A 72,089-nucleotide genomic window follows, 5' to 3' on the forward strand; every position below is an offset into this window, starting at 1 on the left:
GTATGTCCTAGTTCGTTTTATTAGAAGAAAACAGAATCGCAAAAGACATTCAACTTACCTTTTATCGGTTAATGAACCGAAGCGTAGTTGTCTTATACAAACATAAATCAATTTAAAGACATCAGATGATGATAAATTGCTTTTGTTTCGAAATTGTCTTCTAAACATGTAATGTTCACATTATTATTGTCTTCTGTTCAATCAATAAACTATCTCGAATTCTTCGTTATTTCAGTTATTTTTTTTTATTTCTTTGCTGGATGGGGGGAATATGCTTTGTTTCTTAGAAAGATGTTACCTATAAAGTATGATGAATGAGACACAGAAGAAAGAAAGAATTTTCCAGTCTTTTTGAATCAACAAATGTAAATGAACCGATGAAATGGATGACACATCACATTTCATTTTGTTCGAAATTTTTATTCACTCGTTCATTTTGCATGCCATCGAAGTGGAAAAAAAAGTAAACAATTACCAGTTTCAAATTATGTATAAGACCTCAAATACCGAGAGTTAATTATATACAGACCTCATTTAAACGAAACATGTCTTATTAAACGAAATGAATGAAAAGGCATTTTTTTCAAACACACTAAGAGCCCCGATGGCTCAGGGGATGGACCGTTTGCCTTCCAATGAGGTGAAACGGGTTCGAATCCCAGCGATGGCTGGTCGATACGAATCCATCCCCATCCGGCTCGTACTGACCACAGTTGTTTTCGTGTCCATGGATCTTCATATAACATCAAAGGTCTGAACTATTGCGACCGCCAGCTACTGACCACAGTGCTCACGTGATATGACCTCAGTGGTAAACGGATCCTGGATTAGAGTCCCTTTGCCGTCAGGTTAACCGCGAGAGGTTCTCGCAGTCTTCCTCTCCATGTAACGCAGATGGGAGTTAGTTCCATGAAAAGGTCCTCCACGAAGGCAAATTTTGCCCAATACTTGATTCAGGAGTTCCCTTGTCTTCTGGATTGGGTTCAAAATGACAAGGCTACGGAGTTGAACATACAGTCCCTGTCCAAATTATTAGACGCACTGTAAGATTCGTTATTTCTCACGAACTCGTTATTTAATTATTATAGATTGTATTATTCTAAGTCAGTATAAAATATCCACGAGGAATGAGAGATCAATTCGTTAATTCACACAAACTCGTTATTTTATTATTATAGATCGTATTATTCTAAATCAGTATAAAATATCCACGAGGAATGAGATATCAATTCGTTATTTCACACGAACTCGTTATTTTATTATTACAGATCGTATAATTCTAAGTCGGTATTAAATATCCACGAGGAATGAGATATTATCATAATAGCGGAACTTCTATTAGTTCCATATCCTCTATTTTTGCTTATTCGCATCATTGGAGCTATACAGGAAATCGTCTGAAGAAACAAAAACTTTTTATTCCAATTCATGTAGTACACTTACTTCTTCTAGAGAGAGAGAGACTGTAGTTTTTTTGAAGAAAATATGTCCAACGCATGAAATAAGTCTTCGAAATCATACTTCACTGGTTTTTTCTAGAAAAGAAAACTCCGCCGACCGGAAAGGCAAAGCATAATCCCTTGGATATGCCTTATTCAATAAAACACACTTCATAAAACATAACGAAATATTCTTTCTTCCTCTCTGTTATTGAAAGATAAGTTTTTCCTTCTTTCTTTCAGTGACATTTTCAAAATCCAATCTGGAAATAGTTTTTTTTTCTTCGTTGCCGCAGAAATCAAACTTATCTTCGTTCTAACTTCTTTGTTTATTCCGTAACAATTAAGGAATAAAGCAGAGAGTTGTACAATTATTGTTATGCATTGATAATAGGAGCTGGAAAAGTAGTGTTTTCTTCATTTACCATGTCTGGAACGGCGAGAGGAGTGCTCCCCCAGACTCTTCGAGAGTAGGATGGGGCAATTTTTGCTTTTAAAACAAATTTCATTGAAAAAAATTCATATAAATTATTACTGGCATAAATACACTATATTGCACTATCTGATTCATTTAGAGCATTCGCTGAGATAATTTGTCGGCTAAATTTAGTATTTTCTTTACTCGGATTTATATATATATATATATATATATATATATATATATATATATATATATATATATATATATATATATATATATATATATATATATATATATATATATATATATATATATATATATATATACACTATCTAGCCATTAATGACCGGACACCCCTTGAAAGGCACGTGGACTCGACCTGGCGGAATAAATACGCAACCTGTGTAGGGGGAAGACCATGCGCAAGCAGGCGTCGGCCATACGAGCGTTAACAGTGAAAATGAGTGGACGGTGAGAGCTGAATGAGGCGGAAAAGGGCATGATCATAGGCTCCCACCGATTTGGTCATTCCATACATGCCATCTCCGACAAGTTTCAGATACATCGGTCAACAGTTGGTGATGTCGTGTTGAAATGGGAACGAGAGGGAGTGATAAAACCGCAGTCCCGACCCGGCAAGCCCAAAATAATGTTCGACAGGGATCGACGATCTCTTCGACGTGCAGTGAAGGCAAACCGACAAATGTCGTTGGACACTGTCGCTACCAGCATCCGGGCTGCATCTGGCAGTGTTGCCAATACACGTACCATTCGGCGGGAACTGATTGCGCAAGGATTCCATGGACGAGCAGCAGCACATAAGCCAAACATCTCTCCATCAAACGCCCGCCACCGATTTCAGTGTTGCAGAGGTCGTCGCCAGTGGACAGTAGAGCAATGGAAAAGCGTTATGCGGAGTGATGAGTCACGCTACATGTTGTGGCACTCTGATGGACGGGTGTGGACCTGGCGAATGCCCGCAGAACGGTACCTACCGGAGTGCATTGTCCCCACTGTGAAGTTCGGCGGTGGAGGAATTATGGTGTGGTCCTGTTTCTCATGGTTTGGCCTTGAACCCTTGGTGTTAGTGCGTGGAACCCTGAACGCAGAAGGATATAGAGACATCCTGTACAATTCGGCGCTTCCCACCCTGTGGCAACAGTTCGGTAATGGCCCGTTTGTGTTTTAACACGATAACGCTGCCATTCATAAAGCATATGCCATCACGGACTGGTTTGATGAAATGGGGGTGCAAGAACTTGACTGGCCATCCCAAAGACCCAACATCAATCCAATTGAGCGTCTCTGGAATGAGTTGGAGCGCCGGTTGAGGGCCAGACCACAACGCCCCAAATCCACCACTCAACTCTTCACCATGTTACAGGAGGAATGGCGGGCAATACCTGCCGCCGTGTACCAACAACTAGTAGATAGCCTTCCTAGAAGGGTTAAAGCTGTGATTCGGGGGCGTGGCGTCCCTACGCCCTACTGACTTGATACTAGCACCTCATGTATCCGAAATGAGAGGTGTCCGGTCATTAATGGCCAGATAGTGTATATATATATATATATATATATATATATATATATATATATATATATATATATATATATATATATATATATATATATATATATATATATATATATATATATATATATATATATATATATAGTCCGACCTCCATTTAACAAAGTTTCTAAAATCCCGATAATAAGTTCGTTATATGGAAAATTCGTTAAATAGAAAATCTCCTATTGAATACTTAAACACCACAAAACAGGTTTTAAATTCATAAACACTAGACACAATTAAAATAGCAATGGATACACCTTTATCTTATAAACTAGTACTATCTACTATTTATTTTATAAATTTTAATCATAAAAGAAATCTGCATGGAAAGCAAGAATAGAGAAAAACATTATCCAGTGTTATATACATTTTCAACTAAGAAAAACTAAATTTATGTATAAAATTATGGCTGTACTTATTATAAAAGTAATTTTAAACATACATGACCATATCCGTGTTTAATTGCTACTGATTAAATCCGTTAGTTTCGTCTGACAAAAAGGGATTTTACAGTTTTCTCTAAAAGTGAAGTGGCTTCGAAAATCAATTCGAGGTAATTTCCCCCCATAAAATGCGTTAACAAGCTTGAAATGTTCTTAAATATTTTGGGAAATAGGGAAAGTGGATCTCAAAGTAAAGTTGGTTAAATGGAAAATTCACTTCGCTATTTGGAAGTTATTTTACGAAGACATTTCCAAATTGTTCTTGGTTCCTCGAAAAAAATCGCAAGATAGAGAAATTCGCAATAGGTAAGTTCGTTAAATAGACCCCACGTCGCGCATTTTGAGTCGGGGTTTAGGCTGCGCTTTATCTGACTCATTCAAATCTGTCTTACTTAAATAATTTAACTCTTGTCGTCAGGGAACTAAAATAAATTTAATTCAAATCATCAAAAATACTATCTACCACACACTGGTTCCCAATACTTGCTTTTAGTCACAGCTTATGGCAGAACGTTCTAACTTTTTAATTAAAATCCATTTGAAAATGTGAGCAAAAAAAAAACCCATTCATTTTCAATTGTGAACCTGTCTAAGTATAAACCAAAACTATTGCAAAGTTGGCAACTTTCGAACACATAAAATCAAAGAAAAACTACTCAAAGAAATAATCATTAATTTTACATTTTAATCGTGTTAAAATAGTTCGTCCTGTTCATTCAACAGTTCCATTAATTTTTTTGGTCTATGGTCTGCAATTAATAATTGTTTGATTTTACGATGTTTTGGAATTTCTTTTTTTGAAATGAGAAGATGTAAATACTGCGTCTGGAGCAAGGAGTTTGGAGATGAAAAATTTTATGCGAAAGAGTTGATATAAGTTTCGGTTGTTATTGATTTAGATGACAGAAACCATATATATCGAGCGTGATGATTAATTATGAAAGTTAAATATTTTTCAGTAGAATTATAATAATTAAAACCACTCACACTTTCTATTGTAATTATTTCCAAAGGTTCGTCATTTGGGAGGCATTGGTTGAAAGTAAACCTAATCATTTTATGCCAAAGAATTTAATTTATTTGAAGTGTGCTGCAATGTTTATTAATATTTTTTCTTATATCTGAAGTAATATTTTCTGCACAATAAGCAGGAGTAAGTAAATTAATTGTTTTTGGAATTCCTGGATGACCGAATTTTTCATGAGTAATTTGAAGTAATTTATCTCTTAAATAAAATGGGCAATAATTTTGGCAAAACCCTTTGTATGCGAACATAAGACATTGTGAATTTCAATAAAATTTCTAATTAAAATATCACTCTGTTGGGCTTCTCGAATTTCGTCGAATTGGAAAAAATATATATCTCATTAAAGATACAAAAAGATAAGAAAAAATGGTAACCATTTTTCACATTATTATTATTAATACAAATGTCAGGAATATCCCGAGACAATAAGTCTCAAGTCAAAACTCTTGATGGTTTTCCATTGATAGATCAACATAATCTTGATGGTAACCATCAATAGTTCCATTATATTTTTTGATGGTAACCAACATAAGTAACCATCACTTCAATGTAGGAATTCGGACTGATTTATGATGGTCCAACATAAGAATGGCGGCTTATTTTGACGGTTTGTTTGTTGAACCATCACGAATTTCCATCATAATATCTTAGAAATTAAATGTTAGAACGATCATGAACAACTATCATCTAAATGTAGGAATTCGGACTGATTTATGATGGTCCAACATAAGAATGGCGGCTTATTTTGACGGTTTGTTTGTTGAACCATCACGAATTTCCATCATAATATCTTAGAAATTAAATGTTAGAACGATCATGAACAACTATCATCTAAATGTAGGAATTCGGACTGATTTATGATGGTCCAACATAAGAATGGCGGCTTATTTTGACGGTTTGTTTGTTGAACCATCACGAATTTCCATCATAATATCTTAGAAATTAAATGTTAGAACGATCATGAACAACTATCATCTAAATGTAGGAATTCGGACTGATTTATGATGGTCCAACATAAGAATGGCGGCTTATTTTGACGGTTTGTTTGTTGAACCATCACGAATTTCCATCATAATATCTTAGAAATTAAATGTTAGAACGATCATGAACAACTATCATCTAAATGTAGGAATTCGGACTGATTTATGATGGTCCAACATAAGAATGGCGGCTTATTTTGACGGTTTGTTTGTTGAACCATCACGAATTTCCATCATAATATCTTAGAAATTAAATGTTAGAACGATCATGAACAACTATCATCTAAATGTAGGAATTCGGACTGATTTATGATGGTCCAACATAAGAATGGCGGCTTATTTTGACGGTTTGTTTGTTGAACCATCACGAATTTCCATCATAATATCTTAGAAATTAAATGTTAGAACGATCATGAACAACTATCATCTAAATGTAGGAATTCGGACTGATTTATGATGGTCCAACATAAGAATGGCGGCTTATTTTGACGGTTTGTTTGTTGAACCATCACGAATTTCCATCATAATATCTTAGAAATTAAATGTTAGAACGATCATGAACAACTATCATCTAAATGTAGGAATTCGGACTGATTTATGATGGTCCAACATAAGAATGGCGGCTTATTTTGACGGTTTGTTTGTTGAACCATCACGAATTTCCATCATAATATCTTAGAAATTAAATGTTAGAACGATCATGAACAACTATCATCTAAATGTAGGAATTCGGACTGATTTATGATGGTCCAACATAAGAATGGCGGCTTATTTTGACGGTTTGTTTGTTGAACCATCACGAATTTCCATCATAATATCTTAGAAATTAAATGTTAGAACGATCATGAACAACTATCATCTAAATGTAGGAATTCGGACTGATTTATGATGGTCCAACATAAGAATGGCGGCTTATTTTGACGGTTTGTTTGTTGAACCATCACGAATTTCCATCATAATATCTTAGAAATTAAATGTTAGAACGATCATGAACAACTATCATCTAAATGTAGGAATTCGGACTGATTTATGATGGTCCAACATAAGAATGGCGGCTTATTTTGACGGTTTGTTTGTTGAACCATCACGAATTTCCATCATAATATCTTAGAAATTAAATGTTAGAACGATCATGAACAACTATCATCTAAATGTAGGAATTCGGACTGATTTATGATGGTCCAACATAAGAATGGCGGCTTATTTTGACGGTTTGTTTGTTGAACCATCACGAATTTCCATCATAATATCTTAGAAATTAAATGTTAGAACGATCATGAACAACTATCATCTAAATGTAGGAATTCGGACTGATTTATGATGGTCCAACATAAGAATGGCGGCTTATTTTGACGGTTTGTTTGTTGAACCATCACGAATTTCCATCATAATATCTTAGAAATTAAATGTTAGAACGATCATGAACAACTATCATCTAAATGTAGGAATTCGGACTGATTTATGATGGTCCAACATAAGAATGGCGGCTTATTTTGACGGTTTGTTTGTTGAACCATCACGAATTTCCATCATAATATCTTAGAAATTAAATGTTAGAACGATCATGAACAACTATCATCTAAATGTAGGAATTCGGACTGATTTATGATAGTCCAACATAAAAAAAAAAACGAAATTGCTCAGAGGATATATTCCTGAGAACCAACAAGAATTCCCATTAAACCATCAAAGAAATATATAGTTGAAACCATCATGAACCATCACGGATTGTTGGTCCATGAGAGACAAACTTCTCTTGATGGTGAACCATCATAGTATTAAAGTAGAATCATGGAAGTGACCAATGAGCACGTGAAGGAAAATGTTGGATGAGGGTGACCATCAAATAATGTTGGACCATCATGATTCGCACTGAATCCAACATAAACCATCAAATTTTTTTTGAATGAACCATCAAGAATTTCTACTTGGTGTTAGAGGTGGATTTTGTGAGTTTAATGTCCTCATCATACATACAGTCCCTGTAGTCATATTATTAGACGCACTATAAGATTCTATGTAAAATCTTAATTATCAGGTGATACTCTATACAGCTTTATTGTTTTTATGCGACTGAAACCGGTTTACACTTATTTATGTTTGGGTATGAATTAGCTAGATTAGACGATATATAATATAAATTCGACGATTGGATAAATTTGACGATATGTTATATAAATATAGAATATGTATTATACCAGGTATTATATTACAATATTATAATAATTACACCAAATTATTAGACGCACTGTAGTGTTTTAATAATTGCATGTTTTGCACGAGTTTATAGGCAATACTTTTATATTTAAACATACATGTAATGGGTTTTTATAAAGGAGATTTTGTTATATACTTCCTATTTGTATTTATTTTTAACGTATTGCATTACAATATTAACCCATTGATACACGAACATATACAAGTGCAAACCGCGTAGAAACAATACAGCTGTGTAATATCACCTGATAATTAAGATTTTACGTAGAATTTTATAGTGCGTTGAATAACGTGGCCATGAACTGTACCTAACAGACCAGTTGAACAACTTTCATTTTAAATATTTTTTTTATCCAAACTAATGCTACATGATTTGGATGCATGGCGAATTTATCGCTTATTAAATAATGATAAAAGTTTATGAACAATAGCTATCACCGACATTCCAATTTGGTGATTGTATAATCCTTTAAAGAACGTAAAATAGAAAAGCTATCTGAAACATCTGGCAATTTCAAAATTCCTTCTCCGCTGTTTTGACTGGCATCGACAAAGAAAAACAAGCAAAAAAAAACAACATGACATTTGTAATGTAGGATTAAATATCTTTAAAATAGGTTTACAAATTAAAGCAATTTTTTAAATTTTCGAATGCTTCTTAAAATTCGGGAGATCATCACCGAGTTGAACCTTTCATTAGGATATTATTTAAAGGTGCTCGAATTTCAGTTATAATTTATAAATTTACTGCACAGATTTATTGAACTAAGAAAAAAAAAGCGTTAAAGTGCGCTGATATTAGTTGGAGGTTTTAAATTTTTCTTTTTAACTTTTATTAAGAGAACAATTCGTGAATGAGACTAATAGAATGGAGCAAATAATTTTTGTACGTAAAGCAACAAAGCCTCTGAAGAAATATAGAATTAAATGCATCGTTGAAGAGTATGGATTGTGTACAATACATGATTATCTAAAAGGCTCATAATTTTGAGAGGCAAAAATAGCTTCTTGAGGTTTGCTTGCATGTTTGTTATTGGCATTAGTTTTATATTAAAAAAGTGAAATGAATTGTAGGAATGTAATGTTTTAATTTGCACTCTGTCTTTTAATTAAAAAAAAAGAACATCAAAAAACACTAATCATGCCAAGGTCGTTATCAAACCTAAGAAATTGAGAGGATTTTTATTTAGAAGATTATGAATTAACCTGAAGCGAAATAATTAATTTACGTGAAGCTAAATAATTTATTTTCAAAATTTAATTATAGTTCATATCAGTGTTTAATACGTTTTAGAATATCGTCGAAGAGTAACCTTTGCACCCCGGACCCTCGAAAAAATATTTATAGAAAAAAAATAGATTGACGAAATTATGGATCGGCGTACTTTCGCGCTTGCGTAGCTATGAATCGGTGAAAATTCATACACGCTAAGTTATAGATCGGTGAAATTTTTTCTCACGAATTTAAGGATCGGCGAAGTTTTGTCCATGGAAGATTTGACAGCGAAGTTTTGATAAAGAACCTTTTCTTCAGTAAAGCTTGTAAGTATATTTTCAGTTTGAATGTAGCTCATTTGGACTTCCATGATTATCAGTGATGGTCCATGATGGTTCCAACTATACATTTCTATGATGGTTTAATGGGACTATCTGTTGGTTCTTACGAATATACCATCAAAACAGTATTTTTTTAAATGTTGTACCATCATAAATCAATCCGAATTCCTACATTGGGATGATGATGGTTCATGATCGTTCTAATCTTTGATTTCTAAGAAACTATGATGGAAATTTCTGATGGCTGAATATGAACAAACCATCAAAACCAGTTTCTATTCCTATGTTGGACCATCATAATTAAGTCCGAATTACTATATTGAGGTGATGGTTACTTATATGGGTTATCATCAAAAAGTATAATGGTTTATGATGGAATTATTGACGGTTACTATCAATATTATGTTGGACCATCAATGGAAAGCCATCAAAAATTTTGACTTTGTTATACAAACATAATTCAATGAAAAAATAATTATTTTTATTTATTTTAATAATGATCGAAAAATGTACTTTTTAACTATATAGTTTTTAATGAGAAAAATTCACCAATAGAACGGAATTGTTCAAATAGTTCTTGCAAAAATGAAGCATTCAAAAATACGACTGCTTTTTATTCTAATTAGTTTGAAAAAGAAATAAGCATAAAAGGCATAGAAAACCGTGGTTTTCCAGATTGCCATTTTTAGAGGGTTAAGAATCAAACTTTATTTTTATTAATTTTTCTTACGAGAGGGCGTTTCATCATTACTTCTTTTGAATTTTGTTTGTATTTCATTGCCTTCCCAATTCAGTTTTTGATTTTTAATTGATTGTTTTTATTTTGTTTATCCATTATGGGACTAGGGGCACAGTCAGTTTTTGGTTGCCACTGACGACAGAAAGGGTTCTGCAAGTTGGCAAACTTGTGTCGGAATTGTCTTTTCTTTTTCTCACGAAAATGTTGGTACTAAAAGCGTTTTTCCAACGAGGCAAAAATATTGCACTTTTCATCCTAAAAAGACTAAAAATTATTTTTTAAAGCTTTTTTAAATTATTGTCACTTCGGTAAAATGGTTTCTTTGGTCCATAATGACGTTTTAGCTGACGTCACACTAGCGATAGGACCAAATTGCATCATCCATTAAAATTTCATGACAAGGTGGATTTTAGCTGAGCATACCAGACTTTGCGAAAAGAAACCTTATAATGACCTAGATTTAAGATTATTTTCACCTTGAGACTAGCTTTAGTATAGAATTTTTTCACTCTTGAAAACCTATAGTCAACCTCGATTTAAGTTTTTTTTATAGAGAAGGTTGTTTCCAAGGTTTTGGATTAGGTGTGTAGAATAGGACAGATTGCCACAGATCTCGTTTAAAGGTTCGAAGGTCTACACGTTTACAGTATAACGAACCTCTTTAGGTTTACATTAAAAGGTTTTTGCTGAATGAAAATAAACCTTTGTTATCGTGGATCCTGATTTGTGTTTCAAACTTTCTAAATTATCATACTTGAGGTTAGTCCACGAATCATTAAGATTCCATCTTAAGTACGTAAAAAGATTCGATGAAAAGCTATTAAGGTGTTCTATATATATATTTTTTTTTGTTGCTCTGGGTGCAGTTTATTTTGTGATGGCGATATTTTTTGTTCTTTTTCCGTCCCTAATCCAACAATTTTCTGAGAGAGATTTAAAAATAAAGCGTGTCATCATTAATTTAACGATTCATTTGCATATCCCGCAGAATAATACATTCTTTCAAACTAAGCCTAACAAGAAGTATAAAATCCTTTCCCCTTTTGCTGCCGGCACATTCTTATAAGAATAGAAAATAAGAGTGATGATTATATTTTATTTTTCGAGCTTTAAAAGTGTTAAATGATCTGTTTTTTTTTAATATAAATAATTTATATATTTTTAAAATGAATTTTATGCGTTCCGTTTGCATATGCAATTAATATAATAAATACCGAATAATGTTTAAAAATAATATTAAGAATTACAATGCTAAATAAAATATTTATAGAGTTTCTACAATAATCAAATATTTTAGTAATGTTAAAAATTATGACTATTAAATTTTATACCAGCATAATAGCGAAACCCAATCTTTTTTAATACACTCTATAACAGTTGTTTCCAACTGGCGGTAGCCTTTTTTTTCTGGCCCGCGAACTAAAATATATTCATTTCTATGCTGACAATTTTCGTAAGAATTCTATATGGGTTTAAAATATTTTTCTTTCGTTGAAAAAAAATTTCTTCGTTTCTGTGAAATTTAACATACCAACAGTACAAAAAAATTTACTTCTCAGGTTTTGCATCCAAGAAAATATTCATTATTATTTGCAGTTCAATACTTCTGTTTTGTACAACTTGATAAAAATCTGACAGTAATATTTAAAGTTCCTTCAAACATAAAATAGTCCTATATAAAATTTTGACAAAGTTGCGGCTCGCCATTTGTCACCAGTGTTTTTAATTGTGGCCCTCGACCTCATGTAAGTTGGAAACCTCTGCTCTATAACATAGGGATATTTTATTTCTATATATATTTTTTGACAGACCTTATAATTTTTATAATCTGCATACGTGATGCCCCCTCCCCCCGCTCTTTCATAGCCTTATAACCGGCGTGCGAATTCGAGGACTAGGTGGAATAGTTAACACTAAACATACCAACACCTAATCTATACCTTTTTTCTACCATAGCCGGTCAAGTAACCGGACTATATGTTTCTTGATTGAATGTATGAATTATGGATGTTAGGAAGGAAATAAACTAAAGAAACTTAATTTTAGTTAAACAAAATTGTATATTACCAGTTTTTATGTATTACAAACACATAGAATAAGAATTTTTTTAACTCACTGCTCAATGCATTTTTTACATATACAAGGTGATTCCATTGTACATTTTCCGCAAACATATTTCTTCTAATTATTATTATTTCTATAATTTTTATAATTATATGTAAGAATTATAATTATTCTTATTATCCGTGACGAATATATAAGAACTGTAAGAATTAAAATTATTTTAATAATTATTAGAATATACACCGAAGAGCCATTACATTATGACCACCCTCCATCTATAGCAATGGGTTCTCCTAGGTTTTCACGGTTTCTCGCCCAGGAACAATGTTTTCATGGGACACATTAGGACTCATATTCCTCGTGGAACAATCCCTGACGTCTGTAAGCTACTTGAACATAGTTGCAGACCAGGTTCACCCATTCATGGCAACAGTTTTTCCTGCTGGGGATGGTGTTTACCAACAGGATAATGCACCATGTCATGAGGATCGAATTGTCGAGGAACATTCCAGTGACTTTCAAGTCATGTCTTGGCCCCCAAATTCACCTGACCTTAATCCAATAGAGCATTTGTGGCCCTGCTTGAAAACCAAACTCTTGCTGCCACGATACCCCCTCGCAATGTGAGGGGATTGCAGGACCAGTTGGTGAGTGCTTGGTACCAGATACCTCAGACTGCCTATCAGCATCTTGTGGAATCAATACCACGGCGAGTAAGCAGGGTAATCATAATGTAATGGCTCTTCGGTGTATAAGAATTATAATTTTTCTTATAATTAATATAATTTCTTCTAAGAACTTGTGCTGTCTTGATTGTTTCGACATTATTCTGGGTAAAAACTAATAGTTAGAAATGAAATAAATCTATCAAAATAAAATATAAGCTACTTACCAAAACATTTAGTTTTTGTCCCTTTTTCTGACACAAAAATGCCAATATAAATTTTAGGAACTTTCTTGAAATTTGAATTAATAGTTATTCTGATTGACTCAACTACAATTATTATTATATACTACGCAACAGTCTTTGCAGAAATGTGCAACTAATTGAATATAATACGTTTAATGCTCAGTACATTATCATCTCTGATCCGATAAGCTAATAAAGCAACAAATTGTTTTCCCGGTCAAATGACAGGTTGTGGTAGAAATTGGTATGCGACACGTATTATTCGAAACAAACAATATACGAGAAAAAATATAATAGAATATTAACTGTTTATAATTTCTAGAAAAAGTCATGAAGTCATATGTGAAAAAAACAATAAGATGATAAGCGCATTTTCGATGCAAAAGTTCTTAAATGGTCATTTGGCCGGTAATGGTATGTTTAATGTTAAACTCATTTTCGGCCAAAGGTGCACAAATGCACCATTTCAATAAATATTTTTTATTAACACTGTGACGTATATTTTTCACTAATTTTATTTTTCTGCTAATGTCAAGGGTTTTTAAGACACCCAAAAATTAATGGTAATTCAATTGGAGTTCAAACTTTATGTTAAGAAATTTTTAAACTATTGAAGTTTGTTGAGAAATGAAATTTTTGAAAATGGATAATTATTTCTTTTGGGATTTATCATTATGTTTTTACAATGAATTAAAGTTGCAAGACAGTAAATAAAAATAAATAAACCAAATTTTATAAAAAAAAGGAAGCGTTCAACTAAATTGTTTCTTCATTGATTTGATGAATGGTAGCTATGCGCCCTATTTTATCTCTTAAATAAAATATAAATTTTTTTATACACGAAATTTTTTGTGAATTCTTAATGAACGAAATTTTTATATTTTTATTTAATAACCGTCGTTGAATAGCCACAATTTTATAGGCTTACAACTACGAATGTTCAACTCCGTAGCCTTGTCATTTTGAACCCAATCCAGAAGACAAGGAAACTCATGGATCAAGTATTGGGAGGAACTTTGCCTTCGTGGAAGACTTTTTAATGGAACCAACCCGCATTTGCGTTACAAGAAGAGAAAGACCACCAAAACCTCACACGGTTAGTCTGACGGCAAAGGGAGTCAAACCCGTGATCCGTCTACGACTGAGGATATTCCACGTCAGCACTGTGGTCGGTGAAAGCCGGATGCAGATTCGTTTCGACCAGCCATTGCTGGGGATTCGAACCCGGTTCATATCATTGGAAGGCAGACGCACCCTCCTGGACTTCGCTCGCAAGTCGTCGGGCTACCAAAGTAGGGGAGCCGTTTCCTATACAGAGGATCAAATTGTGATGGCATGTCTTCGGATCCTCAGGGATGTTTCCCAGACAGTCGCTAATAGCTCATTGGTATCGACTGGGAACGACTGGTATCGAACCCGGTTAGTCTCATTGGAAGCCGAACGCTCTATCCCTTGAGCCATTGCGGCTCGTAATGAATGTAATGTATTGCAAAGATATTTAAATGAAAATAATACCACATTTTATAAAATTTATATGCTTTGCCTAAAGTGGGTTAACTAAGACAGATACCGCGCACACTTAGTCCCTTCGCAGGCTCATCACTTCCTAGTGATGCTTGACTCCGTGGATCTACTATATATATATATATATATATATATCTTGATTTTTGAAAATAATGTTTAAATTTCGAATACTTGAAATTTTTTTTAATTTAAAAATAAGGAACAGCCGGACGTCGGAGGCAAATGTTAGTATGAGTATTAAGATGAAAAATCATGTTTGCAAAGATAAGGGCAAGCTTATAAGGCGGGTTCATGTCATGAGATTTATATTTCTGAAGTAGTAATGTTTTCCTTATACTATTTTAAGTTTCAAATGCGTGAAGATGCATTTTAAATTATTATCTCTACACACGATAAAAGGAAGAAAAACTTTCAAATAGCGTAGATAAAAGTAGCTTCTTATTTCATCTCATTTTACGAGACATTGCAATATTATTCGCATTTGAAAATGTCATCTTTTAAAATTCAAACCTGGTTTCTAATTGGTATCGCTGTTTGCTTACTTTCAGGTAATGTACATTTGCTTAAAGAAAGCATAGAATCAATTTCTGGTTTAAATCATGTATTATAAATTGTTATGAATGTCTTATAATTTATATTTTCTATTTCATATTGTATGAAATATTTCTGGTATCTGGTACAAAGTTTTTCTATTTTTATTTCAGACTTGGTTGTGTCTGAACTCTACTTTTCCTAAAAATATAAGTTTAAGATGGTTAAAAGACAAAGAAGAGAATACTAAATATAAAATTAAATAAAAACATCTGTCTTAGATTTTTAATTTTTAAAGCATTAAAAGTCTTAGCGCATATTGCTTTCCCAAAATAAATTTATCTGTTGCGTGGTTTTGAATTTTCGTTGAAATTTCTTGAAAGTATGTAAAAATTCTTATATAATTAATTTAAACTAAACTTAGTTAATAAAATATAAAATAGTGAAGTGTATGAAAATTTGAATTAATATCTCTATATTTTGACATTGTAATTTCAGCTTTTATTTATTAAAATTTATTGAAAAAAAAGCTTAAAAACAATAAGAGCATTTCTTTAAAAAGTTACGGTGATTTTTCTAATTCACTTTTGGTTGAAAAGTGTGGACTGCATTTTCTCTTTAAATCGGATCAATTAAGCTTAATATATTTACAAATTGGGCTTATTAATTAATAAATTAAGCTTATTAGTTAATGAATTCTTAATATTCATTATGAATTAAGAGAAATAATTGCTTGAAAACAATAACTTTAATGATTAGAATTTAAACTATAAATCATTTACTATTATATTATATATATCAATTACTATACTATTATATATATTCAATATTATTTCAATTCAATTATCAATTATTTTACTCAATTATTTTTTGGAACACAAAACAAAATGTATCTTCCTAAGAATATTTGTAAAATAATAAAAATTTGTTGAATTTATATTGTGCCCGGTAACAATATTTGTAAAAAAAATTATGTGCACCAGATGTCCTCGAAATACTCAGTACGTACTGGTATATTATTCTTTTGCAGATGCATAAATACCAAATTATTACGTACATTGATATATTATCTCTATCGGACTAAATTTTTTCAGAAGGTACGGAAAATTGTACAGATTGCATTTATTCCCAAGGTTTTGAGAAATTATCAACACAAAGTATTAATGTTACATTCGAAATAGCGTATTATAAGTACTGAACTTAGTAACGAAAAATGTATAAAAATTAGTACGTTTTAACACTAGATTGCCTAAGGAAGTCATTTTGACTGCTTTTTCATTTCAATTAGAAAAACACTGATGTATATAATGACGCAATATCTTAGAATTTTGTTAATTTTTGTACAACATATACTTTTTTTATTGTTAATATTTACTAATAACTTGTTATGTAACTGTAAATAATATAAAAAAATATTAAGAATTAATTTTAAACAAATTTCTATATTTTTTCACAATTCAGTCATTTTGACTGTTTTTCGCAATATAGGTATATACTAAGTTTCAGCCTTTCTACTGTTAAGCAATGTTAAGTGTTAATATAAGGAGTTTTGTAATGAATGCCGTTAATATATTAATACACGTTTATAATTTGTGATATAAAAAGAAATATAAGAAGTAACAAATTATTATATAAATGGGAAATGACGCGTTAAAAAACGAAAACGCTGATACTATTAGAAATTCTCTTCAGTGTTTTTCTGACAAATACACTGTTTTTCACGATTCAAATTCCGTCGTTTCGTTCTAATTCGTTCTTTGTAATTCGTTTCTCATTCTAATTTGTTCGTTGTTTTGGATATTGATTCATTGAAATTTAGACATCCCATTTTCTTCTTCGGAATAAAAAAATAATTTATAACTCTTTAATTATGTAGCTTATGTTATATAATCATTCATATACTTTACTATTTATGTACTCTAATTTATATACTGAATTTATGAATTTATATGATATTTTCTATAATAATTGTAACGATGGATCAACGTGTATTATATGTTCGTGTCAGAAAAAAAATAACACTTTTATTACAGATATATCTTAGCAGATAAGTTGATATACAGCAAGTATATCTTAAAGGTGTATTTAGACTTCTTAATAAATTGAGATCACGTTTCTTTGTTTATTACAATGATGAAATACTTATTTCATATAAAATAACTCTAGCTAATAGCGTTTAAACTCTTTTTTTAGGACAATTCTAAAAATGTATCATATGATCACAGGAATGAGTTTTTCAGCAAGCGATTAATTTTAAGTGTTATTTCTATTTAATTGCGTAAATTGCAGAACGTTTTAAGATTTCCAATGAAGGAAAAAAAAAATTTTTCCCTTCTTTTTGAGGTCTGCCTTAAGAATGCAAAATGCAACTAATCAACTAAAGGACTGAACAAAAAATATCTTCAAAATATGTGAAATAATTTTCACTCGGTAATGTTCTCGGTTAATAAACATTAAGATTAAATTTTTGAATTGCTCAATCGCAATTATTTTTGAATTTGTAGTTCGTAATATTTTACACATCCTTTATTACTTTCCTTAATCGTTTTTTTTTTCTGAAAAAAGAAACATCACATTTAAGAAAAATTACGAAAGGCAAGATGCTGAAAACCAAAACATAATATATATGATTTAATGCTTCCTAACCTATGTTTCTTATGTATGACTACTCATTTGAAGAAACTACAACGAAACTTTGGAAATGTAAAAGAGGGGTTCGATCGCAATGGCCCGAAAAAGCAGTAAACGCCAGGTTATTGAACGTTTACATGAAAAGAGAAGCCGGAGACTGTCCAGCTTTGTAAAACAAAATCGAAGTCAAGCTTGATAGTGAATCAGTTGTCAGTTCAGTTTGTTTTATTAAGATAACTCTTTTCGAAGAGCGCAATGCAATGAGTATAGTATATAAACACTGGGGTAAGAAATTAATAGAATTTGCAGACTTGATCTAATATCTCTAGAACTACTGTTCCGATTTTAATAAGATTTGATGTACACATAAAACAAAAGGAAACAAATAACTATACAACAATTGTAATACACCAGCATGATCGTGTGCAACACTCGGTGGAGTCGGAAGGTATGAAACAGCGGTTGCAGTAAATGGGTTAATAGGGGTTATGGTCCCCTCTTACAGACATACAGGCCTTGCAGCGTACTTTCATACTTGAAATAAGGCAGCTTATCATTTCCCGTGACAATTGGTCCCACTTGTACAGCAACGCTGTTTTCATTCCCTGGGTTGTTTTCGGAAGGAGGTAGCGAGTTGCAATTGCCCTCTCCAGAGCTTCCCAGACTTGCTTGATAGGGTTGAGCTCTAGAGATCTGGCTGGCAAAATCCATCCGGAAAATTCTCTCACTCTCTAGAAATTTGTTTACCAGAAGAGCTCTATGTGGTCTTGTGTTATAGCGCATTAAAAAGAACTCTGGGAAAGCTGAACCCCTGGAGAACCGAACATAGGGTTCCCAGACCTCATCCCTCACACAAGCCACAGAGCTGGTCTTCTTACAAGCAACCCTCTCTCATGAAGTCGTTTGGAAACAGTCACCATTCAACATTTATACACGAGTTCTTGTGACTGCATACAAGTCACGAGAGAACTGAGAAACCTCGCTATAATTGATAAATGCTGATCTTCTCTGGTCCTCGTTTTTCTTGATCCATGATTTCTCTTGATGGATGCGGTTGTACTGGAATTGTTTCCGTAAGTTACACACGACGCTGGGCGTTATGCACCGAATGTTACGGTTCCCAGTACAACACCGAAGTCAAGCATCACTGACTGCGGTCAGGTGACAACTTGCATCAGTCTACAAAGGGACCGGGAGTGTGCTGTATGGGTCCTCGTTAAACTGTTCTATCGTTAAGTTTTCGACTGCACGCGTAGGTCGTCGGGCTACCGAGGCGAGGATGCCACCCCTTCTGCCGAGGATCAAAATTGTGATGGCATGCCTTCGGATCATTCTCAGGGATGTTTACCCGACTGTCACCAATAGCCTATTGTACAGTTCTAGTGTGACCTAAATAAACTACAACAGCTACAACGATATATGTAAAGATGATATCTTAGAAATATTGAGATGCGTAAATTATGAAAGAGCAGAATAAATACATGAAACTAATGTATTGACTACTTTATAGCTCATCTGCTGTCTGCCGGTAAGTTAATGTTTCGTCTCCATTATTTTTCTGATAATGATTGATTTCAATTCAGCAGTAATTAATATAAACATTAATATTAAGAAATATATATGCTGCATCGATATAAAAATTAAATAAAATATTATATATATCATATATTATTATCGGTCTTTGTAGTGAGTTATAGAAATGAGCGACATGAATCGGTGAAATGGTGCGATATCAAATTTAGCTTTGGACATGGTCATTTAGAACTTTTGCAAAACTCCAACAGGCCTACGGAGTCAATGTTTTCTCTAAGGTACCTTAATGAGTTTTTAAGAGGAAAAGTGTCGCATGGAGGATAAGGAATGTAGCAGAGGGATATATATTACGAAAACCGATGCAAATGCTGACAGAATTCGGGATCATGGGCTTCCAGTTGAACTTCTATCACGCAACCGTTCATCAAATTGTGTACAATGAATTGAATTTGAACTACGATAAAGGATAATGCATAAGAAACCTAATATCAAGAAGAGCAAAGATTCGTGTTACTTAGCGATGGTCTTAATTTTTTTAGTCAATAAACACATTCCCGTAGGTGACTTTTTAACCCCTTTACTTTTTGGCGAGTTTTGTGACAGTCAATTTGCGAATTTGGACATAAAAAGGCTTAGTTACTTTTAACAATTCAATAAACTTCTTTCCAGTGAATTGAAATTTTCGAATCCGTTGCTACTATCTGAAAAATTTGGTATTATTATTAAAGACAACAAGCCATTTTTGACAGTAATAAATATTTACTTTCTGTGTTTTTATTAAGCAAATGATTACATAAGATTAATTAATAACAGAAATATAAACTTCAACAATATCGTTCAAATAGTTCCAGAAAAATTATTAAAAAGGTGATTTTTTTTCATAAAATTTCTTACGTTGCGAAAAATAAACTAAGGTCATGAAAAATTTTTTTTTGTAATTTAGATTTAAGGGAATACAATATTTTGAAACTAAAAATAATAGATATTAAATTATTCTACCATGAGCAAGAAGATTTAAAAGAACATTTACCACTCCTGTGATAACTTTAACCTTTTTTTCTCCCAGATAGTGAATCTTTAAATAATTCGAAATTCACGATGTTGTTTAACTGCATCTCTGGTCAATATAAATCATGCTTTCATATTAATTTATCCTTTTAACAATAATTTATCTTATTAATAACAATTTATTTTCAGACGACTCTTCAAGCATATTTGATAAAAGTGAGTAATATATATATATATGATTTTTGTTTATGTCGTTAATAAATTATTTTAAAATACGGCTATTTTGTCACAAGTGAGTCAACATTGAAGTCAACATTGATGTTTTCTTATGTTAGACAACTTCTAAGGATAAAAAAAGAACACTTGACAGAACTTCTTCTTTTCAGAACTTTTTGACAGTCTCAGGGAAAATATTAGGTTTTTAATCAGCTTTTATTTCTGTGATAACCTTTGTTTGTTGATCTACAAATATTGCTAGTTTATGGCAGGGCTAAAGAGAATAGGAGTCAAATTAAAAAAAAAATACCACATCCATACAAAATTTCTAATTATTTTTTTAGCGCTGATTTGAAAGTTGAACTTAGAACAATATAATTTATTGTATTAAAAGAATAAATAAGATATTAGAATACATATTAAAAACGAAAAAAATAAATAAATAATATATTTATTAATTTAATAATATTTATTTTTGTTTCAATCTAAAAAATTTAAAAATATGTATATTTGTAAATTTTCAATGAATTTTTTAACTTTTGAGTCTAATTTCGTTATTAAGGTTCACTATTTCCTAGAATAAAATTTTAGTTGAATTTAGAGCGATAAATTAGGCATTCCAAAATTACTGAACTCAAGTTGGTGATTTTATAACAAGGAAACAATTTTTGTAAAGTTCTATCTATTAATTAGAATAACGTTTTTATTACCACATTCAGAAAATTTTCGAAATATATATTTCAAAATATTCAGAGTTTAGATTGCAATTTAAACTCCAAAAATAAAAGTATCTCAAAAATGGAATACAAATGGAATGCAATAGAAATTCGCTATGCAATTCTGTTCTATCACTGATTTACATAAATTACTGTATTTATTTAGATTTAATTTATGTTTAAATATTTATTTTCAGTTTAAATATTTATGTATAATATTTATGTTTTTTTATGTTTAAATATTTATTTATTTTGAATATTTATAATATATATTTTATTTTCAGTTCTCTCAGGGGATATCCCATTCGGAGGTGAGTAAATTTTAATGCTTGTAAGGGATGTGGTGAGACACGTGACCTTGTTTAACTCAAAAATATATTTCGAATTCTTAAAATGATTTTTATGCTATAATCCATATTATACAATGCTAGGTTGAACGTTTGAAGGAAAAATTTATTTTGACAAACATTTTAGAAATGAAACCTTTTATGTCAGGAATTTAAATATGATGTTTATAATTAGTTAATTATTAGCATTTCCTTATATTTATCTAGTAGAAAGCATCATGGGTAAAAGTAAATAAATTTGAATCTTATAAAAATTATATATTAAATGCTTCCGTGTGATCAACCTTAATTTATATCCTTGTAAATGAAGAGATCAAAGTATACATATTAGGAGTCAAAAATTAATAATTTCGTTACGAGAAATTAAAAACGGTTTCAAAATCTTATGAATCATTACGCCAATTAAAATGCGGCGTCAAAACCAGCTTGATCACATGATCAGTTGTTTCGTATATTTACGTATTTTCTTTATTTTACTCAGTTCCTTTCAGCTATCAAACAAGTTAGGATTTTTTAGACCCGCCTTCGACTGTAGTGATTCTTTCAGAAGTTGGTACTATTTTATTATATATATATTTTTCAAGCTCCTCTCAATGATAAGGGTTGTCAATCTTTTGATTTTTTACGCAGCACCAAGCGAAATATATTTATTCTTGTGGACCGCCAACTAAATTCCTAAGAAGTGAAAAGGTTCCCAACTAAATAAAGCATTATTAAAATTAATAAAACCTATTTTAGAGAATGAAATCTACGCAACAATTTTTAAAAACTACTGGAGTTAAAAAAGCTATTGACGGTGGCACATTTTCGAATGAACGAACGGTCTATTTTCATGAAAATGGTTAACAAGACGACAGAGAATGAGAACGAAGAGTAAATGGATAATACATGATAAAAAATATATACTAAATAATAACAAAAAAAGCAGCAGTATTCATTTATTATGATTTTTTAAACCTCAAATTAGTGGAAACAATCCGACTAAGCGAAAATTTTCGCTTTCTAAAAGTTCTTCCTCGGACCTCTGGTTTGAGAACCGAAGTATGAATATTTCTTTGATTTCTGTTTTTAAACAAGAATGAGGAAGAATGAAAAAGAAATGTATAATGATGATAAAATGGTAAAAAAGCTGACTAAATAATTACAATAAAAGTAGCAATATTTATTTATTGTTGTTTCAAAATTCTAAGTCAGTGGAAAGGGGCTACCTATGCAAAAATCCTTGCTCCATAACAATTCTTTCTCGATTAACGTTTGCTACTGTATTTGATATATTTCGTTGACTTTTATTTACAAGGATCCGGACAAAGTTCAGTAAGGATTATATGGCATATTTGAAAAAAAAATCGTTCGTTTTAATTCGAAAGTAAGTAAACGAATAAGCAAAGAGCACGCATAAATTTCAAATTTATCTAAAATGATAAGCTCCAAAATGTTCTAAAATGATCAGTTAAGCCTTGTTTAGAATAACAATATTAATTCCTGTGAATAAATATTTAGTTTATTATTTTTTCATAAAGGTCGAAAATGTTAGATTCTAGTAACTTTTTTTTGCAAACACACAAGACCTCATAAGTCATAAGCGTTTAATAACTAGGAAAAACTTCAACTTCATTCTCAGTAACGAAAGATTATTGGAGTAAAACTACCAGATTCTTAAGTTGCTTAAAATTATATGTCTTATCAAAAAACATTACTCTCCGAATATACAATATCAAAATTACTAGTATTTATAGCGTCATAAAACGCTTTTAATTAATATTTCATTGTCATCTATTAGCTTTAACCATTGTTATCTATTAGCTTTAATCATTTTTAGTTTAAATGTCATTTAAAAATAAAGTATTATTTTTAGTTTTAAGTTAAACAAAAATAAGTATTTTGTGTTTTTCTTATTTTTGTTTCGAGATTATCTAATTCAGACTAATTTCGGCGTTGTAAATGAAACGGATTTAAAAAAAAAAAATGTGCCAAACGTGATTGTGACTAAATGTGACGCCAAATGTGGTTTTCCATCATCATTTTCACATAATATTTCTTCACTCTGGAATGAAATACTGTCTGATTTCATAAATGTTAACTTTTAAATTTAAAATTTTAGTTACATTTTAAAAAAACATTGTAAATATAACTATTTTGACAAAATATAGAGAAATACAAAATATAAAGATATATTTATACGAAATATAGAGAAATCAATTTTGATTCATTTTTCAAAAATGCAATTCATGTCTTAATCTTAAGAATAAATTAATCTAATGATTTTTTTTCTTTATTTATTCAATGAAGTTTATCAATTTGGTGAGTATTTTTAAATATTTAAAATATTTCGGCACTTTTAATTGCTTCTGTACAGCACAACACAGAATTTTAAACAGTGACGTCATTCAACAAAAATATTTGTAATTATAATAGCTGAAATACAAAAGAATAAATAGCCCTTTAGTGCAGCTGTAATTTAACGTTATCAGTCAAATCAACGAATCAGAAAAATGTTTTGTTATTTCGTCTAAATTATTATGATGAAAACACAATTTTGTGATTTACTATGGGGTAACTCCATGAATATTAATTCAAAATGTTGAATTTTCAAATATATGACGCATTTAATATCACTTTAAAACTTAAAGTGCGTATTTTATTGTTCAGCAAGTTAATTTTAGTGAGCGTTTAATGAATGCCTCTTTTTTAAATTTTAATTTTTTTCAAGGAATCTGCGGAATTAACTCTTTTTCATTTAACACTCCCATTTTATATTTAATAAAATGCTTTCATAATTTAAATTATTTCAATTATTTGCATTCTACGCATGCTCCATTATCGTTCTTCGTCAAGTATGATTTAACCCCTTAACGATCGGTAAATTTTCAAGAAAACGGTCATTAAAGTGCATATTTTGCCAAATACACGTACTTGATTAGTGCTGACATCTAGTTTAAAATAAACTAACTATCTGCAATTACCTTAAAAATATCCTGGTACTGCCATTTGGTGTGTAAAATGTGAAATATAATGTTTTCCGGGCGAAAGAAATGAATTAGTTTCGTTTTATTAGTTTAGCACGTTACTACTGAACACTCCAGCCCGGAAATTTCATGGGAGCGAGAAATAGAGGGCGAAACCTCACCCCGTCATCTTCATGGGATGGAGAAATAAAGGGTTAAAAGCCGTCGCTGATATTTAATGCGATGTTCACAACAGACCAATAGAATGCAGAATAACAGAGTAACAATAAAATGCAGAATAACAATAGAATGCAGAATAACAATAGAATGCAGAATAACAATAGAATGCAGAATAACAATAGAACAGAGTCAAAAAAATGCATTCACAGTCGGAAAATGCAATTTGAGTCGAATGAAACAGATGACTTATTTATTTGACCTGTTACAATTTCAATTCATTTATTGTTAATGTTTCCTTTTTACTTATTAATTTTGTATTTTACTTCTGTAGCAAAAGATATTGCGAGTAAGTCAATTTTAATGCTTCGAATGAACTAAATAAAAGCACGTTTTGAGTTTAAAAATAAAAATCCGAATCTTAATACATATTTTAAACTATGAAATGCTTCTATAGGTTTACGAGGGATAATTATTTTTTATTAACATTTGCTAAATGAAACTTTTTTACACCGAGATAAACGTGTGAAAATTATTTTACTTGTAATCACACGTAGAAAAAGGAAATGGAGAGCTAGTCGGGGAGATGAGAAGGTTTTCCTTTGCTGAGAGGGATTTCGCAATGGTCAGAACAGCAGAAAGAGATGCTCTCCCCACCTGCATGGTAGTGCTCCATCTATTTGAAGAATGAAGTTGTCAACATTGTCCTGTGGCATCAAGGAAGAGTTAACTGATCCAAAAAAGTGGCTCCCGTGACAATTTGCTTTTGATAAAAATATTGGCCGAAACTTTTCTTTCTGGACATAACGCAGAACATTGATGCGGAGTATCTCGTCATCGGTGAAAACTAAGCGGGATTGATCACTATCGATGGATTTAATTCAGATATCTTAACACGCATTAAAAGGAAATAGATTATCGGCTCCATGCGTGTTAAGTGACTAAAGGGTCACAGATAGAATATCAGCAATTGTTTCTATCAACACTTAAAATAATCTAATACATATCTGTTGCAGGTAGCACATAATATCTTACATTGTTCTTGACTTTTAGTTCATTGAAGTCAGTGGTCGGAAGTGGCTCACTACAAGTAGTCTCTACTTTTTTGTAGTTTGTAGTGTAGTGGCCACGTTTTTAAAAAAGTAGTGCAATGAGTAAAGAGATAAAAAAAAAAGACAAATCATTAATTTTTAACGTTTTTTTTGGTAATTACTTTTTTTGTTAGTTTGGTAAAGAATTTGATGGGTACAAATCTTCCTGAATCAGTCAGTGAACGCAATTTAAAATGCCCCTAGGACAATAAGCTAAAAATATTTATGTACTTAGAGTCACGTATAACTAATATTTAAGCTAGCTATTACAAACAAAAGATATTTTATCATATATTGTGATATTTTCACATGCGAATGTAAAGGAAGTAAACATATTTTCGATGCACTTAATTTCTTAGAGGAAATAAAGGAGCAATAAACACTTAACAAAATTGAGAGTATTTGATAATTTCCGAGCCTTTCTTAAATTAAATGTTCTCTGTCGAGAGGGACATAAAAAGTTGGAGAAAAAATGAACAAATTCGAAATGTTTTTTTTTTTTTTAATGAAATGTTTTAGAACAGCAAACTGGCTCATTTAAGCATGCATAAATATTTCTAAATAATCCTACAAGTACAATATAGACCCATTTTTATTCAATATCATTTTGAACATAATATGTAAAGTGAATTCTCCAGCAGAGTAAATTATACAAGTGTAAATTAATGACTCCAGTAAAATTCGGTTCCGTTAAGTTGTAAAGTAGTCGAAAGTTATTTGTAGTTGCTACATTAAAAAAGTAGTTGTAATGGTAGTTAACTACATTTGTAACTAGGCATTTGTATTTAAAGTAAACTACAAAAATAATGTAGTTTTCCGAGCACTAATTGAAACTGCACACTTCTTAATGATTCGCCCTGTATTTGTTCGCTTTAACCTCAAAGCAACTTTTCTTAAGTTTAAGGATTAATGTTAACGGTTTAATTGCAGTAATAACTGTTGTTGTAATGAAATTCAGAGATCAGTGGATCGAAGAATGACATGTTTAATAGAACATTACACAGTTGGAAAGTACACTGGGACAGGAGAAATAGAAAAGAACATCAGATAAACAGAGTTACAGCCTTCTTGTTCTCAAACTTAACGGCCAATCGGAACATTATGCTTACATGCGGACGTAGAAGAAAGCTGCTTCACATAAGTGCGGTTACAGTTTTTCCTCAACAATAACAGCTAACAATCCCATGCGCGCAATCTCATAAACCCTGTAATAGAAGAGTACACAAAAGAATTGTCTTAGTTTTATTAGAATCACTGCTTTAAATTAAAACGTAAAAAAAAAAAGTATCGATGAAAACCCATAAATACAAATGTTGTAAATCGATGGATGGAGTTGTGAAAAAATTATGTTAAGGATCTTTTTATTAATTTTTTTTGAATTGGGCTAAACTTTTCTAGAATTATATTCATCTTTTTGTAATTTCAATTCTTGTTATTATTAATATTTGTCTGAGTTAAGCTATATTTAAGTTTCACATCGCACGAACAAAAATTTTCCCAACAAATTGCAGTAAACTTCAGGGGTAGAAACTAAGGTCAATGTTACGATAAATGTAAGACAAAATTCATGTGAAATCATTTTATTTTTAGAAGCTTTAAGTGGATTATTAATGTCTAGTAAGTGGTTTTCATTATTTTTACATGATCTGATGAACTAGATGAAAATACTATAATTCCAAATTCTAATAATTCCAAATCTAAGCAAGCTATTTATACTTCACTCCAAGCCATAGACGATAGATAGTATCAAATTTTTAAGGAAAACAATTTTGTTAAAAATTTTTTAAAGTGAAACTGTTTTTGCGATTACATTATTTGCGAGATTTATTTCACTTATCAGGGTTGCATTAAAATGAATTAAAGTGATTACAAAGATCAATCCTTCCTCTAATCGTTAAAGATTCCAAACTTATACATACATATCATTTGTTCAATACATGTAAGTGATTGAAGTGATTACGAAGATCAGTCCTTCCACCACCAAACATTATAGAGTCTAAACTTACACCTCTTTATTCACTTCAGAAAATGTTTTAATTCATAAAAACAAACAGATAAACATATTTTTTCTGTGAAATGAAAGAAAAAAAAATTCGGAGGATTTTTGACTTTTGCTGTCGCTATTTGGAAAATAAGGGGACAAAATTCAAGTGATCTAAACTTTTTGAATAGTAATACATATAAGTATTTATATTATTTGTATAATATTAACAACACTCAATATTTTAGAGAATATTGTCAGATAGTTCTCATAGAGCTCGCCTCCATATAAGGTGATCCGGGATCAAATCCCAGCAATATTTGTGATACGAATTATGCACGTTTTCGTGGTTTTCTTCTCCATGTAACGCAAATGCGAGTTAACTCCATCAAAAAGGCCTCCGCAATGGCAAATTTCTCCCAATACTTAATCCAAGAGCACCCTTGTCTTTTGGATTAGGTTACAAATTGCAAGGCAACAGAGTTGAACATAAATAGTCGGAAACTATTGAGTATGATGCTTATAAAATAAAATAAAAGAGTTCTTATTAACATAAACTTCAAATGGGAATTTTAAAATTCTATTTACTCAAATTTTTTCTTAATTTTGTGCTTCCAAAAAATGCCTTTACATTATGTAACAAATATAACGCAATTCAAATTTGAAAGATTACAATATTTTTAAGCTGAAAATTATAAATTTCAATATTTCCCCCTTCCAAATGGCGAAATTTCAAATAATTTAAGCTTTTGCTGTGAAGATTTCGTTGTATCACTGGTTAATGTGTACCATTGTTGTGATTTCAATACACATAAACAATTTTTTTTTAAAAATAATATTCCTTTTTAGATGGAGTATTATCAGACGGTGAGTAATTATTCGCTTTTGCATAAAATGATTGAATTAACTATGTGAAAGTATTTTTTAAACTCAAAACTCTAAACTGAACTTTATGCTGAAAACCATACTACTAAAGAATGAAAGTATAAATTTTTCAGAAATAAATATTTCGATTAACATTTCAGAAACGATACTTTTTAAATGAGGGTTAACTTTCTAGATTTAATTAACCAATCAAAGCTGCTATAAAATAAAGTACAGTGCATATAAATAACCATATTCAATCGTTCAAGGGTCTAACCTTAGGCACAGAGCACCAAAAACAAAACGAACCACCCTGATTAACTTATGATCTAATGATCGGATCTTCACGTTCTAGGGTTCAATCTTAATGACTGGAGGGGGTAACGATGAATATGCTAATTAATTAGCGCATACAATATTTTAAGTTACGAAATTAGACACAAAATTTCGTTTTCTCTGAATTAATATACCTTTTTTCGATGGATTCGGAATTTTAACCATCGAATTGTAAGGGGGGTGGCCGCATTACTGATAATAATGTATTATTGTTGTGGTTTTAACTTCTCTTAATAATAATATTTTAATTTTTTAGGAAGTGGATAAAAAAAAATGTTCGAGAACAGACAATAATATTGCCACATATATACACACAGAATCCAGATTACTGATAACACAGATTTATTGAACACTTCCGACATGCATGGAACAAGATAACTGCTTTTCTACTTGAAACGCCAGAACTTATGTACAATTAAATAAGGAACAGGAAGTGATGTAATAGAAGCGTCTAGAAGACATTCATATAATTAATAAAATCTTAAACACCCTATGTATATGCACTTTCTTTTATCTAAGAGGATTGAACTCCGAATCTCTGATTCGCCAGTATGATGACTTTCACGTCTTGGTTCCTCGGGCACAACATCCTCTTTAGAAAACACTGTTTCACTTTATGGGACATCTGGTGCAGGACCTGATGATAGGACATTGATATTCTATCTTACTCTGGTTTTAATTGGTGTTTGTGGAAAAAAGGGTTCTAATCGGAATGATGGATCATAGTATGGTTTCATGCGCATTCCGTTCACGGCGTCCGTAGTTTTACGCTTTGTGGAAAATGCAAAGTCTTCGACCTCATAGGTAAACTTAGGCAATGTCGTTTTATTCTATAAGGTCCGAAGTATTTTTTCAATAACTATACAGGCAACACAACCTTTCCAACAGGTCTAAACAAATTCTCCCGGTCTATAAGAGACTGGTCAATGATTTGCATTGCATCTTTTCTTGTGCATAGCGTGTGCGCAGAAGAGCAAATTGTTTCGTTTCTTCTCCCTTACAAACAAGGTGAGAGGCATTATTAGTTTTAAACCCAAGTTGATGAGGAAATATAGTGCTTAAAGTTGTTTCGGCTTCATAACGATGGAGAAGGTAAAATGGAACGTGAAACAAGAAACTATAGTTCCATGTTTGGCTGCAATATAGGCGAAGGGGACGAAATTTGAAATAGTATCCCAGTCTTTTTGATCAACGTCAACATACATCCATAACATATCAGCAAACGTATTGTTAATTGCCCCTTGATTACTCAGAGGATGGAGCATTCGCTTTACAATGAGGTGAACCGGGTTTGAATCCCAGCGGTGGCTAGTCGATACGAATTCCGCATCCGACTTGCACCCACCACAGTGCTGATGTAAAATATCCTCAGTGATAGAGTGGGTTAGAGTCCCCCTGCCGTTAGGCTAACCGTGGGAGGTTTTCTTTCCATGTAACGCGGGTTGGTTCCATCAAAAAATCCTCCACGAAGGCAATTTTCTCTCAATACTTGATCCAGGAATTTTCTTGTCTTTTTGATTGAGCTTAAAAATGCAAGACTACGCAGTTCAAAATCTAAAATTCGGTCGGCTTTTCAACTAGGGTTATAAAACAAAATGAATTATTTCTGTTAAACCATTTGTCTGAGGATGTTAGGCTGTGGTTGTAAGATGTTTAACAAAAGAGTTTCAAGTACAGAGTTTCTTACAGCTCTGCGGTCTCTGACTAGGAATCTCAGAGAACCATGCTTTAACAGATTATCTTCAAGAAAGTATTTCACTACCTCCAAAGCATTGAGGAGAGCTTTTGTACACTGTAAAAAACTCGGTAAATGTTTAACTAATACTTGGTTGCAAAGTTTCTAATTGCACCATGAATAGGTTAAATGAAAAATTATTTTATTTAGGTTGCACCATAAATCGGTAAATATGATCGAGAAATACATTCATGGCGCAATCGATTGACCATCATTTTTTCGTACTATGAGAGGCGCAAACTTTAACTGTGACCGATAACTTATTTTGTAACTGTTGACTAATGGCGGATTTTGTTGTCGAAGCTCGCTAACATCTCACGCAAGTTGTCTTTGAAATTGTCTATTTCTTTTTTAAGGTAAGTAAACTTTTCTTATTTATTTGCAATAATTACAGTTCATTTGTTTCATATCATCTTTAAAAATTTTGTCGTGTGTTCTGAAAGAGTTAGTTTCAAATTTCTTCTAGGAAACTACAGTCGTTGTATGAATAATTAAATATTTCAAAGTCTATATTAGCTCTTTTTCAGTAAATAAGGGGATACATCTATTTTATGTGCACAGAAAGTGCAATACCAGTGACAAATGGCAAATGCGGTTATTATAAGCAGCCTAGCTTCTCGCCAAATTTCCTGCCGGTGAAAATTTTCTAGATCCGTGTTTTAATTGCATTCTACCGAACAAACAAAATAACAATAGTAAGTACTTTCTGTTAGGACTAAAACTTTTTATCAACATCTGTGCTTCTGTTTTGATTTTCATGTTATATATTCCTCATTTTCGTTTATAATGTCGCACAATTACACGAATGTTTGTCTATACATTGTTAAATGCTTTTGTAGTAAAATTTTCAAATCAAATTATACTCCACTTCACCTCAAGCCGTTGTCATGGAAACTGGGTTTCTTTAAGTTGGTTGGGTGCACAAGATAGGAAAGGAAGTGGCCAATATTGGCGCTAAAGAAAACAAAGCTCTAATTTTTTTAATTGCCAAGAATCTTAATGAAATTTTGAACTAAATACCAACAAGAATAAGATTTTTGTTATAGCATTTAGAAATAATCTGATTTCTTATTATGATTTAAGAAAAAAAAGATTTTCTTCTTAATATTTAACTAAGGGGAACAAATTTTAAATGAAACAAAATATCGGATTTGAAAAGTTAATAAATATTTTTTTTTATTAAATCTAAATAAACAAAAATACTTAGATGCTCATAAATACTTTGCTTTAGATAATAATTTTTCTATGCAAATTTTTTTTTATTTTTTATTTTTGTAGATTTATGCATATTAATTTAGCCCACATTAGTATTTCGCGAGCGGGGGGGGGGGTAATGAGTCAACATAAACATGAATTCGAATGTTTTTATTGATCACAAAAAAGGTATTCATTCTTTATAATAATTACAGTTTTTTTTTCAAAAATACTTCTTTTGAAAAGTTTTTTTTCTCATTATAAAAGTAATTTTTTTAATTCTGAAATATATCTGCTTCTCTGAAACAAAAGAAATTTAGTAAAAAAGACAATCCTCACAAACAGTATACAGGTGGAGTCTTAATATCATCCACATGAATACTGCTTGCGTGTTTATCAGCAGCCATATCCCGCCTTTTTAGACTCAACACAAACTCTTTGATCTATCCAAGTGACTATGATGTTGTTCATTTAATATTTTAACAGTTGACAGTTTCTTCTGCAATTTGTTTCCGGGGTCACCCTGCATAAAATTCAATTCACAATTTCTTATGAGGAGAATTCTTCTAAGGTGCATGGGCACATTTTAGCAGCAAAAAAAAAAATTAAAATAAAATAATAATAATATCTTAAATATACCAGAACCTTCCTTTCTTTTCCAGATTTTTGTGGGTGAAAGGAGGCTTAAGATAAAAATGTCCCCCCCCCCTACCATAATAAATAGTTAGTTTCAAAATATTTTTCAGATGGGGAAATGTTTTAAAATTTTTTTTTATATAAGAACAACAATTTCTAAACTTTTTTTTTAATATTGCATTTTAAAAATAGCAATTAAAATATGACTTGCTTTGATTGATGTTTCTACGTTTTGAAAAAAGTCAGGATTCAAACTTTAAGTTATTTCAATTCTTATACATTTTATTAGCATGCATTACATTAATGAATTTATAATCTTCCCTCAATAGCGCAAAGGCACCAACAACTTTAATGCTTTTAATCAAGAAAGAGGCTTTGGAAAAAATATTGTTATAACCAGTGCCAAACCTATGGATAAAAATATTTATTCTGCCGAAATTGCCAGAATTCTAGAAGGTTATAAACAGTTTTTTCACACTTGAAAAGTGTTAGTTTCAGGAACAGCTTACAAACAAGGAATGTGTATAGTTTCAAGTTTTGAGAATGAGGAACAACAATTATTATTTGTGATTACAATGATTTACAAAACAATTATTATTTTGTGAAAAGACTGCAAAGTTTTATTTGTGTGTAATCTTTTTAAATCTTGTTGTGTTCTTTACATAAGAGATTATCAACTGAAAAATGTGAAGTAGTTAAAGTAATAGCACTAGAAAATCTATAATAATGAATATATAATAATGAATATAATAATGAATATATAATTGTTCATATTTACAAGTTATGTCATTATTTTAAAATTTTTAATTTACTTCAAATTTAATATTTCAATACGCCAAGATAATTAATATTGAAATGTTTCCTTAATTAGACATTGGGGGTTGACCAATCCAATATTTGCCTACTTTTAAATATAAAATTTTTATTTCTGAAAGTAATATTTTCATTTTTAAATAATAAAATAATTTCAAAATACGTAGTAATAAGAATTTACTTCAGCCTGAAATTAAATTTCTCCTTAAAACATTAATGGTACTAACTCTATAGCATCTGTTGGTTCTTTAACGAATGAAATATAAAGAAGAATTTAAATTTTACATATATCAACTTGAAGAAAGAAAATATTTTTAAAGCGCCAAAAAGCAGAGAAAATTTGATCTGTGTTTGAGTTACAGCACAACAATTTTAAACAATGATGTCATATTTGACTAAATGCGTCAATAACTAAAATATTTGTAATTATAATAGTGGAAACTCAAAAGAATAAATAGCATATTAGTGCAACTTTAATTCTACGTTATCACCCAAATCAACGAGTCAGGGTTAGAGTTTTGCTATCAACTCTAAATTGTTATGAAGAATTGCTTAATTTTGTAAATGTAGTGTACGCATGCGCTATTGGTGTTCTTCTGATCATCATCAACAATAACTTAGAAAGCCGTCGCTGGCTTCTAATCCGGTGTTCAAAATAGACCAATAGTTATAGCGCTCAGTGCGTCGGTGCAATAAGTATCGAAAAATGCAATCAGCGTCTTGGGCGGATGAAACAGATCACTGATTTACTTGAGCTGTCGTAATTTCAATTTACTTATTGTTAATATTGCATTTTTATTTATTTTTCAGCAAGCTCACTTGGACTTTTTCTCTTTAAAAGCATTTTACTAACTAAATGAAAGTAATTTTTGAATTCAAAAATATTTTCCTAGTCTTAATATGTATTTTAAACTGTAAAATGCTTATATAAGTTTATGAGGGATAAATATTTTAATTAACATTGGTGTAATTAAACTTTTTACGCCAAGGTAAAATTATTTTACTCCTTCGCCATACACACCTAACCTTTAATTTATTTCTGCCCAAACATGTATTAAGATGTCTGAATCAATAATGCATTGATAGTGGCTTTGATATGATGATTATGCTCCAACAGGAAGGACGAATACCTTGTTCTTCATGTAACCTCACAAAAAAGAAATCACCAGATGTTTGGGCCTAAGTCAAGACTTCAGACTTACAATTGGGAAAGTGGTACACGTCTCGTTCAATCTATTGGCGAGGGAGATAATCATCAAGGTGATCACGCACGTAAGCCAACCAGTGTGGTAGTGTTCCATCTATTTGAAGAATGAAATTGTCAACATTGTCCTGCAACTGAGGCATCAACGAAGAGTTAACAGATATAAAAAAAGTGGTTTTTCATGACAGTTTGCTCTTGACTTGACCGAAAACTCTCTTCCTGCACATTACGCGGAACACTGATGTGGAATGTTTTGCCATCAGCGTGTTAAATGTGATGACCGTTGTTTACTTTCTGAAGTTGATTTTGTTTTCACAGCATTACAAATTAAAAAATAATTTAAATAATTATCAGTTCATCCAGCTTTACTGCCTGGGAACATATTATGTATAGTCAGACCGGGCTGTATTTCTAAACTATTACAAATAAATCTTTTATTTAATAAAATGTTTTTAAAAGCATCTTATCCTCAAGATTTTTTTAAACATTTATAACGAACAGAAAATAAACTTTTATGGATACTTCACGAAATAAAGATCTGGCTGCTTTGATCGACGAGGCATCTCTTTTTTAGCGTATGGGAGTTCTGGGTTTGGGTCACCGCAATTTAACTCTTTATTAACATTAACTATGCATTATTATTATCAATATTAGAATGCTGAAATTTTACAATTCCTCTACTCAACTAAGTAATTTTAAACCACTAATTTTGCCTTTATGCATAGATTGCTTTTTTTTATATTTAAATATGTACCAATTACCTTAACTTAATGCGCACCATTGGTGACAATAATAGTACGGCGATTTTCCGTTAATATTACCATTTAATACAAACAAATTTTTGTTTATTTCAATTACCACGTATTTTAAATTGTTCAATTTTATAGAGATGTCTAAGCTGACTTCTCTTCCCTTATTTATCCACTGACAATCCATCAATGATCAATTCTCTAGATAGCAACCAATAGGAATGCATTTCCATTGGGATGGAAATAGGTATCATACAATAAGAATAGTGCAAACGGCTGGTTATTATTCAAAATAACAAAATTAAGACAATGGATTGGTTTATTCCACTCAAGGATGTAGTTCAGCCTCTGACTTGGACATCTCTCTCAGAAACATATTTTGAAAGATTTTTCGAACACAAAATTATAATATGGTTTTAGATAACTTTTGAAATACTGAGCCCAAACTGCTACACTGAATGTGATCACTGAAATTATCTGACATAGCAAATAAATTTTTTTTTAAATTAAATTTATTAGCAGAGATCGAGACTGATTTAAAATTCTGTAAACATTTATATTTTTCTAGTCAGAAAGTCATAGGGCAGGTGCACTTTCCATTTTGCAAAAGTTTCAATCAAAAACTTGCTACTCTGAATTTTTCAGGCTAACGCACAACATGACCAATACATTTCCCTTTACGTTTATGTTTTTCTTTTCTGCGTTACAAACGTTATGAAACCACTTGATACATACTTATATGATTCTTCTTAGACAGTTGTTAATGAATACTTCAAGCTTTTTTCATGTTATTTATATTTAATCCAGTCAATAGCAATAAAAAAAGATTGTTGGAGAAAGTATACAACCCTGTCTAACACCGGAATCAACTTTGAAAGATTCTGATTGTCAGCTGGCATAGTATATTGATATATTTATATTTATTTCTGATAATGCTTACGAAACATTTGGGAATTCCATAGAACTTGACTTCAATAGCAAACTGTAGAAAACCTTTTCAAAATCTATGAAATTTAAATAAATTCCAGCACTGTTCAAGTGAAAATATTGCTGCATACATTCAACAAAGTGACATCTTCACCAAGGCATCTTCACTCATGAAACCAGATTTAATCTGGGCAGCATATATGGCAACGTTACTTTTAAAAAGTAACGAGTAAAAGTACAAGTATTTTTAAAAAAAGTAACGAGTAAAAAGTAAAAAGTTCTTATTTTAAAAAGTAACGAGTAAAAAGTACAAGTAAAAGTACAAGTACTAAACCAAAAAAGTAACGATTTAAAAGTACATTTCTGGGAAATCGAAAATTCAAAGTAACCTAAAATTTTATTGAATAATATTCTTATGTTCTTTAATGTTTCTGCAAAATTATTGTTATTTATTTAATTATTTTTAATTTTGAAAGTTATGGACATTAATTTATTTTTAAATTCGGAAGAATATTATAATATAATTTTATAATATAATCGTATAATATAACTTAAAATCAAATATAATTTTAATATCAAACTTTTTATGGAATTGCACGAAAAAGAAATTTTATCTATTGATTTAAATTTTTAGTTTATTATTCTTATTTATTTAAATTACCATTGATTTAAAATTGTTTTACTCTATAGAAACGCGTTTTAAAAGCACAAACATAACAAAGCAAACACGGGGTTTCAGAGAGCTTTGTGATCTTTGAGCTAGTTTTATTTGTAACAATGGCTAATGCTGAAGTCGTGCGAGAAAATCATTTTCCGAACATTTCTGCCCAACGGAATAATTAAAATTTGTAAACGAATTTTAGTATCAGCGGCTAAACTAATACCTTCGAGCTTTCAAGAGTTAAAATAGTAATTATATAAGTTTTCAATAGCACAAACAGTTCTGAAGTTCTAAGAGATCTGACTGGGCGTTGTTTGACAAGGTCGGGCATAAACATAATTTTAGTAAAAAATGTACTAGGTAAAAATGTATTTAGTAAAAAATGTATTAAGACAAAAATGTATTATTAGTGAGTTCAAAAAGAAAATTGAAAAACGTAATAACAAAATCCAACATTTTTTATTTAAAATGTATTAAATATATGCATAAAACTCAAAAATGAATGAAAATAACTTGTAGCAATAAAGGAAACGAAGGAAATAAAAATAAAAATATGACCACCGGGTACCGGCCCCGGTAGCCATAAAACAAAACCTTTTCTATTGAGGGGGAGGCAATTGTCTAAAGTAACACCATAAGTACCCCGAAGGTTTTGTATAGAAGTCCAAGAAAAAATATGAAATACAAAGAACCAATTAATTTAGAAAAGAAACTCAAACAAATTCATCAGAAAATAAAATTATTGACAATCCAAAAAAATTCACCATAAATACTAAAAATTAATTATTTAAAATTAAATAATGAACTTATATTTGGAAAAGATCTATTAACATCAATTGTCATCCACTACAAGTTAAATAAAATGTATTTGAGCTTGATTGGATAAATAGAAAGAATTATCTGTCACAATAAACCAGAAGGGAAAGTAATAACTTTATTTAAAAGAATGCGTCGATTTTAAATGCTTAATTTCTTTTAAATGGTATTTTTTTTCTAAGCATAATACAACTGTATTCTTTATAAATTGAAATCGAATAAATTTTTTTTAATTTCTACTTTTGATACATTTGTTTTGTTTTTCGTTAGAGGAACTTGGAAAAAATATCTTTCTTTTTTTTAACGATAAATTTCAACAAAAAAAAATTTAATAAGTTTCATCTTTAGTCAATGTTACACTCATGTTATTTAAAAATCTTTTTCAATTCTAGTGCATAAATTTTCAATGCCAGTTTGATAAAAATCAATTTATTTTAAAACAAAATTTCTTGAGATGACATATTGGACATCTCCCATATTTTCTATTCTATATGGAATAAAGTAAAGAAAGGTGGAAATCCTATAGCGCAATATCGGTTGAGTATGGAGGCTAGTACAATACCTCCATCCCAAATCCATTGCTTTTTTACAAGGTTCATCTTCCCCATCAATGCTAATCAGAAAGATTAAAATTATTGAATCTAAAATTTGAAAAGTGCTTCAAAGAAAAGAAATGAACTGATTAAATATTTACAAACAAGCAAGTCCCTCTAACTTTAAAATATCGTTGGCGCGACTTATAGTACACAATTATAATTAATAAACCTCAATAATGTTGATTAATGAGAAACGAATACCAAAATTTACGGAAACGACAGTTCTTTATTCTTTCCCTAGTCTTATTAACTATACCCTAGTTTATATTAATTTAAAGAGAGTCTTTTTTTTTATTTAAATAAAAATTTATATTTGCTAATTCAAAATAAATATTTGTTAATTTATTTAAATAAAAAAAAGATAAAAGTGGTAGAAATCATATTATTGCGGAATAAAATCTCATTCGGATGTTACAAAGCTCCTTCAATAGTGAACATTTAAAATACCCAGAAGCCAAACCAGAAATCAAAATTATCTGTTTACATATAAAAAGGAGTCTTTTTGATGTCAGCAACAAAGGCAAACTGATGTTTTCTAAACCTAAGCATGATGCACAATAAATCATCCTGAATTATACCTCCGTTGTACTGTAAACAATTTAATGATGTTCCAGTAGAAGTTAATGCACTTGCGTTAAACACAAATCTCAAAGGGGTACTTTTGGATTCAGGTCTAAACACACAATGACGAGGAATATAACGCTGCACATCTGGTTCTTCAGACTCTTGTACTTCCTCCATATGACCCATATTTAAATACTCTAGCATAAATGCTTTGTGAAGTTCACAAAATTGAGGTTTTCTAGCAAGGCGATTCCATAACGAATTCACACTACTTTTACTTTTACAAACACAAGATTTTTTCTTAGATTCACCCAGACACGACGGATCTTCTCTAAAGGGCATTTTAACAACATATTTTCCACTCTCTGTTCTTGAATAATTTTCAAGAAAATGCTCTTCACAAATTTCAGCTTTTTTAGTTTTAGAAATTTTAGACTCTCTCTCTCTCTACATTTTCTATTTCCCAAAAAGTTTTTAATGTTTTTTCTAACTCAAAATTATCTGTAACGAGCCCACAATATATTTTATTTTCGTTTTTGGTCGGAAGACTCCCACTGACAATATACCCGAAAACGCTATTTTGCAATCTTAAATTTTGTACCCTGAAGGAAAATGTGACCCGATTTTAAGATTTCACAAAAGTGTTCTGCTCCTTACAACAAATCAATAGGACTCGGAATAAATATTATATAGTGATAGAATATTTACATTAAGAGGATTAGCTGGTGTAAGTTCTGTAATTTTAGGAATTGCTACAAAATGTAAGTTTAAATCAAAACTCGTATCTCTATTTAAAATAGTAGCATTAACTTTCGATTTTATGCTCAGAAACATATTTTTTATTCCCGATACAGTTATATTTGAACTTGACCTATTTAAATTAAGAGAATCTGCTAACCTTCACATCTAATAATCCTCGAACTTCAAAACACTTATTTGATTCATCTTTAATTAAACAAATAAAAGTGCTGAGTAAGATTGTTAATTCTTTTCCCATTGTAGTAGAAGAAAATATATTTTCCCCACCCTCACATACTAGCGTCTCGTAATACACAGGCATTTGGAAAATTGGTGCCGAAGAATTCAAGGACGATTGAATGTTCCTATTTTCATTATTCATTTGATTCCAAACTATTTATTTTTTGCTCTCAGGAAAGTGAAGAGAAATATGATGCCTTTTTCTGCAAATACTACAAAAGATTTTGTTTCTACACTCACTTACGTTATGATTATTTAAACAGTTAAAGCATAAATATTTTGATTTAACGAACTCAACTCTATCACTTTCGAACATATTTTTATAAATACTACATTTATACAAAGGATGAATTTCATCATATAAAATACATTTAGTATTTTTTACATGCGTTAGAAACGCTTTTGACATAGTTTTCGAGTTATTTTTATAACTCATTGTAGCATTATCAACTACGGGTTTTCCCCTAGAAGTATAAAATAAATCAATCTCCCTAGCTAATTCTACAGGTTTAAACCAAGAACTTGCTTCTTAAATTTATAAAGCACATAACCTCTCTATCAAGTGTTTGATTAATTTTATCAGATACTATTAATTGCTTTAAAGTTTCGAAGTCAGTTACATTTTTTAACTTTAAATAATATTCCCTATTAATCTAGACGCGAATTGCACGTACATTTCACTCGTCATTTTTTACGCTTTCCTAAAATTCTCTAAACAGATTTTTTTTGGGGGGGGATGGCTCGAATTCTCTCAAAACTATAGTTTTAACTTTAGAATAATCTCCTAATTCGTCATCTTTAATGTATGTAATTATATTTGTGGCTTTTTCCCATAACAGATTTAGAAGAATTTCAGCCATAAATTTCTCAGGGACATTTTTTGAAATAAAAGCTCTTTCTAATGACGAAAAGAAATATCCCCGTCCTTCTGGTCTATTAGGGATTTTATGAGTTAAAGTCCTCACACTTTTAATGAGAGAGTCTAAAGATTCTACACTTTCGTTTTTCACACTATCAACAGGTAGTTCACTTTTAGATTCGATTCGCAATTTAGCGAGCTCAAGTTCCGATTTCACTCTTTCAGCTTTTAATTTTTCAATTAATCGGATTTCATCACTTTTTATAAAATTCCTTCGATTATGTTATTTGCTAACTCTTCAACTAACTCAATGTTATTTTTATACGTATCACAACTCTGAAATGCTGTAATTAGATCAACAATAGTTTTCATATTAGAAATGTCTACATTAAGCTCGACAGCAAGCCGAACATAGTCCTCTTTTTTAGCACTTTTAAACATATTGAACTTCAATAACTAAATAATAAATCACGTACCTTTTATTAGGTATATTATCCACTAATTTCACTACTGATAGCTCTGATAGACAGGACCAACAATGGCTCTGACGATAGCTCAGTTTACATAAATTCTCGATAAAATAAAAGTTCTCAAAACTCAGAAAATGGACTGTAATTATTAGTCACAATACTTTATTCACATAACTCATTTCTCCTATCCGAGCTCTTCGGATTCATAACACACACTAAAATTTCATAGATGGTGCTTCTGGCCTCAATAAGGAGCTTAGATTTATGTTAATTTTAGAACCATAGAATTTTTTTTTTAACATTTTGTTTTTATTTTCGGAAACTTTATTTTATAAATAAATTGCCTTGTTCGACAAATTTGATAAACATTATAACTTATGTTAGAAAATAAATTTTAAAAAAATACATTCATATACAGGAAACCCCTATAAATCCAATAAACTACAAATTATATTTTGTTTTTAAATATAATTTTTCTTTATTTTAAAATATTTCATAATGGCAATTTTCGGATTTGTAATAACGATGTGCAAGACTAAATCCACTCATAATCAAAAATTATGAACAAAAGTTTGATTTTAAAATTTTATGATATAAATAACTAATACGTTTACGTAATAGTATATATGTTACGTTTAATATAATTCAAAAAAAAATATTTTGTTGCAAAATAAAAAAAATTATAATATTTTAGACTTTTTAATGCATACTACATTTCCATTAAATAAAGCATTGCTTTTATAATTAATTACATTAACGTTAAAAAATGTAAAACTTGTGCAAAATTTTTTGCAATAGTAATATTAAATTAGTTATTTAAATTATTTAAAAAAGCATCCAATGCGCACACAATGTTAACAAAATTTTTAATTAGCATATTTAAATGAATGAAAAATGATTCAAATTAATATTAAATGTTATTTTATAAATAGAGAATAATTAGATATTAAAATATTACTTACTTTTTTCAAAAAAGGTGAAGTCTTCTCAGGGGCCCCCATCAGGGGGGAAGGTGGGCGCACGATACGCCCACTTAAAGCTTGGGGGGAGGGATTTTTACACTAAGTAAAACGAATGGTTTGGGGGGGGATTTAGAATTTACCCAAGAATGCGCCCAGGAGCTTGGGGGGGTGGGGGCTACTGAGCCTTCTTAAAGCAAAGTTTCATAAATAAGGATTCTCAATCTATGTGTAGAAATACTTGTTGAACCACCGATAGATGGCAGCGTTTATTGTAAATTAAATTGTAACTGCAACTGTAAAAAGATATTGTTAAAAAGAGAGATATCTACGCCTTTTGAATGTAGCCTTTTGTCCTGTATATCACATGTTATAATATATTTTTGTTGTTACTTACTCCTTTGTGGTTATTGAGTAGTTTTCCTGTTTCTCAAGAAAACGAGAAAAATGATAAATTCACTAACAGTTTAGATAAATCTTCGGTGTATTTCATAACCCATTGGAATTAATTAAACTCGAAAAGAGAAACTATGCACATCAGTATAGGTTTCCGCGAATAAAAAGAGAAAGTTTTTTTTTCTTTTCTTCTTTATGGTTACTTTTTGGAGGAGTAGCAAAAACCAAAAAAAATCATCTTTGTGTCAATAAGACATCAAAGATACAGTTCATTTGTTATTTAGACAAAACTATTTTTTAAGAGGAAAAAAAGCATTCCATCACATGCGGTGATAACAGTATTCCATAGATATAAATTCCCTATATTAGTTATTTCCTATATTAGTCCCTGCAGTATTCATATGGGCATTTGTTCATTCCAACCCCCCTTGAGACGATAACCACTGGTATTCAAAACTTTTGCTATTCATGTCATCCTTTATCACAGGCAATTTTCAGAAGATGAATATTCTGGACACACAATTCTGGAGAACACCACATTCACAATGATAGTTGCAGTCAAAAAAAGATCGAAAGCGCCGTCTTTTCCCTTTCAGGAATGACAATTTTAAAAGGTCAAGGTATTTAAACACGAAGTTAGCTGCGAATGCATATATATTGCACATTAGTTTTATAAAATAAAGAAACATAAGCATTTTTTTTTAATAAATTTTTTTTTTAGAAAGCTTACCGAGTTTTAGAAAAAGTAACGATTTTATTCGACATTTCCGTTACAAATACTTGTACTTTTTCCCTAAAAAAGTAACGAAAGTACAAGTAAAAGTACTAAATTTAAAAAGTAACGAAGTACAAGTAAAAGTACGTACTTTTTACTTGTTCCGGCGGTACAAGTAACGAAAGTAAAAGTACTGCCATATATGCTGGGCAGTGATGACCATCGGATACGATTGGAGAGGCTCCTTGTTCAATGTCTCAATCTTGTCTATGCTGTATAACCCCTTAACGATCGATAAATTTTCAAGAAAACGGTCATAAAAGTGCCTAATTTGCCAAATATGCTCATTTGATTAGTGCTGACATCTAGTTTAAAATAAACTAACTATCTGCAATTACCTTAAAAATATCCTGGTACTGCCATCTGGAGTGTAAAATGAGAAATAAAATGTTTCCCGGACAAAAGAAATGAATTAGTTTCATTCTTATTGGAGCGTTACTGCTGAGCACTCCAGTCCGGAAATTTCACGGGAGCGAGAAATAGAGGGCGAAACCTCATCCCGTCATTTTCACGGGACCGAGAAGAAAAGGGATAGAAGGACACCGTTTCTACACCTGGTTTGATGGTATAAGGTGCCATTGTAAACGACACACAATCATCCTTAATATTGATCCACGACACCGTGACAACACAGCCGCACGTACGTCATAAATTTCAGCTCCATGTGTTGCTCTGGATATCCCAGTAGCAATTATTTAACAACACAATGCTCAGCCACGCGCAGGAAAAGGATGTCACCACCACATTTACACATTCCCTTATCTCCGTATCTTACGATCATTCCACAAAGGAGAAGCAATTCCGTCATTAAACTCAATACAGTTTCATAAAAAAAAAACTTAAAACTATGAAGATCCAATAATTTAGAACTCACTAAAATTCAATAAAATAATCATTAATAGTTGATTAAAAAAATAAATAACCAGTAACTCCGTGTCGATGTCACTAGATTCCAGTTCGGTATTAGTAATGCCCGAACTGACATCGGGCAGGAGAAAAATTGTCGTTTCTATCTTAGATTACTCAATTCACTATTTTCCTAATAGATGGCATGAGTGATCCTAGTTTTTCATCGATTACGACTTCAGTCGAAGAAAGGGAAACGTGGGTGATGCAAGGAGTGAGATATGAACTTGTGAGCAGTACCGTGTTTTGATCCCAAAAGGATAAGGATATATATGATATATGTGATATATGGATAATATATGATATATATGGATAATATATGATATATATTATCCATATATATAATATGGATATATATGGATATATATATGGATGTATATGGATGTATATGGATGTATATGGATGTATATCCATATAATATGGATATATATGGATAATATATGATATATGGATAAGGATATATGTGAGATATACCACATACTGTAAAAGATTTGTAAAATTTATGTATTGAAAATCATATTGTTCTATATTTATATAATATTATACTAGTTATATTATATTTAGCTTCAAAAGTTTGTTTAACATAATTGAATAAGATGTGAGTGTAATCCATCACTTTTTTATGTGTATGTGAAACTAATAAATACAGTAGTTATTGCATTTAAAAACAAATTTTGTCATAAAAAATCATTTTCTAACTTTTATAATAATATGAAGAACACAATTAAACAGTCAAAAACTTTTTCCATTTCTTTGTCCTCTTTTCTGAAATATATGCCACTGTCATTAATATTAAAAACCAATTCTTATTTGGCAAAATAATGTTACAGAGAAATGAAACAAAAGAAGCAAATTTTGGAAGCTGCCTAATTTATGATTAACTTCACCGCCGAAACATTGGGATGAAATCTTTTCTTTTTTCCGTTCGTTTCTATTGGCTATCTTGAGTGGACATAAGAACACGGTTCAAATAGTTTGTTTGTCATTCCCAGAAGTTTTGGAATGAAGCAGAAGAGGAGAAATTCATCAGACCAGGGATTTAGGAATGCCAGGAAAGGCTTTAAGTAAGGATTTTCGGGATCATAAACCACTAGAATTTCTCCAGAGTCTTCGGGAGATTATGGCTGCGCAACACTAGATAAGTGATTTGTTAGGAAAGTGTTTCTCATCTAGGCTGTTTATTGGCATGCATGGAAATGTTCGAAATAGTGAGCACCTTAAGATATTTTTATTTTATAACCGTCGTTCAACTCCGTAGCCTTGCTATTTGGAATCCAATCCAGAAGACAAGGGAACTTCTAGATCAAGTATTGGAAGACATTTGCCTTCGTGGAAGACTTTTTGATGGAACTAACCCGCATTTGCGTTACATGAAGAGGAAGACCATGAGAACTTCAAACAGTTAGCCTAACAGCAAAGGGACTCTAATCCATGATCCGTCTACCACTGATAATATTTCACGTCAGCAGTGTGGTCGATTCAAGCCGGATGTGAATTCGTATAGACCATTTACCGCAGGGATTCGAAACCGGATCACCCCATTGGAAGGCGAACGTCCTATCCCCTGAGCCAGTGTTTCTCAAACTTATGACTTTTGTGTACCCTTTCTAAATTTTCCGTAACGCTGTGTACCACAAATAAAAAAAATGAATGTATTTTTTACTATAAAAAGGCTGCACAAAAGTTAAAACTTTTGTGCAGCTGGCTGTTGACACCACTAATTAATAACTGTTAACTTACAAAAAATAGCCAATTGAAAAATACGTAATTGTAAATTTTCACGGCTAGCTTTGTTTCGAAATAATTTTTTTTCAAATTTTCGTTTGTTGCAAGATATTTTGCATAAGAATGTGTACCCCCGGTAAACTGCTCCCGTACACCTGGGGGTACACGTACCGCACTTTGGGAAACACTGCCCTGAGCCATTGCGGCTCAGCAGTCTATGATAGTGTAAAAGAGATTGTTATTTAGAAAGGCATTTTAACTTGAACTTAATGATGAAATGTCGCTATGACTCAGGGGCGTTCGCCTTCCATTGAGGTGGATACGAATTCCGCATCCGGCTTGCATCGACCCCAGTGCTGTTGTAAGATATCCTCAGTGGTAGACGGATCATTAGAGTCCCCTTGTCGTCAGGCTAAACTTGGGAGGTTTTCGTGGCTTTCTTCTCCACGTAACACAAATGCGTGTTAGTTACAAGACAAAGTCCACCATGATGGTTCACCACAAAAGTTCAGTACTAACATTTTAAAGACTTATTATACTGTAACCATGTTCGTTCAAAAATTTAATATTTATGTTATTAAACATATGTTTTGGGAAACACAAGTTATACTTATTCATTTGATTATAAATATTAAATATTTTATATGGCAACCAGTTTCCTTAATCGTACTCCATGCAAATCTTACGAATGAAATTTCCAGAACTTACGGCACAAATGTTATTGACAAGAAACAATTTAAGCAGCTGAACAGTTATATTTTTTATTAGAATATTTCAAGTGTAATTGTCTGTGTTTTGAAAGTGATAAAATTTCAAAACTGAAAAGAGGTATAATATTAGTAACTTTCCTAAGAAAAATAAATTTCCGTTCAAAATTAATCGCGAATAATTGGGCATTTTTTTTCGCAGAATTTTTTTAACTGAAATTATTATACTGTTTTCAAACTAAATTAAATGAAGAAAATTTTACATATTAAAACCTAATTCATTAAAAAAAATCCTTCTCATTTTTAAAATTGAAATAAAATGAGAAAATTCCACATTACTGAGACTAAGCTGAAATGACTTACATTTCTAAAACTAAATTAATTTGAATAGCATATTTGGCACAAAATTCATTTGAAATTGCATTTTTGAGACTAAATTAGATTTTATTATATTTATGAGACTAAATTAATTTGAATAACATTATTGACACAAAATCCAATTGAATTACGTTTTTGAGACTAATTTCAAATGAATTATATTTTTGAGACTAAGTTCAATACAATAACATTTTTGCGATTTATTTAAATTAAATTACGTTTTGTTTTTTACGTTTTACTTTTTACTTTTGTTTTTGACTAAAACAAATTCGAGGATCGAAAGTTTGTGCCGTGGCAATTTTTTTGACTCAGAAAAAAAAAATGTAATGCTGTATACGAAGATAAAAATTTATGTTTTTTTTCCCCTTCAAATCTCTGATTGTCAAAGATAACGGTTATAAGAAGACGGAAAAAAAGTGAAGGCTATTGGTGTCACTTAAGGACACGTGACGTTCGTTTCACGAAATTTGAACATCTTTTTGACAGACTTTTCTTTTTCCCCCATTTTGTTTTATCATTTGTGAGGAAATGACGCTATCCTTAACCTCCCCCCCCCCCAGCATCGACGTCATAAATGTCAAGATATCCTTTATCTCTTTGTATTTCTACGTTCATATAGCTTTAAATCTGGAAAATATTTTTCACACACTACTATTTCGGCCAAAATTTATTCAGTATTCAAACATTAACTTCGAATTATTTTACTTTATTTTCAAACCAACAGTCGACCCAATTTTTGGGTTTACGGCTACTACTGTTCAACTTCTTAGCTTTGTCATTTTGAACCCAATCCAGAAGACAAGGGAACTTTTAGATCAAGCGTTGGTAGAAATTTGCTTTCATAGAGGACTTTTTAACGGAACTCACCCGCATTTACGTTACATGGAGAGAAAGACCACGAGAACCTAAAACGGTCAGTCTGGTGGCAAGGGGACTCTAACCCATGATCCGTCTACCACTGAGGATTTTCCCCGTCAGAACTCTGGTCGGTCGGTGCAAACGGGATGCAGATTTCGTACAAATGCCAGTGATGGTTGGTCCATACGAATCCGCATTCGGTTCGCACCAACCACAGTGCTGACATAAAATATCCTCAATGGTAGACAAATCATGGGCTAGAGTCCCCTTGCCACCAGACTAACCGTGGGAGATGTTCGTGGTTTCCCTCACCATGTAATGCAAATGCGGGTTAGTTCTCTCAAAAAGACCTCCCCGAAGGCAAATTTCTTCATTTCTGGGAATATAGGAGTTCCCTTGTCTTCTGGATTGGATTTAAAGCAACAAGGTTACATAGTTGAACATTAGTAGTCGTAAACCTAAAAATTGGGTCGGCTGTTCAACGATGGGTACAATTATAAAATAATATAATATTTCCCTTTCCTTCCCGATACTTTATAAACAAAATTAAAATAAATAAAAAAGAAAGAAAAAATCACAGTTTATAAAGTTTATAACTATCATAATTTAATGTTTGAACAATTTTTTATTAGGGTAATGGGAAAAAATGTACGACTACTTGGATTTGAAAAAATAATCAACTGTACTTGAAAAAGAAAAGGAATTTGTGACAAAATAAGAAGTAATTTTATTTGTGCACAATCTATAACCTTTTTTTTTGTTCAAAACACAAAACGGCTTTTCTCACTCTTGAGACAGACATATTTTTTTAAAAAAAAAATTAGATTTAATATTATGATTTACATCTGATCGATATTTATATTTATTTTATTTAATTTATTTTTTTTATTTTTATTTATCATTATTCTATTACTTTTTTACATGAAGTCGGGCGTGAGCTAATAAAATTATTATCTCGAGAGAGAGATGCATTTTTTTTTGACAACAGTGGATAAACAATCATTAATTAAAGCAAAATAAGTTTGAAAAAAAAATGCATTAAAAAAGGACTTAAAATGTTATCGACTTCTAAAAAATATAGAATTAAAAAAAAGAGAAATGGAAAATAAAATTGCGTTAAATTTATAACTGAAAATAGCCCTTTCAACGTGTCAAATTTCATTTCTACAGTATACAGTAGATAGATCAGACCAGTTTTTATTACTACAAGTTTAAAAATTTAAATTTTTAGAACTAAAACGAAATTTTAAGTTTTTCTATTCCATCGAATGCATTGTACATTTTCCTACGCATCTTCAAAATCTCCCAGAAAACTTCAAACGTATATTAATTTCACGTACATTAATTTTCAACTTTATCGAACTGGTTTAAATCTTTACCGATTAACTTCAAATCTTAACTGCCATACTTAAACTATATTCTACATAAAAGTACATAGAATATTTTTTTTTTAAAAATATTGTTTCATAGTTTTATTTTCTGGTAATTAATTTTCAGGTGAATCTTTATCGTAATTTTGAATTTATGAAAGGAAAAAATTGTATTATCGTGAAAACCACTGTATCAAAAACATTCTAAACATCAAAGCAGCCCATATGCTTCAAAGAAGTAAACCTCATTGAATAAAGTTTTAAACTACACCCATTTTGTTTTATATCACTTTGAATAAATTAATTTTTGCAGCTATCTAATACTTTGTAATTACCTTTCTTTTTCTACAGAGAATTAATTCATTACTTTGTTCGCAGAAAAATTCGCTTGTTCCTTAGCCTAATTATTTTACTTATTGTAGTTAACGATAATTCACAATTTAAAGCGATTCCCAGAAAGAATGTAACCTTGTGACAACCTTGTATCGGAATTTTCTTTTTAGTGTCACGAAAATGTTTGTACTAAAAACCTTTTTTCAATAAAGCATAAATATTGCAGTTTCAAACTTTTCATCCTAAAAGGATTAAAAATTATTTTTTTATAGCTTTTTAAAAAAGTATAGTCACTTAGGTAAAATGGTCACTTAGGTCCATAATGACGTTTTAGGTGACGTCACCCTAGCGATAGGATCAAATTGCATTGGCAGTTAAAATTTCGTAACAAGGTAGATTTTAGCTGATCATACAAGACTTTGCGAAAAGAAACCTTGTAATTACCTAGATTTGAGATTATTTTCACCTTGAGACTAGCTTTAATCAATGATTTTTTCACGCTTGAAAACCCTAAGACAACCTCGGTTTAAGGCTACAGTGGACTCTGGAAATCACTCGAAAAATCGATTTTCTAATTTTGACCATTTTACATTAACTAAATTATATAAAATAGCATATCAATTATTAAAATAATAAGAATTTGCAAAACATTTGACAATATTAGTGTTACTTTGCTTTTAGAATACAAAAACTTGTTCTTGTGAGTGTTTTGTGTAGTGTTTCTCAAAACAAAAATTTTGCATCGAACTGGAAATTGAAATAGTTCCATGCGCTATAATTTTGATGACTATTCCAAGAAACTTTTTTGATACACTCTCTTCAGATCCATAAAAAAAAACTTGTAGAGAAAAATATTTCAAAATAAGTTGCCACAACATATTTTATAGTCATTTCAATTTTCGTTCAATAGAGAACGTTCAATAGAGTTCGTTCAATAAAGAGATAAACGTTCAATAGAGGGACGATTTTAATGTTTTTTTTTTTTGTTTTTTTTTCTAGCGTAACTTGCTTTTTCTACTCCGTATGGAAATTAGTAGAAAAATGTGCAAATTTTTTTCCCCTCCAATTTGAAGAGAAATATAAATAGAGATGAAATTAACAAATATTCTTTAAATTTAAGGAAAAATGTAGCTCAACGAGCTTATTTAAACTTCAAAATAAATCGAAAATTTTTTTGAAAAAATTAAAAATTTTTTCATGTTATAGCATGAATTGATGTATCAAATAATTTTTTTATGTTCTCCGTCTAATTATAAAGTATCTTTACAAATTACAGCAATGTAACATTATTTTTTAAGAAAAACTTATTAAAAGTCCAAGGTTTTTATATAGAAGGTTGTTTTCAAGGATAAGGGTAATGTGCGTAGAATCTTGTTTTAAGGTTAGAAGGTTGACACGCAAACCTCATAGCAAACCTTTTTAGGTTTAGGTTTTCGCTGAGTTAAAATAAACCTTATTTTGCTATCTGGGAATGATCAGGAGAGAGGTCCTAAGTTTAGATAGTAATATAAGTTTAGATTTACATCCATGCAATATCGTTAAGTATGACAGGTGAATTACAGTAATAATAGCAAAAATAAAGGATATATTTTTTGATAGTATCAGAGGAAAGATTGTGAAACAGCTGTGATTGCTTGCATTTGTTGATCTACAAAAATTGTCATTTGATTCTTTTTTATGTTAGATATGAATTTTGTCAAACCTCATCATGGCAGCCGCACTTCGGTAGCCCGACGACCTGCTTGCGAAGTACCGCGCACCCTTGGTTCCCACGCAGGCTGATCAAACTGGTCACCCATCCGCTTACTGAACGCAGCCATTGATGTTTGACTTCGGTGTTCTACTGGGAACCGTGTCTTAACGATCTGCTGGACAACTATATTTGAGATTTGGATTAAATTTGAGCAGGATTGAATTCAAAAGATAATATACTTCAGCCTTGATATAATCTATAAATTCAATATTTACGCAAATCTTGGCATTTCCGGCAAAATTAAATTCCTAGTGCACTTTAGCCTCCAAATAGAGTCTCGGTGCTGCCATCTAGTGTTTGCAGAAACTAGACGTCCAAATTAACATGACCAACGGTATCTCACCCATTGTGGTGGTCCTGAAAGAGTGGATGCCACCTCTGGAGAGCGCACTAGGTCTGCTCATCGGCAAAACCGATTGTGCAGCTCATTAGAAATAAAAAAATATTTACGCAAATCGATCAAGGAAAAAAAATGATATTAGTAGTTCAGTTATCGACCGTAGTTTTTGATGTACAGTCCCTGGCCAAATTATTAGGCGTACTATAGGTTTCTATGTAAAATTTTAATTACCAGGTGATACTATACAGCTTTATTGTTTTTACGCGGCTTGAAACCTTGATTTGCACTTGCTTACGTTAGTGAATGAATAGGTAAAATTAGACGATTTATAATATAAATTCGACGATAGGATAAATTAGACGATATATTATATAAATATAAAATATATATTATATCAGGTATTGTATTAGTATATTATAATAATTAGACCGAATAATTAGACGCACAGTAGTGTTTTAATAATTACATGTTTTGAACGAGTTTATAGGCAATACTTTTATACTTAAACATACATGTGTAGTGAGTTTTTTATTAAGGAGATTTTTCAAAGACTTCCTATTTGTATTTATTTTTAAAGTTATTGCATTACAATGTTAACCGATTAATACACGAAGGTAAACAAGTGCAAACCAGTTTCAGTAGCGTAAAAATTGCATAATATTAATAAATGTATAATATAAATATAAAATTGTATAATATAAAATAGCTGTATAATATTATATGATAATTGGGTATAATATAAAAAAAACACAACTACTTCCACTTAGTAGGAATAACATTTACCATGACGCAATGCTAAATTCTATGCCACTATCCACATAAATGCCACTATCCACATAAATCAATTATTAATCAAAAATCGAATATCGATTACTTTTCTTTATAATGCAATAAAATCTGGCGAGCAGCTATTTAAACGATCAAACACTTCGTTTGTTTATTTGTGGCTTGAAGTTAGGCTCGCAGAAAATGCCGTTCATGGGTTAAATTTAGTAGGAATAACACAACCTGTGACGTAGGCTATAGTATACCCAATTGAGATTTTACGCAGAATCTTTAGTGCGTCTAATAATTTGACCAGGGACTATAGTAGCTGATGATAAATGAAAAAGGTGCTGGATGTCTATCTATGACTGAAATACTTTCGAAACATGTCTACATGACATGACTTTTCCACAAAAATGCAGCCAAATCCAGGACAAATTATACTTCTCACAACCATACTGACAATCCTTTCGTAACTGTCAGTTTTCTCCTCATATAAAACGTTTTACCAAAATATATACAGAGAACGGCCATTTCAGTTTATCTTTGAAACAGTTAAATCCGGTAATTAATATATAGTTAAGCAAGTGGTTTAAATTATATCAATTTAAAATAGCGAAGAATTATTTTTATGAAAAAGATAGTTTTTTTTTTAAAATTAAGTAAGAAATTAAAAAATAAAAAATTACAAAAATAAGAAAAATTGTGATTGTATTATTGCAATCATTGGTTATCTTATTGTCAAATGTTTCTTTTTCTTCCTTAATAGACATTCATAAACAAAAATTGTCATTGACTGCAAAATCCGCATCAATTGATTTGTCCTCTTATCGTTGTTCTTTGGTTTTCAATTGGGTATAATATGAAAAAAACACAACTACTTCGATTTAGTAGGAACAACATATGACGCAATGCTAAACGAATGGAATTTAGTTGTTGTTTATTTTGTTATTGTTATTAGTAGTTGTTGTCATTTGTTTTAGTTGTTGTTGTTTATTTAGTTGTATTTAGTTTCAATAACTTTTCTTTATAATGCAATAAAATCTGGCGCGCAGCTATTTAAACGATCGAACACTTCGTTTGTTTATTTGTGGCTTGAAGTTAGGCTCGCAGAAAATGCCGTTCATGGGTTAAATTTAGTAGGAACAACACAACCTGTGACGTAGGCTATATTATACCCAATTCCAGCCAATATAAATTTCTTAGGACGTCACAAAATTCATATTTATATCATATAAAATCACCAGTAATAAGTAATTAAAAATAAGTAAATCACGAAATGAATATTAAAAAATATAAACTCACCAACGTAATGCATAACAAAATTTAAAAAAAAAAAAAAAAAAAAAAAAAGGAATTCTACAAAAATTATCAAGCAGCAGCGGTCGCCATAGCAACGCATGCAATGACGACGCATGCGTGGTGCGTACTACTACTCTTGAACTAAGTTGAAAAGTGTGATGACGTCCAAATAAGGTGCGCATGCCATCAAAACTAAAACAACAACCACTTTGCCAATGTGAAATAAATTAAGTAGACGAGGTAACACATTTAACCCTACTAACAAAGTCTGAAACATAACTTTCTATAAAAAGTAATCTTTAGTCAGATGAATCAATTTTCTAATAAAGGGGAGCGCTGAACGTTTATTTCTAAAATAACTTTCTCACTTATTGAAAGTCTGTAACCAAAATGCAACCAATAGAAAGATTCTGTTTCTTAAGTTTAAAGGAAAACTGTATGAATAGACCTTGTATTCTAAAACATTTTTTTTTAAAGACAAAGCTTTCAATTTCTGTTTATTAGTTTGTTACTCTTTTGATTTCCAATAAGTGCTTCACTACCAAACCTGATTGGACTATGATATATTGGTTCGTTCATTCGATTGCCTCCACAGAAATTGTCTATCCAGGAAAACAAGAGACGTTCCCCGATTCCTGAAAATATCCCCCAGGAAGATGTCACCTCAAAAGTTAAGGGATATTGACATATCGGAGTGGCATACCAGATTTCTAATTTGCCCAGAGACGCGCTGTCTCTGTGAGATCAGAAATCGCTGGACCAATGAAATTAAGTCATTTGATTGAAACAACATTTAGTCTCTTGTGATTTGACCATTTCCAATTAAAGAAGATAGTAATTGGACAGAAATCGATCCATGTTCATTAACAATGCCAGTGACAGCATATATACTTGCTTTCAAATACATGTGCAAAACTTTCCCATTGAAAGTGCATTTTAATTCCTAAACATGCATCGTAATTCCGCTCATAATATATATATATATATATATATATATATATATATATATATATATATATATATATATATATATATATATATATATATGATGCTAAATTGTACAATTTCAAGCATTTTAGAAAATTAAAATTTATTTAAATAAAAAAGATAAACATGATTTGCCAGTTTTGTACAGATTTTTGGCCACGGATTTGCCCAAAATTGGATTTGCACAAGGTAAAAATATATGGTAACAAAGAAGTTTTTAGTAAATTTATTAATAATAACATACAATTGACTGAATTATTTTATATAGAACTTAATTACATCAGTTGGATATCAATTTTTTTTTTTTTTAATCATATTTTGAAAGATTTTGTCAGTTTGTTTTTGGGATAAATAAACATTACGACATGTTCTTTTAAATCTATTCATTTTATTAAAAATGGTATTTAAATAAATATTTTTAAAATCATTTGAATTTCAAGTAATTAGTTTATATTAAAATTAAAATAATTTCTTTGATCGCATAAATCAGCAAAATAGATATTTTCTTTTTTAATATTATTCCTCAGTTTAAATATTATTTAACAAAATTGTATAATATTGAAAATTAAAGATAATTAAAACATCAATAAATTAAAAAAAAAGTTTAATATTATGAGTATAATTTTTTTTCTTCATAATATCGTAGAAATAAATTAGCTAAGAGAGATGAAAAATTACATCTTAGTGATATTCCATCAATTTGAATAAAAATAAGTCTTCTATTGTAAAGATAATTATTACAAATAAAAAATTAATTTGAATTTTCCTATAAGCAAAATCGCAATAAAGGATCCCTCTAAAATCGTAGTAATAACTCAAAAGAACATATTTTGGTTCAGAAAAAGGAAATGCTATTGAAAAGATTCAGGAAATCAAAAGTCGAAATAGAATTAATTTTATTATGTTCAATAAATTCAAAAATCGGTTGATTATTAAAGATAATCCAATAAAAACCTGCTTTAATAATATTGTTAGTAATTTAAGTAGTTAGAGAAAATGGTGCTGGTGCTAGTTAGGTAAGTATTAGACCCAAATGTGATTGTTCTAAATTTTATAGGAATATATGAAATTTTGAACTGATCATTAATTCAGGAAATCGTATATTACTAAATTCAATTTTTAACCTCTTATGTAAAGCTAAAACTTTTTAATTATACTATTATTTAAATTACTAAGCTTAAAATTTTTACTATTCTTTAACTCCTTATTTATAAGTTCAACATTTTTTTTATTTACAAAAGATTGCATAACTATAATTACCTTTGTCTATGGGGGTGATTACAAAATGTTTTTGTAGTTGCTTAACTGATCGATTAATTTTAGAAAAATTTGTTGATTTGCAATCGTTATTTAAATTTTTCTTATTTTTGAAAATAAAGATTTTGAAGTAATAATAAACACTTCATTTCCATTCTCTTAGCATGCCTAAAGGTAAAGAGAATCTATTTAATATCTTGAAACAAAAATTATTTAGATGATTGAGAAAGTATTTAAGAATTTCTCTCTTTGATATATGGTGCCTCTTATCATTAAATTCTTAAGTTCTATGTTTTCTATAATATTTAAATTACCAGGAATAATATTTTTCTGATGCTTATCAACAAATTCAAAATATTTCTCTTCTTCACAGAGACATTCATAATCGGATTAATTTTTCTCAACTGTTTGGTAATATCAATTATAATTAAAAATAGTTCTACCGAGAGATATTCAAAGCTTTTGAAAATTCTTTAAATTTTTAATATTTTTGAAAATTTGAATCTTATCGAAAATACGGTTTTGAAAGTTAATAACGAAATATAAATTATCAAAATTTTTCTTTTTATTTTGCGAAATTTTACTCATTTCAGCTTTTACAAGATAACAAAGAATTTTGAAGAGCAAATTAATAAAAGAAAAGTTAATAATAAGATCTTGCAGCTTACATGCATCACTATTCTTCAGGGAGAAAACAAAATATTTCATTAATTTAATGTTTATTAAAATCTTTTTCCATATTAGAAATAAAATTTACATTTAATTTGTCACTATTAAGAGAGTTTTTATTACTTCCTGATCCCCATTTACGTCGATTTGTAATCTTATCTTCAACGTAAAAAAGTAAATAAGTTGAGGAGTTATTAAAGTAATCTGTGTACGTTGGAAGGTATCATTTAACCCTTACGGCAAAATTGTTTTGTATAAAAGAATGTAGTAATTTTCTTTCTATAGTCTTAAATCTTCTACAATATCTAAAATATTAATTTTGCCACTGTTAAATTTAAGTACTCTAAAATGATTCAATTCTGGGTTATGGATAATTTCATTCCTACAGTCAAACCCCACTATAGTGAAACTTCAAGGGACTGAAATTTTGGTTCACTATAACCGGGACTTCACTATATCCGTTTCGCTAACAATTTTAACTAATAGTTCTGAACTCCCCCCCCCTTTTATTGCACATTATTTAAATCAATGATTAATAAAATGAAATACAAAAAAGGCTGAAACATACTACGTAGAAACAAAAAATGTTTTAACTTTTATTTTTTATTACTCTTCGTCTTGTGTACAAAATAAATTAGTAATCTTTAGCTGATGAGCAATCCTCAACATCAGATATGGAAACACTTCCCGACTCTCCGATAATTTTTCCTGAATTTATATTATTCCTCTTTTTAAATCTGTCTAATCGGCCATTCGAGCACATAAAAGTAGTCTCACCCAATGGCTTAGCAATTTCATCGGTTTTGACTTGAAGCATTTATCCAGATACTGGAAGATTGCGGCTTCTTTGAATGCTGAACGAATTCAATAATGCTATTCAATAATGAAAATAAACATGAAAAAATGCTTTTTCTTACGTTCCACGCTATAGATGGTTTTAAAAATCGTATACTTATTCAGTTTGAAGTAGAAATTTCAAAATTATTACCAAAAAGAATGAAGAAAATAAATTAGTCCAAGACTGGAAACTGGCGGGGTTTGACTGTATTTATATCGGAAGGATGTTGATTAATTCTAATTTTAAGACTGTTACTGGTTTGTAAAACATATTACGTATTACAAAAATCACAGGTTAACATATAAATAACATTTTTAATTTTACAAACAGATTTGGAGCTATCGTTATTTTGAATAATATGTACTTTGTCAACATTAGGGCAAGTTTTACATCTTTTATCACCACATGCTTTATAAGAAGGTAAAAAATTCCGGAATTGATTGCAATTCAATAAAATCTTTTGCTTTCATAGTTGCAGGATCTCGATTTGAGGATCCTCTCTTAATCAGGCTCTTCTTACCAGGTCCAACACGTGAAATAATTAAAATTTTAACATATTTTTCACCAGACACTAAATTATTACTACTGTTTAAATCTATAAAAATAGGTTCAAAGAGCAAACGTCCCAAACACAAGAAATTAGAAAAACAGATTAAAAACCGAAACATTAAAACGAAAGTTAGACAATATTGAGTGCTAAAGCTGAATTAAATAGGATCACTAAAACATAGCACGATGAAGACAAGAAAGATAAAACGAAAAAAGAAAGAAAAAAAAGCAGAAAATTAGGAAATTTAATCAGTTTTATTTACTTCGCTGCAAGTATTCCATGTTATTTTCCATGTTTTCTCTATATTTTTAACTTACTTTATGAGTTATATATACTTGCAGATTATGCGCAGTAAATAAATAAAACTTATTGATTTTTTAAATTTTCTGCTTTTTTCTCTTTTTATCCTTATCTTATACATATACAGTCAAACCCCTCTATAGTGAATGTGGTTTATAGCGAACTCCCGGATATAGTGAACGAAATGTTCGCTCCCGTACTTTGCTGTACACATATAATATTTCTTGCGGATATAGTGAACCAAATGAGAGGAAATTGGTTATCGTGAACTTTTTTCTGTCCTCGATTGATTTATTTTTATTTTTTGGTCATTTTGAAATTTCTACATGAAATACATATACCGATTTTTAAAACCATCTATTGAATGGAATATAGCCATAAGCATTTTTTCTTGTTTGCTTATTCTATCTCAGTTTCCCATCTCAAAATAAAAGCCATCCCCACATTTTTTGTACACCAGACGAAGAGCAATAAAAATTAAGAGATAACACATTTTTTGTTACTACATATTGTTTTTTAATCATTTTTGCCTTTCTTTTTATTGGTCATTTATTTAAATAATGTGTCATAAAAGGGAGCAGTTCGGAAAATTTAGTTAAAATTGTTTGCAGTGCGGCGGATATAGTGAACTCCCGGTTATAGTGAACAGAAATTTCGGTCCCTTGAAGGTTCACTATAGCGGGGTTTGACGGTATATATATATATATATATATATATATATATATATATATATATATATATATATATATATATATATATATATATACAGGGTGTTTATAAAGTCCCGGGCCCATTTTGATGTTTAATAACTTATAAAATAATAAAGATAGATTAAAATTAACAACATAAATGGTTAGATAGACTCAGAAAGTTTCATGACCCTTGTCAATGAACTTCCACGTGTGCTCCCTTCGTCGCACAGAGAATATCAAGTCGATAGTCAATTTAACGCCAGGTAGCGGCAAGCATGTTGGCATCCAGGCTATTGCGGTTGTAATTCTGGCTTTTAGGTCATCAATGTTCGACACGATCCTCCTGTAAACATTGTCCTTCATAAATCTCCAAAGAAAAAAGTCCAGCGGCGTTATATCAGGCGATCTGGGTGGCCAAGGAATTGGACCTCCTCGCTCAATCCATCTTCCTGGAAAATGGTCATTCAAAGAACTACGAACGATGACACACCAATGAGGTAGTGCACCATCTTGTTGCAAAAAGACATGTGGCTGAAGCTCTTCTAGTTGTGGAAATACGAAGTTTTCCAACATGTCTAAGTATACGACTGATGAGACCGTCTTTTCTGTTAAAAAGAAAGGCCACACATTAACCTTTGGGGAATCTCACTTGTGCAGGGACGTCCGGAACGTTTCTTATCTGCGATACTTCCAGTTTCCAGAAAATTATTTTTCCAGCTCAAGATGCTGCTTTTGGATGGAGGATCTTTTCGGTAAATTCTTCTGCAATTTCTCTGTGCTTGCACTATCGATTTTGTTTCTATGAACCACCATAAAATCTGTGAATCCTGTTGTGGTGTATGCATTCTCCTTAATATCCGCTCGAATAAAACATCACATAGAAAAGTACTACATAGAACAAACACATCAAAAGTAAACATAACATTGCAAAAGTTGCCAAAAACAAAAGAGAGAAAAATGCAATTAATAAGCAGACGATATTTAGAAAAGTACAGATATTTAGACTGGAAAATGAAATTATCTGAAATTTACCACACGCGCAGACGATATTTACAAAAGTAAAGATAGTCAACCCTGAAAAGGAAAATATATTAGTTATTCCATCAATAAATGCCATAAGTTTGTTTAGATCTTCATTATTTTATGAGTTATTAAACATCAAAATGGGTCCGAGAATTTATAAACACCCTGTATATAATTTTTAACCTACCGCCTAGTCCCAAAAGAAAAAGAAATGTGTTAGTATAAATGAACAGAAAATGGATTTAATATTATGATAGAAAATATTAGAACAAAAGAAAATATTCGAGGAGAAAAGAAAGCAATTCGATACGAGGCTTAAAACAGATTATTAGAGATGAGTATGCTCTCGAAAAGAGGAAAGATGACCTTCTCCCCTTCACTGAAGCAAATAAAAAAAAATTGATTAATGATGAATAAACAGAGAGAAAGATGGAAGTTATGGCAGCAATATAGTACTAAATGTCTTTGCCGCCACCTGGTGATAGAAATCTAAGCACAGACTTTAGAACGACTATAATGTGCCGGAAAGCTTGTCTTCTTTTCGAAAGTACTAGAAGTAGAGTGTTTAAAAATTTATATTAGCATGTGAAAACCATTGCCTGGAGATCAATAATAAACCAAATGCAGTAAAATATTAAATCAGTGAATAGCATATTAAAATTCTGAATACTTTGATTATTTAATATTACTCCAAAGTATGAACCTGAATTAACACCTCTTAACTGAAACAAACTACGATATATTTTATTCTCATCGATTTTTAGCACTGCTTTACACATCTTTGGCATTTTTAAGACTGAATTCTGCAGTGCTTTGAAGGACCTCGATTGACTCAAGGGATTCGCGAACCATGCTGATTCGTTTGAATTTGTGTGCTTATCTCGATCTACATCTTCATAATAGGGTTCAAATTGGGTGATTGCGAGGGCCATGGCGCGTTTTATACAATCTTTCGACATTCCTAGTATTTTATATAATCGATACGCTACTTAAATATGTGTTTAGGGTCATTATATTATTAAAATTTTTAAAGTCAAATCTTACCTAGATCAGCAAAGAAAAATTTTATTTTAGTGAATTTTTATTAAATAATTTTGTTTTCCATATAAAACTAAAATTAATTAAATTTAATGAATGAATTAATGTTTGAAAAAACTGTATTAATATCAAGTGTCATTCACTACAAATTAAAAAAAAAAAATTTATTTATACTTGAAAGGTTGAATAAAAAGGTATTTTATTAGGGATTCAAAATTTGAACAAGTTATAGGGAGAGTGTAAACTAATAGTAGGAATTTAAAAATAAATCAGTTTTCAACAATATTTGTTTAAGATGAGACAGCAAGATAATCTCGACACTATGGAACATTTTTTTCATTCATTGTTGGCTTCCTTTGCATTTCATCTCCAACCCTTCTTTCTCTAGAAAGAAACCTTAATCAAAACATTATCTTTTCCATGTATAACTTTCCATCTATTATTATTCGAAATATAAAGGAACCCTTTTTTAAAAAAATAAAACATTACGAGTTAGTTATTACTGGAAGAACTAGAGACTGCTTGCCGTCAGCTAACCGTGGGAGGTTTTCGTGGTCTTCCTCTACATTTAACGCAAATCTGGGTTAGTTCCACCAAAAAGTTTTAAACGTAGGCAAATTTCTCCCAATGCTTGATCCAAAAATTCTCTTGTCTTCAGGATTGGGTTCAAAATTAGAAGGCTACGGAGTTGAACATTAGTAGTCCTAAACCCAAAAATTAGGTCGGCTGTTCAACGACGGTTATAAAATAAAATAATGTTGCGTCTTTGCTAATATTGTTATGTGTCTGTACATTTATAGTTTTGTAAATAAATGGTTTTAAGATGCAAGCTAGAGGTCTATGTGATAAAATTTATACGTCTGATAAAATTTATATGTGATACTGAGATGCTAAAAAAATAACTATCAAATAATTCAGGCGCTATTTTCTCTTTTGTTTATTATAAAAGCAAGAATTTAGTCTTACGATAAGTGACAAAAATTATATAATACAAAATATTAAGCACGAAAAACTTTGAGAAAAATGAGCACTGAAATGCTAGAGAGAAAAAAAGTGCTGAACATCAAGAAAAAAAAACATTATAAATCTCTTAAATTCAAATTTAATCTCGTAAATTGAAATCTTCGTCACTGAATTGAAAAATAAGTTTTCGAAAGGAAATTTGAAATTGTACTTACGCTGCAATAAATAAATAATTTTAATACCGCATGAGTTTACAAAATGAAGTTATGGAAATTGACAATGTTCTGCAAATTTTCTTCGAAGTTTACAGATAGATATACTTCATAGAACTAAATATACAGCTTAAATTAACTTTATGTCTACATATGTTTTTATTAAAAATATAGAAAAATGAAACTACAGACTCCGGCAAAATTATAAGACGCACTATAAGATTCTACATAAAATTTTAACTATCAGGTGAGGCTATACAGATTTATTAGTTTTACGGCACTGAAACCGGTTTCCCTTGCTTATGTTCGCGTATCAATTGACAATATATAATTTCGATGATTGAACAAATTAGACGATATTATTAGGTAAATATAGAATATTTATTCATGTATTATATTAGTATATTATAATAATTACATGTTTTGAGCAAGTTTATATGCAATATTTTTATATTTAAACAAACAACTAATGGGTTTTTATGCAAGAGATTTTTTATATACTTCTCTATCTGTTTTTATTTTTATTGTATTACATTTATGTATTGCATTTATTGTATTACATTATGTATTGTATTACATTATGTATTGTATAACATTATGTATTGTATTTACGTATTGTATTTACGTATTGTATATTTACGTATTGTATTGTTAACTAATTGATACACGAACCACAAACAAGTACAAACCGGTTTCAACCGCATAAAAACAATAGTGCTGTATAGTGTCACCTGATACATAAAATTTTACATAGAATAATATGACCAGGAAGTGTAAATATCGAGAAATATGCCACTTACATTTAAAACCTTTTCTATTAGAAAAAAATTATCAGAAATGAATCCCCTCTACCAGTATTTGGATTAATAATAATTTGATCTTATTATTATAATATACTGATATAATTCCTGATATTATAAATATTCTATATTTATATATCGTCGAATTTATCTTATCGTCAAATTTATATTATATATCGTCTCATTTAAGCCATGGATACACGAACGTAAACAACTGTAAACCGGTTTCAGTAATGTAAAAACAATAAAACTGTATAGTATTACCTGATAATTAAGATTTTACATAGAATTTTATACTGCGTCTAATAATTTGGAAAGGGGCTGTATTGTTTTGACTGAAACTTACTTTGTAAAAATAGTCATAATGAACTTTTTAAATGTCTCATTTTGTGACGAGGGAAAACATTATTAGACAGAATCGGCGGTTTACATTCGGCACAAATAAAAAGTTTTCACAAACATCGGATATACTCTCTCTGTTAACAACTTAAATAATTCAATAAATCCCTTGTTATGTACCTTGCATTACAAAGCATTAATGGTAAATTCCTTATTAATTGCAACCGGGAGGTGGAATTCATGAAATAATTGGTTTCATGTGTTCAGATGCTGTTTTGACGTAATAATCGCTGAATTGTGTCACAAATAGATCACAACAACTGACATTGTCTCCATTAAAACATCCCCAACCATCAACCGTTTTTCAATAACATCTCCCTTGATTCTTCCATTACACCGACATTAAGGGTAAAATCCTAGAATAGCCAACCCCTTGGCGACTTTTTGAAATCTTGCCAAGTTGGCGATTATTACTTGGATCAAATTTATTATTTATTATTAAAAAAACAATTTAAATTCTTATAAATTTATTAAAATATTTTTAACAAAATGAAATAAAAAATTACTTGCAAGAAGGTTGAATCATATCTCTCCGAAATATATTCCAGAAACCTAGCTTGGTAAGATTTCAAAAAGTTGCTTGTCGAGGATTTTTGAAATCTCGCCATTGGTACAATCCTAGTACAATCGCTGCAACAATAGTAAAATCCTAGAATGCCCCCCTCTTGGCGATATTTCAAATCTCGCCAAATTGGCAACTATTATTGGGATCAATGTTGCTCTCTGATTATTAAAAAAAATGTAAATTATAACAAATTTATTAAAATATTTTTTAATAGAATAAAAAAATACTTTAGCATTTTCAACCGGTACAGCACAAAAAAAAAATTAAAAAATGAAATAATAACGATAATTCTAACAGCAAGAGATCAGAATAAAATAAAAATATAACGTTAATAATAAATATAAAAAAAATAGTGCGTGGAGTCCCCCCGCGCGGAAGAAGTTAAACTTCGCAACATGCCACGTTATTTGTAGAAGAATCAGCAGTCGTTGAAGGATTACTAGTTCTATTCAACGACTCTTTTTCCTACTCCGCTCGCTTCCGTGCTCTGCAATCACGGTAATATTGTGCAATTTTCCCTCGTGGACCTCTTGAACCAGTGGAAATGCTTCTGGTTGCCTCATCGTCTCGCCCTGGCAAATGTATTTGTATTAATAATGTATGTGAAATGAGTCATAATGTAATTTCAGAAGAGAAAACCTAACAATCAATTGATATTCACAAGAGACGCACCTTGACTTAACCTTAAATCCGTCGCATTGTCCGTGGGATTGTTTTCACTCATTTTTTACAATTGTTATCCACTAAAAGCTGGATCCCACCACGTGATTTCCTGACCAATAAAAATGTAGCGTTAAACGTTTAACGCAACCTTGTTGGAAGTCGCATAAGAAGTATAACTTCAATAATAAATAACGTTCAAAATAATCTTCCCCAAATATCTTTCGGAAACCTGGTTTGGTGAGATTTCAAAAACTTGATTGGCGAGATTTAAAATAGTCGCCAAGAGGTTGGCTATTTTAGATCCTCCCCATACAAATCAACTATTTCCATTTGAAACTTGATGAGGGTAAATAAATACTGTATTTATAGATTAAAAAATAAAAGAATTTCAATCGATATTTTTTTTAGAATTTTTTTAAAAATTATTCTACAAACTTCATCCGTTCTTTCTTATAAGAAGTTGTCTATTTATTTTAAAAACTAATTTGATGCTAGTTAATGACATTTTAAATAGTCTGTGGATAATGATATTGATTGTAACGATAATAAAAAAAAATCATGAGAATAAAGATAGCGAATCAGAATATAAATCCTGACATTTTTTAAAATAACGAGCTTATTCACACATATTGTTTTTCTCTCTTTTTAAAAATCTTTCTTACAATACTGGAACTCGTAAAATTCTTCTCGTATTCAATTTTCTGGAGCTATACCAATTTATATTACAGCGGTTATTCACTTTAGTTTCAAATTCAACTCGAAATACTTTTGTTCAAAGAATTGTTTGAACTTTTTGCTAAGGCACACTTACTTCAGTTTTCCTGTATAACTTTTTTTTCTTCTTATTTTTTGAAAAATTTCCCGATAGCTGAAACCAAAATTCTATTTGAATCAAAATAAAATGAGAAAAAAAATATTGCAAAATGATCTGAAACGTATTAAATTTTTATTTATTTATTTGGGAATTCAAAAGAAACTTGCTTACGGTATAAAATAGGTATCGAATAAGTATAATGAAAATTAAATTTGGTACTTTACAGTTAGCCGGGCGCAAATGTCGCCAATTGTGAACCAAACGTAAGCCAAGTCGCCAGACAAAGCGAACAGTCAACAGAATAAAAGTTGAAAACTTTCAACTGTAAAAAATATTTATTAATAGTAAGCAAAATAAGTTCAACAATAAACAAATATTATGAATTGTAAATAAAACAGTTTTACCCAAGAAAGGTAAAAGTGCTTTGTTTTGAATGAATTCAGAGAATAGAGCACGTGTCCCCAAACTACATTCCCAGCATGGTTGTAAGAAATTTGGGGGAATTCTACATTATTTGGCACTTTTTCGCTTGCGCCCGGCTAACGGAAAAGTACCTTAAATTTTTAGTCAAAAATAATATTTTATAAAGGCAATTTTTGAGGAATTTGTCTTTTTCAAATGCTCTCTTATTTTACTAGATTGATGTGATTGCAAAAACGCGTAGAAGAGATAATTATTAATTATTTTTAGAATGAAAAAAGCAGCACATTGCATTTAAAAGACATCTTACGTTTTTTCTAAACAAATACTTACTAAATATAAGGAATAAATAGGCCAACCTAATAATTAAAATAATTTACATTTAGAAATTGAAAATATAATTGGTGCATTTTAAGCAAAGTAATCAAACAGGATTCAATAAGAATGCTCTCTAAGATTTTAAAAATCGCGAGTTGATTTTTATAAATCTTTCAAACATTTTTTCATTACAGTTTGTTTTCTGATAGAATTATTTAAAATACCTATAAAAAAGAAGATATAATTAAATAAAGAATTATGGCGCGACTTAAAAATTATGAACTGGATTGTTGGAAAAGTCAAACGATTATTTACTTTTAAAAATTAATTTGAAGCACCGTTCACACTGGAATGGAAGAGATGATTTTGAATTTAAAGGAACGCATTAACAGAGGCCATCACTATAAGTGAAGTGATAGATGCGGAATTCGCGATCGCAACGCTCGAGTACTCCGTCTAGCTGGAGCCTGTAAATATCGGACATTAATTTATCACGTTTTCATTTAGTTCCATCGAAATCATTGACTGAATCAGACGCCATTTTTTAGCAGCAGATAAGAAACAAAATTTCCCTAAGGAAAAGCACAAAGAACTTGAAAAAAATCTCCAGAATATTAGTAAATCTTTCAGGAACAGAACACGCCAAACATTTGAAGAAAAATTCCGCAATAATTTTTTATTTCTATTATCAACAAACTTGCAACTGATGACTTCCGATTTCGGATACTGTTACAGATGTGTGTATTAAGGTAAAATGCATTTCTTCTGTCTTCAATTCATTACGAATTAAAGTGAAGTCAACATTGCTTTCGTCATTCCAGTGAATAAATATGAATTCAGAACATACAGAATTGTAATAGTTATAACATATTCTTCTTCGTTATAGAATAGTATATATTTCTGTATCCATATAATTCGGAAAACAACAATAAAAAATTATCCAAGTTACTTGAAATAGTGCCATTTGTGCTGATTCTTAATTAATTTAAATCGTTTTCTTGGTAAGCATTTTTTAGTTTTGAAAGAATAAGTTCAACTAGAATTCAACTATTCTGTTGTTAGCTACATATTCAAATTCATATCAATTATAAATTTTGCTGTGTAGTATGTTATCTAAAAGTAATGAAGGGTAAACTATGCATCTATTATTTGAGAATAAAGTTTTCAAACAAGGAACTTATCATTTTGGAATTCTCCGGGAATTATAAATCAGGAATCAATGATTTTTACAATAAAAAATTTGACTGTAAATATTTTTTTTTCCATTTGATAATGGTTCTCTACAGAATGGTTTTTTACGTCTGATTAAGAACTATAAGAATAATAAAAAAAGAAACAAAATGAAAGTTTTTATTTCAATGTAAAGAATTCTTGACATCGTTTTTTTATCCTAAGAATTCCTTATTTTCCGTTTTTTAGTTTATAATTTTTTGATAAAAATTGTTCTCAAAATACTTTTTTTGAAAAATTAAATGGTATAACATTATGTGTTTATGTATACTTCTTGTATATTCCAATGTTTGAAGTAATATGATTCAGAAAAGTATGGAATAAAAATTCGGTACTTACTTATTAACGCCACCGCCGCTACAGATTTGGCGGTTTTTAAGTGCCGCTAATGTACACTTAAAATTTTTGCGACAATTCATAAAATAAAACACTTTATTTAAAATCAAAATAGTCAATCGGATTTCGGTGGAAAATGAGCCGATATAGAGTTTAGCAAAGATTCAAAACAATCATATCGCCATATGAACTCTGATAAATAAGATTCCAAATGAAATAACATTTCCAAAACGAACGTTTACCAAGATAAAGTTAAATGTTGTGGGAATTGGAACATTTTCGTTTTTTCGGTAAAATATTTCCCTCCTAAAAAAATACAATTGCATCTTGTTTTGTTTTTGGCAAATCCCAAAGACGAATTTTCGCAGCACTAAAAATGGCGACAAAAAAGAATTGTTTTTTTGTTTTTTTTTTCGTCAGCATTCTTTATTTTACGTTTCTTAGTTTCTAAATAATGATTTTTATTGAAACTTGAAATGTTTTGATAAAAATTGTTGTCAAAAAACTTTGTTTACAAAATTAAATTTCATAAAATTATGAGGCTTATGTATACTTTTTTTTCATTTTAATTTTTGAAGTAATATGATTCTTAAAACAACAGAATGTAAAGTTTAAATGGGCCTTTCATGTTATATCATTAAATTTAGTAAAACTATTTCTCGGGCATTAGGTTTTAACTCTTATAAGAATATGCATTTTTTTTTTTCTGTTAATGTACAAATATTTTTCCGATGTGTTTTGGATATTCCTTCTCTAATAAAAAGAGATACCATTTTGTTTTCGTTTGCATAAGAAAGAATATCAAGCATTTTTCTTTTTTAAATTTAATTAGTCACAATAAAGAAGGAACGTTGCAATGCTACATGCTACATTAACGACGTCTCTAGAGTAACTGAATGACGGTTCATGTAGAAATCGCAGGTAAGCGTCTCATACAACAACGCCCCCTATAGTTCGTTGCGATCGCGAATAGATTCAAATGTCGCTAAATGCTAATATTTAGAAGAGAGAAGGCTATGGATATTTAAATATCTTTAAATGTTAGAAATATTTTTTTTCTGCATGTGTTAGTATCTTATTATACTGATTTTTTTGGTTGATATGTCTATTTTGAAAAGATAACTTACACTACTACTAAAAAAGATTACTTATTTACCACTACTTTGCCCTGAAATGTGAGTTTAGCTTCCTTATAATTTTGAATTTTGCTTAGGAATTTCATAATTTATGATACGTTCCAGAACTGTATAATGTATGGATAAAGTAAAAAAAAATCAGAATGTTTACTTTTTTAGTGAATTTTGGGAGATAATCCTGTAATAATTAGGGCAACTGACGACGATGATGTCCCGTATTTTATGGTAATTTTCCAGTACATATTTATACACTTACTTATCTATACAGTAACAAAATCCACCATAATTTAACTGTACTTTTTAAATGCAGCTTTTTCTATCAGTATGAAAATATTTAACATCGTGTCTAAGTCATAATCCCATGAAAAGTTTCTCGAAACGTGAAAAGGGATGCATTTCAAAGATAGAATTTGTCAGTTAAAGGACGCAAATTTTCACACATCAGATAAAAAGAATCGAAGCTGAAATCGCACCCATTTTAGCTAAATCTTTACGTGATCTTGTATTGCGGAAAATCTCAACAAATCAGAAGAGATTGGGGAAAAAAAAGAAATGGCTTTTAAGGAAAAGTATATCCAATGTGATTACTAAGATTTGGAAGAACATTTTAAACATCAAAGACGGTTCAAGCACATTTTTAAAAAATCCCCAAACATTCGTGACATTGAGGTGATATCTATCTATCTATCTGCTTTTTTTAATATTTATTTTGTAGGTTCTATTTCTACTTACCTAAACAATCACTTGTAATTTTATACGTTACGATCTATTTCAATATATCAGAAGTAAAATATGCTTCTTTCTTCAGACAGGAATAATTTATTTAAAAAATTTCTCGGAACTGTTTTTCTTTTCTTCTTTTATTTTTGATGGATGAAGACTTAAAATACTTCCAGGTTAGGAACATTTGTGAAAGTCGAGAGGAAGACAGAAAGTAATTTTTGTCCTGGTTTACATATTCCGAAAAGAAAGTCTCACAAGAACATTTTGCATTCTCTAAAGACGACAACAATTTATTCAAAGTCAAGGAATAAAACTTTTATTGTGACTATTTCTTTTCTTATATCTAAGAGGCATAGAGAAACGCATATATAAAGTAAAATATTCATTTATTTCAGATCTTGTTATGCTTAACGCATTCCCACAACAGCCCATTACGAGCGAGGGAAATTGAGGCTCCACAATATCATGTGCGGCAATGTGGGAAGCACTGCGCACTGGTGGTCTTTACTTTTCAGACAAGCTAGTTTCTATCAATCTGAAGCTGGGTGCATTTCAAACCATAGCTTGGAATCGAACCTCATTCCTTCAAAATAAGACTTCAGTGCCTTAACGACATCGCAGCTTCACTTTGACCTAAACAATGAAACTATTCCAAAATCATAACAAATATGAAGTCAGCCACTTTGCATAAGGCTATCTTTGCAGAATATGCTAGTTAATAATTGTAAAAGTGTCCGAACAATAAAGTTAAACGACAGACACGTCATTTTATTTAATAAATGTACAATACGGCTTCTCAGACACAAATGATACACGCGATAAATGATGTAATTAACTATCATTCAATGCTTAATTAGGCGCAAGCAGCTGTTCCAATCTTTTGTCTCGGTGCCTTTTATTTATCGTCTGAGAATCCTTGTGTAAAGGGAACAATCATTATTCCAACGCTTCCTTTCATCTTTAGAGCCCCTTTCTTTTCTTTTTTTCTTCTCTTGTATCACACGTAACGAAGGCATAATAATTAACTGTCTCTTTTGTTGCATTTTAAATGGCAGACAGCTCTTGAATTATTTACCAAAAATAATTCTTTCTATCGTAACGTTGTCGCGAAATTCATTTTGATAAAATGTTCAAAATGAGAATTTTGGAATTTCTTGTTGTGGTATTGGGATGTGGAACATTTTTACTGTAGCAGTGATGTTCTTTGTTTACTCTTGTACAGTCTCTGGCAAATTTATTCGTCACTCTCTAAGATTCCATGTAAAATATTAATTATCAGGTGACACTCTACAGCTTTATTGTTTTTACGCGCATTAGTTTTGCAGTTGTTTACGTTAGTGTATCAATTAACATTGTAATGCGTTAAAAATAAATACAAATAAGAAATTTATGAAAAATCTCCTGAATAAAAACCCATTACTTGTAGGTTTAAATATAAAATTATTGCATACTAACTCGTGTAAAACATGTCATTATTAAAACACTACAGTGCTTCTAATAATTCGGTCTAATTACTAATATAATATTATAATGCCTGATATAATAACTATTCTATATTTAAATAATATCTCATCTGATTTAACTAATCGTCAAATTTATATTATATATCGTCTAATTTAAACAATTGATACACGAACGTAAAGGAGTGCAAACCAGTTTCAACCGAGTAAAAACAATAAAGCTGTGTAGTATCACCTGATATTTGAAATTTTTACATAGAATCTTATAGGGAATCTAATAATTTGGTCAAGGACTGTATATTTATTGTTACTATCGCTAGACTTTGATGACAACAAAATACAGTCGAACTCGTTTATAACGAGCACAAAGGGACCGTAACATGTACTCGTTAAATCCGAGTGGTCGTAATAAACGGGTCCTTAAGGCAGACGTGCAACCAGAAGAGGGGGGGGGGGCTTGGGAGGTCAAATGATTGAGTTGACTTAAAATTTAATTAACACTTACTTACTTTAATTGTATTAATTAATTTAGTTAAATACTTTTCTTAATTTAATGACAACTAACCCCCCAACCAGCAAAATATTTCTAGTTGCGCTACAGTCTTAAAGGAAAGAAAATATAAACGGAAAGAAAAATAAAGGAAAAGATTCTTT

The 72,089-nt window shown here is 30.6% G+C and overlaps 1 protein-coding gene and 2 long non-coding RNA genes across 3 annotated transcripts; 2 read left to right on the forward strand and 1 right to left on the reverse strand.

The window, feature by feature from the left end:
• Positions 1-15,295: 15,295 nt before the first annotated feature.
• On the forward strand, positions 15,296-21,854 carry LOC139425560 (uncharacterized). Its single transcript, XR_011636776.2, has 4 exons — positions 15,296-15,445; positions 19,570-19,587; positions 20,790-20,816; positions 21,817-21,854. It is a non-coding gene; the product is annotated as an uncharacterized LOC139425560 (long non-coding RNA).
• Positions 21,855-25,334: 3,480 nt separating this feature from the next.
• Positions 25,335-29,785, forward strand: LOC107449302 (uncharacterized). The gene is made up of 4 exons (XR_001584761.4): positions 25,335-25,350; positions 27,683-27,709; positions 28,923-28,940; positions 29,530-29,785. It is a non-coding gene; the product is annotated as an uncharacterized LOC107449302 (long non-coding RNA).
• Positions 29,786-39,084: 9,299 nt separating this feature from the next.
• LOC147806579 (uncharacterized) lies at positions 39,085-39,510 on the reverse strand. The gene has a single exon (XM_087149685.1). The coding sequence runs from the start codon at positions 39,508-39,510 to the stop codon at positions 39,085-39,087; it is 426 nt and encodes a 141-aa protein (XP_087005811.1).
• Between the last annotated feature and the right edge of the window lie 32,579 nt (positions 39,511-72,089).

This window comes from Parasteatoda tepidariorum, chromosome 8 (genome assembly GCF_982258835.1).
Source record: "Parasteatoda tepidariorum strain Cologne lab strain chromosome 8, Ptep-v5.0, whole genome shotgun sequence".
Classification (NCBI taxonomy): domain Eukaryota; kingdom Metazoa; phylum Arthropoda; class Arachnida; order Araneae; family Theridiidae; genus Parasteatoda; species Parasteatoda tepidariorum.

Coding starts and splice junctions, on each gene's coding strand:
- LOC147806579 (XM_087149685.1), bottom strand. CDS start 39,510: ATGCCCTTTAGAGAAGATCCGTCGTGTCTGGGTGAATCTAAGAAAAAA.